At 32.5% G+C, this 72089-nt stretch overlaps 1 protein-coding gene and 1 long non-coding RNA gene across 2 annotated transcripts; both read right to left on the reverse strand.

The window, feature by feature from the left end:
* Positions 1-1883: 1883 nt before the first annotated feature.
* On the reverse strand, positions 1884-53793 carry LOC127541419 (probable ATP-dependent RNA helicase DDX60). Its single transcript, XM_051966693.1, has 30 exons — positions 53790-53793; positions 52993-53148; positions 52271-52373; positions 49590-49705; positions 48343-48512; positions 44423-44675; positions 43879-44042; positions 42108-42260; positions 39383-39532; positions 37275-37394; positions 36308-36403; positions 34560-34675; positions 32944-33083; positions 30708-30817; positions 30477-30581; positions 29464-29589; positions 29189-29316; positions 26489-26647; positions 25268-25412; positions 21902-22054; positions 14554-14658; positions 12896-13096; positions 11835-11939; positions 11516-11660; positions 9863-9984; positions 8959-9106; positions 6616-6758; positions 3080-3231; positions 2253-2315; positions 1884-2148 (listed from the first exon to the last, which is right to left on the reverse strand). Exons 1-30 carry the CDS (start codon positions 53791-53793, stop codon positions 2046-2048), a joined length of 3954 nt encoding a protein of 1317 aa, XP_051822653.1. The 3' UTR covers positions 1884-2045.
* A 5135-nt stretch (positions 53794-58928) lies between these two features.
* Positions 58929-61115, reverse strand: LOC127540280 (uncharacterized). Its single transcript, XR_007948115.1, has 2 exons — positions 60996-61115; positions 58929-59371 (listed from the first exon to the last, which is right to left on the reverse strand). It is a non-coding gene; the product is annotated as an uncharacterized LOC127540280 (long non-coding RNA).
* Between the last annotated feature and the right edge of the window lie 10974 nt (positions 61116-72089).

Here is a 72089-nt window from a genome sequence, read left to right on the forward strand (position 1 = left end):
GTTACAGTTTGTCACAGTTATAAGAATATGAGTTATTATGAATTGATAGACAAAAGACATGAAGAAACACTTTTTTGATGGGATCAAAGCTATCTATATTCAGATGAAAAATGCTCTAAATGATTATTGATTAACAAAATGCTAATTAAAACAACTTTGAGGTTCCATCTCACCTCTATCAGATTGACTAGAATGTTAGAAGGCAGACAAATTTGGAGGAGCTATGGGAAAATTGTAACACCAATATAAAAATCATGTATACTTTTTAACCCAGCAATATTACTATTTGGTCTGTTTACCAAAGTTATCATAAAAAAGCAAAAAGAATCTACATATGCAAAAATATTTATAGTAGCCTTTTTGTGTTGGCAAAATATTGGAAACTAAGAGAATGACTATAAATTAGGAAATGACTGAACAAATTGAATGTAATGAAATCCTATTGTATTATAAGAAATGATGAGCAGGAGCTTTCAGAAAATTCTGGAAAAATATATATGAACTAATACAAAGTGAAGTGAGCAGAACCAGGAGAACATTGTATACAATAATAGCAATATTGTTCAAAGAATAATTGTGAACAAATAAGTTATTCTGAGTATAACAAATATTCAAATCAACTACAAAGAAACTATGAAGGAGGATGGTACTCAAAGCCAGAAAGAGAATTTACAAATAGAATTGCATACTATTGTTTTATATAGATATGATATACATCTATGTGAAATAGTGGTCTTTTCTAGTGAAGGGTATACCCACATATTGTGTATTTTTATATGTATGTTATATATGTATATATGCACATACATACACATATGTATGTACGTGACTTTGTATGTTTGTATAGTTCCAGAAAAGCTAAAGCAAGGAAAGAAATGCCAAAAGTTGTCCAGCCAAAAACTGTTGATAATAGTAAGAATATATCAAAGGAAATAAACTTAAAATTTTGAGCTACCAGTAAGTAAAGACTGAAAATAAAATAGAATATAACAAAATATAGTAGAATACACTTCTACACTTTTTTTACATCTTTATCATCACTGATTCCACTTAAGTTTGCTCCAGACTGAGGAAATTTAAAATTTTTAATAGTAGTAGGGACAGTCCTACCATGTTTTGGATGTTTTTCTTTTTTATTTAATTTTGTTTTAGAGAATGTAAAAGATAGAAAGGAAAGGATAAAAAAAAACACAAGAGAGAATTACTGGGGAATTTGGTGAAAGTAGATCTTGAAAGGCACAAAAATCACTATGGTTTTGATGGAATAAACTAAATGTTTTAATACTTTGATTGACTAGTAAGAATTTTGATTTAAACATAGGTGGCTAATGGGATCTTCAAGATATTCCTTGCACCAAAAGCAAATCACAGGCTTTGATAGTAGTTAAATCATAAGGGATAGGTAGATAGATAAATAAGTAGACAGATGTGCTGGAGCCAGAATTCTCATAACTGATTGTCAAATTTTCATCATGAGCATTCAACCAGCTACATGTCAGGCTTACTTTATTGTGTTGTTGACTGTCTAAATTTAAGTGGTAGAAAACATCTTAATGAAGATTGGATTTTAAAAAGTGTTGTATCTATCTATATATATTTGTTTTTCCTGGAGAGCTCTTGGTTAGATTTATCAATAGATTTCAAAATAGTAGATAGGTAAAGAAAAACAGATAAAAAGAGCAAAAAAGACAGGAAGAGGAAGACATAGACAGACAGAGACAGACAGAGAGAGAGAGAGAGAGAGAAAGAGAGAGAGAGAGAAAAAGAGAGAGAGAGAGAGAAAGAGAGAGAGAGACAGACATTATGGATTCCAAGTTTTACCAAGGATGACTGTCATTTGAGGACATGCAAGTTGTTTGTGCTAAATAAGACTTTCAAATGGAAGGCAATCATTCACAGAAGACCTTTTGAGAATTTAGACATTAAAGATATATAGATATAGATAATATTCCTAAATAATTATTTTCCAAATTAAGAGAATTCAACAATTCAGCACAATTTCTATGCAATCCTTGTCTGTTTTAGCTTCTATGACTTCATCTTTTTTATTCTTTTTTATACAATTTTTTACAGTATGCTTCATGAAGTTGTCCAAAAGCCAGCACCACATCATCTTGCTCATCATCACACAATTCACCTAATGAAATCCTGTAAAAATTCAAGTTTCTTTTAATTATTTTAATTTAAAACCATCAGTAATGAAATTAGTACTCTTTTTAAAGTCCCTTTTAATACATAGGTTCTTACTTTACCTGATAGTTTGAGTAATAAGTGTGAAATCCTTGATAAGAGTAAAGGCTTCTCCCCAATTTAGCCTAGAGGTCATGAGACAAAAAGAGAGATTACTGCAAAATAGATTTTATGACAAATTCCTAACCTACTATAAGCAAGAAAAATATGATGCTATTCATGATTTGTTGAGCAGGAATAAACTATGTCCTCAAGAATCCTGAATAACATTCACCATACAACTTTTTATTGGGTCAATTTCAAAGTCTTACATATCTAACATTCAGAGAAATTTAGGAAGAGTGCTGCTTCCTACATTCCTCACTTTTGCCTCCCCTTTATTTACAATAAAGAATCTGAATTTATTACATTATTTCTAATGTCCATCCTTTTCTTTTGCATAGGATTCATAGGATCTTGGATTTAATCTATAAAGACACCTAAAAGACATCAACTTCAACATTTTTATTTTATTGATGATGAAACTGCAGCATAAAAAGCCTAGGAAACTTGCCCAGAGTCACAGAGTTAGAATCTGAAGTGGGATATGAAACAAAATTTTGCTTATTTCAAATCTAGCATTTTATCCTATATGCTGGGCTATCTCTTAGATCGTCATTTCATTTGAGTTACATGATAATTTACATACCATCTAAAAATATCATACTTATTTCATATCACAGAATTATAGTTTACAACTGGAAGGACATTTAATTGTCATCTAGTCCAAACTTGCTTATTTTATATATGAAGAAACCATATGGTGCTTTAAATTGTCCTTCATTCTACATTATTCCACTGTGTAACAAATATTCATGTCATGTATTTTTTCAAAAAGAAAAAAACATACCAATTATCTTTTGTCAATGCTGTCATAGAACCATGCTTGTAGAAATCAAGTGCGTAAGCATTCAGATGACGCCTGCTTCCATCTCTGTCATATTTCTTCAACCAAAGAAAAGGAGCATTTTCAGCATACACCTCAATTGTGCGTAACATGATCTGAAAAAAAATGGATATTTTAAATTTTCTATAGTTGTCAGTGATTCACCCCCTTGTTAACTTATTCCAATTTCATTCAGCTCTGTCCATCCAAAACATTTATACACAATCTACATTTAAAGAAGTGTAACCAAACATCCAAAATATTTGATGGAATATTTGTCATAAATTGCATGCTAAATTAGTGAACAATGAATCAACATTAAAGAATTAAAGAAAACCTTAAAATTAATTTTTAATTCATTACTGCTTTAGTCAGCTTTTTCTGAATATTTTAAAACTAATGCAATAATACAAGGATCTATATTTTCACAAGTAAAAGAAATATAACAATAAAAGACAAAATTTTTAAAAGAATTTGCAATCATTGAATCTTGTTGTAAATAGTTTTATGAAATATAAAAATATAGTTTATAAAAATAGTTTAATAAAATCACTGAGGCTACAGAATTTGCAGTGGTTTTTTATTCATACATAATATTTTTTCTTTCTTTCTCGATCTTCTTTATTTGACTGTACCTTGTTATCATCAGACAACATCAGAACAAAACAAGAAATCCTACAATCATTGCTTTAAAGATAATATCTTCTAAAAGTTCTTTATGTAAACTGAGACCAAAGAGGTTATATGATTTTCCAGCAATCACACAGCTACTTAATAATGGTATTGAAATTAGAATCACCATCCTAACTCATTCTGGTGATCCTTCCTCAATCTTTTTCACAATGTAGATTTCAATAAAAAGAGAATGGAAGCATTATTGAATCAATGTCCATTACCATTAATTACCCTATTGAGCCATACTGTATAGATTGATTTCACCTCTTCAGTATTTCACACAACTGCCCCCTTAGCTCTACTCATACCATAACTAATTAAGTCAAGGATCTCATCACCTCTGGCTGGGAATTTTGTAAGAGATTCATTTCCTAATTTGTCACCAAGCCTATCATATTTCCCTTTCTAATCCATCTTCTACATAGCATTCAAACTGATATTCTTAAAGTTCAGGGTTGATTCTGTCATTCATTCCTCTGCTCAACAAACTTTCCCTTGTCTTTAAGATAAAATTTAAAATTCTTTAAAATTCCTTCATTACCTGGCTTCCCGGTCTGATCACATGTTGTCTCCTTATGCGCTCTATATCTTAGACAAACAGGCATTTCCCATAAGTGAAATACCATCTCAATCTCAGTGCCCTTTTATTTGCTAGCCCTCGTGTCTGGGATGTTCTCTTTTCTTACTTCTATCTCTTAGAAATCTTAGCTCTCACAAAGGCTCAACACAAGTACCACTTTTCTTTTGTGGTGACCTCAACAGTTTCTATGGATTCATTTAACATGTCTACATAGTATACCCTTAGGTTTTGTCTTGGACCTCCTTCCCTCCCTCCCTCTCTTCCTCTTTCCCTTCTCTCTCTCTCTCTCTTCTCTCTCTCTCTCTCTCTCTCTCTCTCTCTCTCTCTCTCTCTCTCTCTCTTCTCTCTCTCTTTCTCTCTGCTTCCCTCCTTTCCTCTCTTCCCCTACTCCCACTCTCTTCTTTCTCTTGGTGACCTCAATTATCATCTCTGCATAGGTTTATATATCTAGACCAGGTCTGTGTTCTGAACTCCAGGCTTTACATCAACAATAATACACCAATTATGCATTTCAAACTGGATGTCCAGAGCAAAATTCGTTCCTCTTTCCTCCTCCTCCCCTCAGCTTCAGCATAATCACTCTTATTTCAAACTTACCTACTTCTTATTAGGGCACCAACATATTTCCAGTCCTCCAGATTCACAATCTTGCAATCATCTTTGACTTCTAGTTAGCAAATCTTACTGATTCTACCTCCATAGCACCTCTCCCTTCTACACCTTTTCTTCTTTCACATGGCCTCCATTCTTATTCAAATCCTTCTGGCCACTTAGCTAGATGATTAGATTTCATCATTGCTCTCCTGAATGAAATCTTTCTTCTCCAATCTGTCCTCCACAGGGTTATTATGAGAGATGACTAAAACACAAGCATAGGTCTGGCATATTGCTCCTTTCTTTGCAATGCATTAAATATTCAAAGATATATTATATGCCTACTGTGTGCCAGGCACTGGGCTATGTACTGGTAATACATAAGCAAAAATGAAACAGTTTCTGTCCTTGGAACTTACATTCTAACCAAAGAGACAATATGTGTATCTTATGTTAAACAAGGCAATCCTAGAAAGGCAGCATTTGGGAAAGATTTAGGGAAATCAGTAAAGACCAAATTCAGATTGATTCACTATAAAATTTCCTGTAAAGATTTTTCATGTTTTCTATGTCTAATCATACAAATAATAGTTGGACAAAGAGGCAGATGAGTAGAAAGAAGAAGATTAGTTCATGGATTGGCAAATTCACAGATTTAATAAGTGAAAAATGAGTGAAGGGTCAAGGATATCTATGTAGCTCACCAGGAAAGAACAGAAATGCCCTCAGCAAAAAACAGGGAAGTTCTATGGGAGAGGTCCTTTTAGGGAGAATGAATAATGAGTTCAGTTTTGGACATGTTAAGTTTTAAACACATATGAGATATATAAGAAGAGATACCATAGAGGCAATTAAAGATGTGGATCTAGAGCTCAGAGAGATGAGGGTTTCTTCCTCCCACATTTGCTCTTTCCTATCTCACCTATCCACTTTCAAGACCTTAGAAACTCTTGATTTCTATAAAGAATCTTCTAAATCAACTTCCACTGCTCACTCCATTCCCTATCACCATTTAAATTTGTTTTTGTTCCTGCTCAGTCAACAAGTAATTTTATGTTCTTATCCAAAAGAAGAAAGTGGCCTTAGCTCATTAGTTGAGTCTGCTCTCCAAACTATACGTTTACAAAATAAAATGTCCCTTTCTTTCATGTTCTTTTCTATATTTCACATCTCTTATTGTAATACAATATAGTTCTATTTGTTCATAAATTATATTTGCCTAAGTAGGTCATTTCCCCAACTAAAGTCCAAGTTTCTTTCTTGGGGGGATACTTTCATAGTATTCCTACTATGAAGAATAGAGAATATTCCTCATAATTTTAACCTGTAACACAATGAAAATAAAATAGTAAACAATGAATAAATATATGGATTGAGTCTTCTGCCTTTTCTTGGGATGGAATGACCTAAACAGAGCATTACAAGAAGACATAAGGAGAACTTGATTTTCCATTTAATTAGAAGGAACTGTTTCTTTTCAGGAAAATAGTAATGTGTGGTTTTTTTTTGAAAATCTGATTCCCCCCCAAAAAAAATCTGATCCCATGGCTATTATAAACTTCAAAGAACTACATGACCATCATTTCCATTGTAAACAGCTGAAGGCATTTCTAGAAGCAAATGAGTGAAAAAGAGTTGAAATGATACATACATCATTTACCATGTCAATATTAAATAGATCTTTATCAACTATTTCAGACAGGCAAGCAAATGGTGAGACAGCACTTCTGTTTTCAGTACCAGGCATCAAATGGGACACCAGTTCAGAGTCTCTACATTCTTCACCTGAAAAATCTAATTAGAAAGAAATGTGAAATGGCTCAATATTATTACTAAATGAAAATTTTAAAATGTTATATTATTTCTCATAGCACTTCTGGAATGGTCTGGAAGTATCATTACCCAATCATCAGATCTAGAAGTGAAAAGGCCATTAGAGATAATCTGTTCCAACCCAGTCACTTTAAAGATAATGAATTTGATGCCTAAAAAAGATTAATTGAAATGCCCAAGTTCATATAGATAAAGGGTAATATTCAAGCCTAACTTCTCTGGCTTCAAATCTTCTACCTTTTCCATTCAACCAAGAAGAAAGGTAGCCTGCTTGAATTAGTTTTCATTTGTTTCATCATACCTAGATAGACAAATATACATGACATCTTACTTGAGAAAAGCACAACAGTCTAGATTTTGTTCTGTTGAGTCAAAGATTTTTTGAACTCTATGAAAGTAGTGAGGAAAACAGTATTTCAAGGTTGTATGGGAAGAAATAAGCTCAGAATTCTGAACAATACAAGGTAAGAGGTTTTTCCCCCTTCCCCATTTCAAAGGATTTTAGATGAAGGAAGAGGAAAGACAAGGAGAGACTTCAAAAATATCAAGGTCTATTCAGAAAATCTTCAGCTTGTTAAGAATATTAAAACATAGAGGGCCCAGGAAAAACAGAGAAAATCTGAGTATGTCTTACAAGTCAGGAAGCTGGAAACTAAAAGTCAGGAAGGAGCTTAGATGAGCCATTTGCAAATATTTTTGGTAATGGCAGATACCAAAACTAGAGTAGGATGTTCAAGAATCTGGTAGTTCGTTGATGCATTAATAAACTTACATATTAAGGAGACTCACAGACTTTTCTCAAGCAAGATGGTCATGCACACATGTCCACATTTTCTAAGAAATTTATTCTCATATATCTTGATTCTATCAGCTTCCCTTCTTTGGGGATTCTTTTATGAGAATGACTTGTGCGATCATATAATTGGTGCTTAATAAATTCTTTAATAAAATATGCATATGATTGCTTTTTTAATATTTAAATGACTTAATATTGATAAATTAATAAATTGATAAATAAAATTAAGAAAGTTGATAAAAATTTAAATACAAAAATTTGATCAGATAAGAGAAAGTGTATACATATATGCAGATATATATATGCACTTGTATGTGTATGTATGAAAATAGTACTCATAAATATTTATACAGTGCATGAATGATACTTTGGAATGTCTATATCACCATTGATCATAATGTGAAAATTGGTATATAGGTCCTTCTAGGACTCCATATATAAATCGATTAACTCAGATCCAAAGAAGATTTTATTTAGATATTCTTTATTAGAAGAATGACTCAAAGAGAGATTCAAAGGAAAGAGTTTTACTAACTAGTGTTTTGATTTCAGAAAAGCCTGGAAAGATCTATGTGAAATGAGCTTAAGTGAAGTGAGCAGAACCAGGAGAACATTGTACACAGTAACAACAAAATTATGTGATGATCAACTGTTTTGGAGTTGGCTCTTCTCAATAATGCAGTGATTCAAGGAAATTTCAATATACTTGGGATAGAAAATACCATTTGCATTCAGAAAGAGAACTATGGAGACAATGTGGACCAAAGCATAGTTTCATATTTTTGTTTGTTTTCTTATTTTTTTTCCCTTTTGGTCTGATTTTTCTTACACAACATAACAAATATGGAAATTTGTTTAAATGATTGCACATGTTTAACCTTTGTCAGATTACTTGATGTCTTGAAGAGGGAGGAGATAATGAAAGAAAGAGAAAATCTTGAAACAAAAAGCCTTACAAAAAATACATGTATGCAGAAAAATAAAACACTCATGAAAAAAATAGCTAGCATTTATACAGTGATTTGAGATTTATAAAGGCCTTTTGCATTCATCATTTCATTTTGTCCTCACAACAATCCTGGAAGGTGAGTATTATTATCACCACAGATTAGGAAAATGAAGATACGTGAGATTGAGTAACCTCCCCAGAGTTACACTAAGTTTAAGATAGGATTCAAATTCAAGTGCTTCTGAGTTCAAGTCCAGAGCATTTTCTACAAGTATATCTACATAAAAATATTTTTCCTTTTTATCTGCAGCTAAATTATATGCTGATATGAATTTTCAGCTGAATAAAAATTTATCAAATTTGCTTTATTTTCTTTTGAATTCTCAATGAGGTTCATCTCCATACATAAGGCTTACCAATTTCTGATAGAGGTAATTGGTATTCTTTGCTCATGTCAGCCAGCTTAGAAACCAAAAGAAGGAAAGAACCAAAATCATTCTCAATTTTGTTATTGTATTCTTCTATTGCAATGGCAAAGTCTTTGGGGAGATCATCTAAAATAACCTAGAAATATTGGAAAAGAAGACAATAATAATAGAATTATGGCATTCTAAAGTACACAAAAGACTTCACAAATATTATCTCATTTGATCCTCATAGCAATCCTAGGAGGTAGGTACCATTATTATTCCTATTTTATAGATAAAGAAACTGGGCAAGATATGTGAAGTAGGTCTTTCTGGCTCTAGCCTCAGAACTTTAGCCACTACACCATCTAACTGCCTAAACTAATAAAGTGGGTGTTATTATAATCCCCATTTTATACCTGAGAAAACTGAATCAGATATGTGTGACTTGCTCAAAGCTTCAAAACTATAAAGGGTCTGAGGCTGAAATTGAACTTGGATCTTCCTGACTTTGTCTCGCCCTCCCTGCTCCACCAACTGCTCAGTGACCCCAAACGTTCAAGAGGATAGAAGACCCGAAAGGGGGCAGGGGGAGGAATGGTGATATACTGGATAATTCCTACTTTCCACCATAGGATTAAGAAAATTTTGTAGTCACTTTTTAGTTACTTGTGCAAAAGCAAATGTCTATTATATTTTATCATGTGTCCTTGCACATTTTGGGAAATGATTTGTAGTTATATACTTATTATAACAAAATTATGTTGCCACAATAATATGGGAAATACCCTCGTAGAGTTTATTATCATAGGAACTTATGGGACATATTTTTAAATGCTTTTACCCAGAGCTACACAATGAGCAATACACTATGATGATAGACTAAAATAATCCAATTTGGTTTTTTGATTACCTTTGATTGAGAAAAAATTTTCTTGTATTTTTTTGCACAGGAAGGCAGATATCTTCTCCCAAAAAGATGTGCTAATATTAGTACTAAAGTTTTCATTACATCTTCAGAAAATACTTTTGGACCTGTTCAAAACAAGAAAGTTCATTTAAAAATAAAAAAGTCCCATGGAGGACTTGTAGATTTCCCCTACAATTGGTGAATCTCTTCATCCCTCCACCAACAAAAATTTTAACCTGTCTCTAACTCTGTGGACAATTACTAGATAGGTGCCTGGGGAACACAGATGTGAAGTCATTTGTTCAGGGAATACTACAACAATTTTTCAGAGCATGCATCTGAACCTTGATTATCCTGCTTCCCCAGTTAATCCTTACATGCATGTAACCTCTATAAACTAATAAAAATTATTCAAAAGCTTCAGCATACTAAACTCTAGTATTGCTAGTAATCATTTTGCTTGTTAATTTTGTTTTGCTATCACCCAGAATTGTGATTTCATTCCCAGCGGGAACTCTTTGTAAGGAGACTCCCTCTTCTCATACAGGTAGACAATTGGCAAATACCAAATAATGTCAAACACTCTCAATGCATGGGCTCAAAATCTTAATGTTGAGGTACATTTAAAAATTGTATGAGCTAAAGAACACTCTTTTACAAGTAGCTATTTAGTGAATTTTAATGATTTCAGAGTGGATCAAATATCCCTCAATACTCCAAAAATAGTTCATATGACTTCTCATGGTGCCTTATTTTGTTTTTTTCTTTCAGCAATGAAACCAAAGAACAGATCCTAACTCATTAAGTTATAACATTTTCTAGTTAACATAAAAATTTTGGGTAATTTAACTCAAAATCGTTTTTTCCCTTTTCCTACTAATTCTCTTAGTCTTGAAGAAGCTACATTCTTAATTTAGCATTTAGCACCTAGAAATACTTGACCATATTTTATATGGTCTAATTTGTAATTTATGATCTAATTTGCAATTCTAATTGTAAATTGTAAATCTAATTGTAAATCTAATTTACTAATTTCACACTGCATTCGCACACAATCCTTACATTCTGAAAAGTATTTTTTAAACAGTGTCTTCTCTAAAGATTTCATGATATATGTAGGCAAGATCTTAAGAAAAAAAGACATCTTAAGGACTACATCAGTGGTCTTAGAGTCAGAAGACATGAGAATTGAGGCCAGTCTCTGTAACTTTTTAAAAAGTACTGAAATGGCAAGGGGAAGGAGACACTATGTGACAAAAGTATACATTTGGTCTTTGATAAAGGACCTGCTCCTTTAAGTTTTAATATGACTGCTATCAGTAATTATGACTTTTAAAAAGATATCTGGTCAAGAACATTGGAGTTTGGAGAACCAAGAGGACCTAGGTTCAAATATCAGTCTTTCTACTTACTACCTATATTGATCTCAAGCAATAACTTTAACTTTGTGATCTCAACTTCTTCATCTGTAAAGTAGAGGGTACAGACACAGATACTTGAATTAGTTAATTTTCTGGGGTCCTTTTCAACTCTAATTCTATGAAATTTGTAACCAGATTGGAATCATGAAACATTGCCAAGTGCTTTAGTATGAGAGAAATATCATCTTCAAATGGTGAGGGACAAGAATGATGGCAATAAAGAATAGTAGCTTACCTTTCTGCTTCATTGGCTGACACAATTTATGAAATAATCCTTTTTCAAGAAAGCTGACCAAAACAAAGTTTGAAGGTTCATGATAGTACAAATGGATCACAAGCCCAGAAAATCCCCTGGGAATGCATTCTTGGTCCAGATATCCCTAGAAATTAATTTTATAAATTCAAATTGGACTCTAGTCAGCAATGGTGAAGGAAGTTTGATATTCCAAATAAGACCCTGATAGAAATATAAATATTAAATAATCTTTGGGGTTTTTTTAGAACTAAAGTTTTTGACCTCTCTATTTAAAATAGAGGATAAATTTAAATCCTACCTCTCTGAACAGAAACTGCAAAGAAAAAATGAAGTACACTTTCAGCATGTCTTTCATCTTTGGTTTATCAAAGGACATCATTGAATGTTGTAATATAGATAATGCCTAAATGAAGTTTTAAAAAATTAGAAATGTTAGTTTCTAATATAATACAAGTACAATAAAGTATAAAATACAAAAAAATTGTTTTCTTTCATCAATTATTGCAAAACATGTATCATCAGAAGTAAAAGTATAATGATTTGCAAATTTAATTGGTACAATGATCAATAACAAGTGCAAAGGACTGATGATGAAATATGCTACTCACTTCCTATCAGAGAGTTTATGGATAAAGGAAATAGAATGCAGCATATATTTTGGGGACATGGCCAATTCAGAAATTTATTTTACTTGCATCTGCATGTTTGTTCCAAGGTTTTTTTTTTTTTGTTGTTGTTGTTGTTTTTGTTTTTCCCAATGAGTAAGATATAGAAAGGAAAGAAATTGAATTTATTTCATTGAAAAAATATAATTAAAATGTTGGACATTATTGGAGAAAAATATGAAATATCTTTAATAAGGAGGGAATTCAGAATAGAACACATTTAATTTTAATTTTCTGCTTCACTCCATTAGTATTAATTTCATGAAAGTTTATTTTAGATAAGTAGATATATATTATATATGTAATATACATTTACATACACACACATTTAACATAGCCATATCTAGCTTAAAAGCATATTTTTTCCCCTTTATCAACTGCATACTCCAAAGAACATCTATAATAATATGGGGAAAATAGACTGATTTTTCCCACATCCTAAAATTTTTTATGGATTTTGGATTAGGCAAAGATATACACAATTATTTAATGGTGATTGGTCTCAATTTGGACATATTTTAAAGTATATACATAGTAATTGCTGCTAAAAAATCTTTTTATAGCACTATATAGATTGTAGTACATCACACAGAAAGGAACTCGTTTTACTATCTAGCTTTCACAATTTAATTATATCTGCCCTAGTGAGTGACTGACTTATGACTGAAAACAATATTAACATGGATCGGTATACCTTTGCTTTAGCATCATCCTTATCATCAGCTTTGGTCACCAAAAGTATGAGTCTCAAAATCAAGGAAATGCTTAAAGGGAACTGGCCTCTTAAGCGTGGAACATTGGATTTTAATAATCTCTGAACTTTAGGCAATGGTATGTTATAGAAGAATATACTTCCTACAAGGTCCTCACCACGTCTTCCCGCACGACCAGACATCTAAAAGAGATATTCATGAAATATATAAATAGTAGCAGTTCACAATTATATGAGCAGGGTTTTGACATTATGTATATTAACAAATTGCTAAAACGTATAATTTTATTTGCAAAAGATAGCTAGAGAGTGGATTCAGAGTGAGGAAGATTGGATTCAAGTCTCACTTCTGACATACAACTATTACCCTGCAAAAATCACTTAATGTCTTACTATACAAGTTATAAAACAACTATAGATCTCCAGTGATGGAGGGAATGTTTGTTTGCATTTGTAGTTTCCTACATCAATGAGTCTAAGGTCTCCAAAATGTGAGATCATACTACAAATACTCAAGGCCTTAGATAAAGTGATCACTTAATAGTATATATGTTGAATTCAATGAAAATATCAATCCCAAAATATTGGTACCTTCAATTTTTAAAAAATGCCATCCTAAAGAAATTTCTTTTTTTTTCATATAATTGTATATTCACCATAAGCTTGTTGCCTTGCATCATCCCCAACTACACCTATGACTTCATCAGTCTATCAATATTTTAATGTACTACACTCACACTGTAAGTGCTTATTTTGGTTGGATTTGTAGGCTGATATTTGTTGTTTTTAGCTTTGGTTTAAAAACTTCCTGATTACTAATTTATTAATTGTGACTAAGTCGAGGCAGGGACAGGCACACTCAGTGTAAGGCAGGATGGTAGTACAAGAAAGATAGTGTGAAAAAAACAGTGAGGAAGGGGAGAAGTAACTATGAATGAGTTGGGAACACTTTGGCAGCATGAACTCATAGAAGATGGAGGAGCACATGGGGGCAGTAGTTTGAGGTTTCATTTTTTATAGGATTTTAGTGCAAAGTAGACTGACTCTTATCTGTGGCAACCTACAATTAGTTCATAAACATATATCATCTTAGTTATCAGAAGCATCTTGTGTTTTGCTGATCTTACTGCAGATGTCTAGAGTTTACCTAAGATTTATATACCATGGCCAGCAAGCAGAACCACAGGCTCTTACAGTATGGCCTAAATGGCTTCCTTGATTTTACACAATCTCAGGATATGATATAATTATTTTATGAAACATTTTGCAAGTAACTATTAAGTTCTTTTAATCTATGGGACAATCTGTAAGTGACTTCCAATTTTCCCTTTGAAATCTTACTTCTTACTATTACTTTATATTGGCTATTTATAAACTTACTATACTGATTAAAAGGGGATGTTAGGTTAGGGGAACCAGAACAAGATGCATTTTAACACTTTTTTTTTTACTTCAGACCAGTAATATTTTTAAGGCTCCCTTTATGGTCATTTATAAAAGCCCTGGTTTAGTTATAATTTTAAGAGACAATAAATTAAGAGATTCATGATCTAAATATATTGTTATCTTAAAAAACATATTGTTATCTTTTTATAGGTAGGGAGGATGCAGGCAGGGAGGATGCCTAGGATAAAAAGTACCTGTCTAAAATTCAAAGCATCAAGAAAGACAGAATCTTCTGTGAAGACAACAGATTTGCAAGGCATATTTATTCCCAGGGCAAGTGTTCCAGTAGCTGATATTACCTATAGAAAAATGAAATAATCACATATGCAAATAAATATATCATCATTTTCATTACCTTTTTCTCCATGCCTGGAATACTCTCCTTCATCTTTATTTTCTTTTAGGCCCTCACTAAACTCCCAACCTTCTAAAGAAGTCTTTAATCAATTCCCTTAAAGCTAGTAGTGCTTTCCCTCTCTTGATAATCCGTCATTTATCCTGTCTATAGCTCATTTGCATGTAATTTTCATGTTGACCACCCCCCATTATATTGTGAGGTCCTTGAGATCAGGAACTTTTTCTCACATTGTATGTGACATATAGTAAGGTTTACTATTGAGTAATTGACTGAACTACATAAATATCCTCTATCAAGCTCTATTCTGATGCTCCATAGAACAGAGAAGGTGGCAGTTGGTTCTTGAAGTCCATACCTATGAAATGCAAACTTTGCTAATTCCTGACATGTTAGAAAAGCTTTAGGTATATGTCACTTGGCATACTGTGTGTTGCTTATCCGAAACACAGCCAATGCAATTAGAAAAAAAAAGTTCATCACCAAAGAGTCAAATACAAATTGATACATTTTTTGGACATAGTGATTCATGAAAATAATAGATTAAAATGAAGGGCAACTGGCATCTGCATTCATGAAGAGAATGAATACCCACACCAACAGAATGCTGGATCTTTATAGTACAAAGTAATGAGAATATGCACACACATAGAGGCATGCACATCTGCATTTTCTATCAGAATAGAAACAAAATTCATCACTGACAATCCAATAATTATACTAAATTAGGTAGAGCAAGGATCCTTTACATTCATTTACATTTTCCTTTAAAATAAATTTTATATAAGTTTCATCTATATTTATCTCTCCATAGATATTTATATTTACATCTCTGTATACAACACCTCAATTTTTATACTTGTATAAATTAAATTAGCCAATAATTTATAGTCCTGAAATAGCCCAAATAATAAGGTTCAGTTTTTAATTAGGCATCAAACAGTTATGGATTGAATTAATTACACTGAAGAGGAAACAATCTTAAGAATTAAAATTTACCCCCTAAAAGCAAATAATTTACACATGTGAATATGCTCAAGTTTACTGAAACTTTAAAATCAATGAGATATTATATTCTTTTTTTAAGCATTTATTTGCCAAATATCAGATAACTTAGAAACATATTTTTAAAATGTATCCTCTTATAAATTTATAAAAGCTAGTAGATACGTATAATTTTTATATCAATAGAAACCCTAATATAAAAAAATAAAATAGAACATTTTAAAATGTTAAATAAGATATATTTGAAGTGCATAAGGTTTTTTCTTTTTACAAAATATACAGAAAAGGATATATTATATAGTCATAAATATTATAGATAGAAACATGTTATTATTTAGTTGCGTTTTTAGTGAGGCCCTAAAATTCATCCAGAAATCTAGGATATTTTTACTTCAATAGCCTAATTTAAAGGAAAGTTATTTCTTTCTTTTCTTTTTTTTAATTTTTTTTGCTGAGGCAATTGGGGTTAAGTGACTTGCCCAGGGTCACACAGCTAATAAGAGTTAGGTGTCTGAGGTCAGATTTGTTTTGTTTTGTTTTGTTTTAATAACTTTTTATTGACAGAACCCATGCCAGGGTAATTTGTTACAGCATTATCCCTTGCACTCACTTTTGTTCCGATTTTTCCCCTCCCTCTCTCCCTCCACCCTCTCCCCCAGATGGCAAGCAGTCCTTTACATGTTAAATAGGTTACAGTATATCCTAGATACAATATATGTGTGCAGAACCAAACAGTTCTCTTGTTGCACAGGGAAATTGGATTCAGAGGGTATAAATAACCCAGGAAGAAAAACAAAAATGCAAGCAGTTTATATTCATTTCCCAGTGTTCTTTCTTTGGGTGTAGCTGCTTCTGTCCATCCTTGATCAATTGAAACTGAATTAGCTCTCTTCATCGAAGAGATCCACTTCCATCAGAATACATCCTCAAACAGTATCATTGTTGAGGTATATAATGATCTCCTGGTTCTGCTCATTTCACTCAGCATCAGTTCATGTAAGTCTCGCCAATCCTCTCTGTATTCATCCTGCTGATCATTTCTTACAGAACAATAATATTCCATAACGTTCATATACCACAATTTACTCAACCATTCTCCAATTGATGGGCATCCATTCATTTTCCAGCTTCTAGCCACTACAAACAGGGCTGCCACAAACATTTTGGCACATACAGGTCCCTTTCCCTTCTTTAGTATGTGAGGTCAAATTTGAACTCAGGTCCTCCTGATTTCAGGGCTGGTGCTCTATGCACTGCACCAACTAGTTGCCCCAAAAGCTATTTTTAAAAATCCTTTGGCTTATGTTTTTTTTTTATTTAACTCTGCCTTATTTGAAAGTTTTGTATCTAGTAAGACATTTTGAATAGTATTCCAAAGTGGTTCCAAAAGATTTCCAATGTAAAATCCCACTATATCTGAGCCTTAATTTTTTTTTCCTTTTTATTAAAAAGACTTAGAGATTCCCAGTGTCTTTCTTGTTCTAATAAGGATCATAGTGTAAGTCACTAATTCAAGCTATATGGAAGTTGTTTATGAATTCCTGAAGCTGACTTCTGATCAAATAATAAAAATCATTTTAACCAGATACAAATAAATATTATATAATTGAAGTAAATCTAACAAACTCAAAATTTCCAAAGATGGCACATTTTCCTTTCCTTTGCTCTTCCTCTCCTTTTCCTCCCAGAACTGAACATTCTTATTTCACTGGTAATTTTCTATGATATTTATTTTATTCTATAGCATTTATTTCATTGTGCCTTCATTGTAATTATTTATTTTTTCCTTCCCCCATAGGATGCTAAGTTCTTTGAAGGTAGGAATTTTATTTATTCATTTTATCTCACCATCTTCTCTTTAGAGAGAAATATGACTCTGAAACAACCATGCTGAAAAAATTGTTGAAATGATTAATTTCCATGTTCTGCTAATATTGGTGCATCACCAGAAAATTGAAGTACAAAAAAGTTTTTTAAAAAGATACATAAATTAGTCTATTTAAAAATCTAGTAGAGTAATTGTAATTTTAAAGTGTAATTATTTTAAATAAATTCTCTTAAATGGACAACCTTGGAAACAGAAACTTAGAGCTGGATAACTTTCAAGATAACATTGACAGATAAATTGTAAAGAGAAATTCTTAAACAAATCTACTAGGAATCATGCTTCAGAAATTTAAATCTTTACTTTCAGAATTTCTTTATGCTAAGACATTTCAGAAATGAACAACTTTCATCTTTAAAATAATCTTCATTAGGAAAAGGTTTTGTATTTTCAATTTATATATTATAATATACATTTGAAAAATTTAAGTGACCAATATTGACTTAAACATATTTGTTTAAAACAGCAACTATTAAATAGTTTCCTACTATTAAGTGTTGTCTGGATGCAATCATTGGATTCAGTGTTTTCCATTTTATTTCTACAGTCAGGTTAGTAAAATTTCACTATAAAAATAGTCGAAAGCTCCTGTAATAGAGTTTTTCCCCTGTGATCAAATAAATATTAAAAATATAACAATAAATAAAATGTTTAGATTTCAAAACTATAGTTAGCATTCCTAGAGTTAGAAATAATGGTTTAAATTCTTATAACTTGTTTAATTTGGATGTATGTATAGTATGGATGCATAAATTCACACAGAAATCTAGGATTTTCCACTCTATTGACATCACTATAATTTATAAAAAGGTTTTTTTTCCCTTTTAAATCTCTAAACATCCTGATGTGAGAAACATAAATTATCCAGCTTGATATATTGGCAGTTCATTAAGAGTAATTTTTTGAATCCCTGTTTTTTTTTCCTGGAAGTGAAAACAGATGCTGTAAATTCCAGAAATGCTCACAAATGATCATTCTTAGATGATTTCAGATGATTCCTTTCTTTAGGAGGACTCTACACAGATCACAGTGTTGTAAAAATGAGGTTTTCTTGAGTAGGACTCTTTCCTCCATTCCTTCTTCCTCATTTCCTGGTAGTCCAGGTACACTAGAAATGGTTTCACAGGAGAAAGGCATCTGGAAATGGAAGGGCAGGCATCTCCTCTAGAGACAGCTGTGTCTATGCAATTTTCTCCACAATGCCAGATTATCTGGTCTTTATTCATTGATAAAGAGTATACCCATCATGAAAAAAAGGAATACAAAAAAAAAAAAGCAGCTGTAATCTCATTTTGCTGCCACACAGATAGCCAGAGCACTCCTAGAAAACCAAACAATCCTTTAAATATTCCTGCAGTATCCTGAGATGTTATATTTGCATTTAAATAACAGCTCTTTTACTTTCAGAAAATCATATCTGTATGTATGTTATACTGTGCTATTCTGTACTATCTTATACTCTATCATATGCCATACTATACTATATTATACTACATAACTTCCACAAATTCCTATATGGCCTCTAGGCAAACCAGAGTTCTTTATGATTATTCCAAAAAACACAAAATTTTAGGCAACTTCTACCATGCTGAAGAGTTTTCCTGTACAATCCTCATAATATATTAACTGCTTTCCTAGAATTTACTCATTTAAAGGCCGTAGGAATCATCAGAAGTATGTTCATCCAGTGATGAATTCTCAGTCCATGGCAACCCATAAATGTATAAACGAGAGTAGGTTTCAGTGATTAATGAACTGGTGTTATTTTTCTAATATCATTCAGAAACTTCTTCTCTTTGGGGGAACCAAACATTCTTCCAGTTATCAAGGTCCACACACTTGAGTCATTCTTAGCTTGTCTCTCTCTACCCATATCCACATCCAATCAATAATCTCTTTTTGGTGTCCCTGAATCTTGGTCCTTGCCTCTTAAATCCATTTTTCCTTATAACTACCAAACTGATATATCAAAAACACAAGTCTGACTATCACTACGTTGCTCAAGAAGTTTAACTGATATCCTATTATCTCTAGAATGAAATAAAAATTCCTCTTTGGCATTGAAATCTTTTACATTTTGGTTTGTAAGCTCAGCCATTCTCTATTTTTTTCTGTCCCTTGCCTCTCAAACACAATCTGTTGCCAAGGTTGGTCAATTTTCTTTAGCATCTCACAAATATACTACCTTCTCTCCTCTGCCACTCCCACAACTCTAGTGAAGATCCTCATCACTTTACACCTGGTCTATAGAAAAAGCCAGCTGGTAGATTTGTCTGTCTCAGGTCTTTTCCCACAACCATTCATTCAGCCACTAAAGTGATTTTCCAACAGTGCAAGTCCAAACCTATCACTACCACATATACACACTCAAAAACTCCAGTGGCACCCTATCATCTTCAGGATCAAAACAAAGTGTTCTGTCTTACATGAACCACACTGAACAATCTCTAACTCTGGTGACCAGAGCTGAACAGAATAGGCTGTAGATAAGAGAGTCAGGAATCAAACAGAAATTTAATATCAAGGTGAGGGAAATGGCTTGCATACAAGAACATATGTACTAGAGCCCCCCCCCCCAATGGAGGGACCTACTTTAGTGCGGCTGAACATTGATTTATATATGGACAAAGAGACAAACAATGTATAGCAACTGTAATATAGCAAAATAGTGAAGCAGAACAGCAGCAGTGAAGCAAGGTTGTCTAGTGATAAAAAGCCTTGTTCATATCAGGGCTTTATGTCTGGACCTATTGATGTTTTTCTGAGCTTAGGGAATCATCTGATTACAAAGAATTGTTATTATGCCAAAGTTGCAGCCCACCTTACTTGCTGGTCCTTAGCTCTGGAAAAAATTGCCTCCTAATAATAATTCGACAGTTGCATTCAAATCTCTTTATAATTTAGCTTCCCTCCTACTACTTTTTCAGTCTTCAGTGCTTTGTCCACTAGGGCAAGAAATATCATTTCAGTTTTGTCTTTGTATTGCTAGTATTTAATATAGTGCTTGGTTTATTAAATGCTGGTTAAATTTATTAAATTGACTCCTTTATGGACTAGTGAAAAATTTGTGAAATAAATTATGATCTGGAAGTCTTAGGATCAGATAATAATTTTGCCTAATTCTCCCATCTCCCAGTGTTTCAGAGGTCATGAGATAAGGAATGACTCTTACTGAAAGAGAATGACCAGGGAATCATTGTCCACCAGAAGGAACCCAATTTCTATTAAGGCAGAAAGAGTGTGAAAGAAGGTTAGCATTAAGGAAGTATGTTTATATTGAAGAATGACTAAGGTACAAAAGAAAGAAAAAGCAGGAGAAATACCAGAAATCACATAATCAAGAAATTGTATAAATATAAAGAAAAGATGGGCTGGTCCCATGATAAAAATAAGAAATGGCAGATAGACAATCAAACTACTCTACTTCTATCCTTGAAATGTCAAAACAATGTGAAGATAACCTTCAACACATTGGATATATCCCCTGGAATAAACTTTGGAAGGAAATGGACGAGAATAATAAAGGATAAGCAGGTATAAACACATTGCAATTTGCATTGCTGGAGGGAACTCACAACTCAATGAGATCATGGATCTGTATGATATAAATAAATGATGATGAAAGTGGTGACATACAATTTATTCTGTAAATTATTCCATGTTGGAGTGCTAAAAAATGAGCTGGAGGTACAGCGCTCCAAAGGCTGGCAATGCAGAGAAAGAGCAATTGGGAAACTGCAGTACCCAGTGTGAAATAGGGAAAAGAAAACTAGGGAATTTGCAATAATGTTATTGTGATTTTTTTCCAGTATATTATTACCAAAGTTCCCCATAAGAGATGAGAGATGGTCTTCAAATGGATTTTCTGGATCTCATTATACAGGAGTTAGAGTCAGTTGAGGAGAAATATTTTAAATTCAATACTACCTTTATCACAGAATCTAGGAGAAAAGGCAAAGGGAACCTCTTCTTAACTACCTCTCCTGAATCCAGAGGGAAGAATAGAATCACTGGGAAAATCATTTGCTCATTCATTGCTTGAAGCAATTCTTTAAACTACAGAAAAAGTAACAACCTATATTAGTAAGGAAATTTCACTTCACGAGCTTCTCTACATCAATGAGATCACAAATCACAGGCCACAAGTCTGAGAAGAGAAAAATAAAGTGAGAAGAAGGCAGAGGAGAGGAGAGGAAAGAAGAGAGGGAAGGAGAAGAAAGGAGGAAAGGAAGGGAGAAGGAAAATGGAGAGGAGTGTGGGACACTATTTGAGAGAAATAACCAGAAAATTCACCAACCTTGATGTATCCTCGCCTGAAAAGCATCTCTACAGCTTGTCTTTCTTTATACGCCATTGAGCTATGATGAAATCCAATACCCCGCAATGCCAGAGCTTTCACTTTGGCTCTATTTCTTTCAAATCTGATTCTATGGAATATTTTCCATAGAGTCTGAAAAGATAGAATAAAAGTTAACCGAATTATATAATTTAAACCATTCTACAAACATACATTAAATGCCTATTAGACAATTTATCATGTTACATAATTCTCAAACTTTTAGATAAATACTTTAAATTATACAGAATTTTGGTAACATTCTACCATGGCAGAATAGATTGGGGAGAAAATATATGCTTATAGCATATACTATAGCAGAAAAAACTTTTTTTTCATTTCACACAGGCAAAAAAATGTATAGTGCTTTAATGTTTGCAAATTGCTTTGTATTTATTATTCTATTTGATCCCCACAGCTTTGTGAGATCAGTTCTATTATTCTCATTTTGCAGATAAGGAAACTGAATCTTGTATGTTCAAAATCATATCATTAGTGACAGTCTGAAGTAGGACTTGAACTCAGATTTTCCTGTCTCTAAGTTCAGCATACGATCTACTGCCACCTAATTATTCTTGTTCTTTCAATATGAGGTATTTTCTTTAAGGTAGATTAATATGAAAAAAGAAGAAAGTGGATGTATTTAATCTTTATGATACATTATTTCTATATGCTGATTCTAAACTAACCAGTCAACATAATAACCATCTAGTTCAGAGTATACTTTATTAATCTTATGATAATTTCTTCTTTCTCTCTTGGCTCAGAAGAATAAATATCATAAGACTAGCTCATTTTTCCTTTTGCCTTTCATTACAGTCCCATTTTCTTGTTCTAGACCAGATGTATACTCTTTTATTTTTAATCTCTCTTGTTTCACGGATTTCTTTCCCTAAGCCTGAAGCAAAATTGCCTTTCTTTTACAAAGAGCACATCTTTTCTCCATAAGGTACCAAAACATCTGGTTGGTTTTATGTCACAGTTTTAAAAACTTGTTGCATTTTCTTCTGCAAGCCTCCCTCCTTCTTAAATTCTCTACAGTCTGGTCTCCATCTCTGCTTCTCTATTAAAATTGCTTTTAAAAGTTTTGAATCTACACAGCAACAAGATTATGTGATGATCAACTGTGACAGATTTGGGTCTTTTCAGTAATGAGGTGATTCAAGCCAATTCCAATAGACATGATGAAGAAAGTCATCTGAGTCCAGAAAGCAGACTATGGGGACTGAATGTGGATCACAAGATTATATTTTAACTTTTTTGTTGCTGTTAGCTTGCTTTTTTTTCTTTCTAATATTTTTTTCCTTTTTGATCTGATTTTTCTTGTGCATCAAGATAATTGTATAAATATGTTTATAAAAATTGCACGTATTTAAGGTATATTGGATTATTTGCTGTTTAAGGAAGGGGGGGTGAAGGGAAGGGAGGGAGAAAGATGTGAAACACAAAGTTTTGCAAGGGTGAAATGTTGAAAACTATCTTTTTATGTATTTTGAAACTAAAAAGCTATTATTAAATATCTAAAAAAAGAAAGTTTTTAAGTCACAAAAACAAATCCTCTTTCATCTTTAGTACCTGACCTCAGTGACTACTACTACTTTCTTAAAGTACTACTTCTACTACTTACTCTTCCATCTTCTTGGCTTCCATAATACTGAATTTTCTTGGTTATTTTCTAGCTCTCTGACCACTTTTTTCAGTTTTCTTTTACTTTTTCTTACTTTCCTCAACATTGACATTTCATAAAACTCAGTTCTCAGCTATTTTTATTTGCTTTCTAGTTAGCAATTTTATCTACCCCCCATGACTTCAACTATCACCCTAATGTGGTTAAACTCCTTAATCTATATATTTATCCTTCTCTTCTCTTCTAACTCAGAAGTTCTCAATTCTTACTAGATTAAGATGCCTTAATATACTTGATGACTCACTGAAATTTTGAGTTCTCCATGTCCCAGACAAAACTGTTTATCTTCTCCCCCAAATAATTCTTCCTGCTGACTTTCCTGTTCTATCAATGGTGTCATCATCTTTTCAATTTATTAGAGCAGAAGTCTAAAAATGATCTTAAATCTTATTCATCACCAATCAGCCATCTTGTCCAATCTCCAAAATGTCTTTCTACCTTGACTCTCTCTTTATATTTCCATTGCCACTTCCTTAATTCAACTCTTCATCTCTCCTTAAGCTATTGCAATTGCAATAACTTTTCAATAACCTCCATAATTCTAGTTTCTTTCCTCCTCCAATCTAATTGAAACAATGATGCTATATTGATCTTGCCAAATCCAGCTCTGATCATGTGACTATATTACTTAAAAATCTTCAATGACTCTTCTCTGCCTACAAAATAACACAATATTTTTATTGCTTCACTTAATACGCTCTAAATTCTCACTATGATCTTCCTTTCTAATTTGAGCTTTCCATGTATTCCCTTCATTTGCTCCATACTTCAGTCAAAATGGACTATTTACCATCCTCTGAACCTACTATGAACATTTTCTTTCATCCATTGATCCCACTTGTTTTCTCTTTCAAGTGTCCTTTCCCATCTCTGTGGGACACCTCTGTGTCTACCCAGACCTCACCAAACTTTGCTGACTTATTTTAAATGCCACTTCAACATCTAACTCTTTCTTATTTTTCAAGTCAGAAGTAAAGTTTCTGTCCTCTGTATTCCCAAAGCACTTTCCTTATAAATTCTCTGTCATACATATCACATTTCTCTTTCTATTATTCAAATATATAATTAGGCTATCTCTCTCAACATAAATGAGTTCTTTGAAAGAAGGAACCGTCTTATTTATCTCTGTATCTCTCATGGACTCTTCCTACTACTGTGTCTGATTCAGAGTCACTGTTCAATAAAATCTTAAGGAACCTACTGAATAAGGACATGTAATTGAATGAATGCTGTTGAGGGCCAGAACTCTGGAGAAGTATACTTGAAAGAAGGTGTTAACTCAGTGGAACTGATGGTTCTCTAATTCACATATATACTTAGTACTTAGTATGGTGATGTAATGTAGTTCACATATAACTAGTATGTTGTAATGATGTAATTGTAATAGGGCATTTAAGGGATAAGAAGGACTAGAAATGAGATATTCTATCTTTGATCATCATGGTGGCTCTCCTGCACTAAGATCAAGGCTGATCCCGAAGTCCTACAAAAAGCTAGCCCAAGCATTACAAAATGTAAAAATACATTTATTAAATACTTATTAAATGTCAAGCTCTGCTCACAAGGATTTCATACTTAGTGGTGAGAACATATGAATTTATATCTCTATAAAGAAGAAATTTTCATGATAAAATATTTACCTCATGATCCACTGCATTGGGATTCATATAAGAATATTCAGCAGGAACTTTAGTAAGCTTCTTAAATTTTCTCTTTATTTCTTTTATTTCAGCAAAACAGAGAAAAATTTTCTCAGCTTTAATTCTTGATTTTTTTTTAGTATAACTAAAGAAAGAGAGATAAAAATAGCATGTTTCAACACAATATAATTCAATTTAACAAGAATTTATTGAACACTTCATATGTGCAAGGCACATACAGTGGTATGGGCATTGCACAAAAACAAAAAAGTCCTGCCTTCAAATAGGTTTCATTCTATGAGGAAAATATAAAGAGCTGAGGGCATAAGGAAAAACTTTTGTAATGATTTGACTGATAAATGGTTCCACTATTGATGTTGTTTTTGTCTTTACATATATGTTACAAAGTTTTGATTTTTCTTTTTTTTCTTTCCTCATTGTGGCAGGCATGGGAGAGGTAGAGAAAAGGGGAAATAAATGCAATAAATAATTCAAATTTTTCTTTTAGGAGAAAAAAAAAACTTTGTAACAATTAGAATTAACCCTAAAGATTGTCTTAATGAATTCTCAGTCATTGAAGGTCTTCAAGTGAATACTACAGGGCCTTTTTTTGTGGATATAGTAAGACACATTTGTGATTAGCCTGGCTAACCTCTGATATTTCTAATTGTGCAAGTTTACAATTCAATAAATTTTGATTTAAAGTGCATTCATTATGGCTATTGATATATACATACATATGTATGTGTGTGTGTGTGTGTGTGTGTGTGTGTGTGTATGTATATATCTTAACCACAAATATATTATTCTAAACTTTCAAATGGTTCTAAGAAGCTTTTCATGGCAAGTATTTTGAAATACTCCCTTCTAAGGAACCAATTAAGTTATAAATAAATTTATGACTTACCTAAAAATCCAAATTATGTTCAAGGCTTTTTAATTTTCTCCTTTGTGTCCATTTCATATGAGAAACCATTAAACATTTCTCTGAGAATGTTGAGAAAGGAAAAGGAAAAGGAAAGCACGAGGCAAAAAACAAGGAGAATTGGGTTGTATTCTAGCTCTGTAACTGATTGGCATGCTATTGAAGTCTTCTGAACTCTCTAGACCTCTAAAGTTCTGTGGCCTTCTATGAATAGAGACCGTAAATAAATCAAGACATTAGAAATCCAGATTTTAAAATTTATTCTAATTCAAAATTTACATGAAAATTATACTCACGCATTAATATTTGCGTCTAAAGATCTTCTTGTTTTCCACAGTGCCCTTCTCAATTTTTTTATCTCTTTATCAGCATCTAAACTTTGGTATGTGTTTTGTTTGAATTTCATATTCTTAAACACATGAAAAGCTAAGTTTTCTACCTCGTGAATGTTGAATCTAGATGAAGAGTAGAAAGGATATGTTGATATAGCCACATGTCCAAAGGATGACAAACAATTTGTTATATATAGATATATTGGATATTGATTCATTGATACACACACACACACACACACACACACACACACACACACACACATATATATGTCCAATGGAGTTAGTTAATAAGTATTTATTAAGCTCTTATAATATGCCAGGCATTGTGCTAAGCAGAGGGGATCCAAAAATGGATAAAAGACATTTCTACTCCTCAAGAAACTTCCCTTGAATAGGGAAGACAATAAATAATTGTTTATGTAGGTAGCTAGGTGGGTATTTTACATGTATGGATATGGTGAAATGGAAAACAACCGGAAAGATACTAAAATTAACAAGGGTTGGATAATTTTTTTTGTATTTATTCACTTAAAATGAAATTTTAAAAAATAAAAGAAAATTAAGTAGAAAAAGACAGAAAAGGAAAAAAATGCCATGTGCTGAGCTGAACATTAGGGAGGATTTAAAATATGTAATAATAAATTTCTCCTTCAAATTATGTGGAACTATAATTAATATTATTCTGAATTTGATTTCAGATACGATTGTCTGCAATGTCATTGAGCTAATGACCCATAATGCCAGCAACCTAATGGTAATGAATTTGGTGAACTGCTATTATTATTAGTGAATATCTGCCTCTGGGAAATAGTTGGGAAAGGGACAACTTTAAGAAGATTAAGGTATAATCCTCTCAACTCAGTTTTCCATACAAGAATTTTCCTGTCTATACAATTGGCTGCATATGTGATTCTTGCCTGGAATTAACACAAAGCTGGGAAATACCTCCCTCTTGTTATAACCATATCCCTCTTTTTCCTTTTAGGCAAATAATCATAGCAGATGATCTGAAGAAGGTATGAATGCAGTGCTTATTCTATTATTTAATAGACTGGAATGCTTCTAAGTTAACTATAAAATACAATTATGTAATATCTTAATGTTGTCAATCTGATGTTATATTTATTTCAAAATCCTAAATTATTAAAATAATGAGTTTTTAGGTTAGTCATCTGCATGGTAGTAATTCCATATCCATGTGTCAAGTTAGGTCCTTGAAATAAACCAGTATTAAAAACATGCTCTGAGATGCCAGAAAACTACACTAGTTACCTTAAATATGTCTCCATTGTTTGTTATTATTTAGTAATTTTTTTTCAGTTATTACTCTATGGCTCCTTTTGGGTTTTCTTGTTAAAAAGTGGTTTGTCATTTCCTTCTCCACTACCTTTTACAGAGGAGATAAACAGTGTTAAGTGACTTGCCTGAGATCACACAGCCAGTAAGTGTCTGAGGCCAAATGTGAACTTAGGAAGATGAGTCCTCCTGACTCCAAGTTCAGTGTTATAGTCACTTTACCACCTCACTGCCCATTGTTTTAAAGGTATTTAAAAGAAGTACATAGGTATTATTTGAACATGGCTAATAATGAACATGTTTTATGGTAGACAACTCACTTGATATGTATATCAAGTTCACTATTCACTGTATATAATTTAGAATTAATTACTTAGTATATTTATACATCCCATTTCAGATCTTTTAGCTGCAATAAAATAGGCATCTTTTAGGCAAATCCATTTATTTATTTATTCATCCTTTTGATAGGAAAATTAAAAGTAGAAAATTTTGAGAAAGGAACAAGATGAGATGATATATATCAAATATAAATTATTCTAAAGGGATATTCTGGCTTTGAGTATGTTGTAATAAAACTAAAAATTGGATTCAAAATTTTTTATGTACCACATATACTATATGTGTGTGTGTGTATGTGTGTATACAATATTGTTCACCATCTGCACAAGCCAAGCAGTTTAAAAGGGTTAATTAGTTTTGATTTTTCAGTCATTTAAATTTCTTAAATGTATCAACTTAACAATTTGCTAACACTTTACAGGGCAGCTATATGTAATAACTAAAGTTTTCCCCTTTGTGGGGCTTGAATCTGAGAAGAATGAAACAAATGAAAACCAGACTTAAGAAGTTAAATGATAGTGAAGTTATTGTCAATTTAGAAAAGCAGTCTTAGCTACATTGGTAAATAATAACTCTTTAAACAGAAGGGATCACTTTATGAATCATATCCTGACAGATTATTTTTTAAAGATTCTCCCATCAGCCTGTTGTTGGCAGGGTCAATGATGGATAGATTTAGACAGATTTAGATAAAGGTAGAAACAGCAAGGAGAATTTATAACTTATAACTGTGAATAGAATTAAAACCAAGAGATCTGAACTAGTCTTTACCATGTGATCTAGTTATCAGCAAAACAAAATTTAAGTGACCGTATGAACTAGTAAAATTTTTTTTTTCTATCCCACATGGTACTCCAAGGATGATTCTAATAGAAAGCTTAAACACATTTGTTAAAAACACATATGAAAAAAATTATAATTCTACAAATGTAAGTGATATTTCCTTCTTTGTTCATAATTTAAAGGACTTTGAATATAAACAAGTAAAAGTTTAGTAAAGATTATATTTATTAGTATACTTACGAAAAAAATATTGCAGGCAGCTTGTCTATTTCTTTTAGTTTTTCAACAAAGTTTGCAAACTTATATTTTTTTTGTCTTTCAGCACTGTCAAAAGTTTGAGGCTTAAGATAGTTCAATAACTGATTCACCTAAATAAAGTTAATAAAAATAAAATAATAGATTGTTGCATATCAATACATTATTTCTAAGATGTCCACCAAATCTGAAGCAATATGATCAAGGTTGGATGATAGCTCCATTTTATTTATAGCATAATTTTCAAAAAATTTAGTTACCTTGTCTTTGTCTAAGTGAATCCAGTTTATTATTTCCTCCTTCAATTGTTCTTCATATTTTTTTGCATCTGTCTTTGTGATTACTACTTTGTCTTTGAAATAGCTGAATTCTTCAGGTTCAAAATCCTTGAAAATAGAGTTAAATATACTAAACTGAACTGATTATTAATATTTTTAAGTATTAGCATACCCATAATTATAATATAAAGATATCAATCAGCTAATATCAATCAACAACCAGCTAATTGGTATGTTGCCCTTTTGTTGACATTTCTATTATCAACAATTCTATTATCAACTTAATGACTTAAGCAACAGTTATAAGTTAAAAGCATATCATTTCATAATAATAAGTTTTAATGGGGAAGAGAGGGTACTAATCATTTTACTAGGTTAAATAATTAATTTTCTAAATTACTGATTATTGGTTTCCATTCACATCTAATAATTTGGGTGTATTAGTCCACTAGAGTACTATGTCCACTAAATACTATAGTCTCTACAGACTATATATGTCTTTGAGGATTTAAAAATCTCATCTCTGGAACTACCATCCTTGGCCTCAATCTACTGTTACTTCTGTGTCACAGAGACCACTATTTCAAGGTAGCCCTAATCAATGCTTCATATTCCTCCCCAGTCCTTCCTGCCACCTGGACAGTCATGCATAACACCCTTGTTTCCTCCCCACCCCCAATCATTTACCTACTCTAGAGCCACATTAAAATATACTAAAATATATACTACCAATGCCATTAGAAAGACTGTATTTATAAATTCCCCTATAGTTGTACTGGCCAACCCTATAATTTTTCAAACCAAAATATCTCTCATAGATCTCCATTTATATGTATGACATATGCCACTAAAATATAAGTTCCTTAAAGTCAGATATCCTCTCCATTTTGCGTCTGTGCACCCAGTTCTTAGTACAATGCTAGACAAATAGTAAACACTTAATAAGTACTTTTTCATTCATCCATTTCTTCACTAGTTACATGATGCATATGTACCTGTACTCTAGGCCATCCTGGCCAAATTTGTACCATGGCATCATAAAGCTGTATGCTTTCTCGGGGAGAAAATCCTAGGTCTAAAGGCATTCCATATTTCTCTATCTAAAATCAATTTTGAAAAAAAAAACAGCATTAGTACATATTATGTAGATTCACAGAAACTCAGGTTTTAATTTTAATGTAACATTTATGTAGTACATCATTTTTGCAAAATGATTTATTACTTACATGATTAACTGTTAGTGCAGCACATGGATGATAATGGCTAATGACAAAGTCATCATCCTTTAGAGAACATACATACTTTTCTAGATCATTGTATCTCTCTTTATAGAGTACTGTAAATATAAGAATCAAACTGTGAATGAGATTTGATCCAATTTTCACAAGAATGATTATATCGTTTCTATTCACAACCACAGAGAAGGCTCCAGTATCTAGTAGACTACAATGCATGCCTGAATTTAATAAATATTTATCTCTTCCTCTACTTTAATCTTTTTTACAATTTCAAGCTCCAATGATCTTGTCTTTATGAGTATTCAGATTATTACCCTTCTGTGATTTAATAGATGTTCCTTAGAAATAGATATAGCTGAAAAATTCATCACCTAATGCGCTTCCTGGTGATGAATCTCTCCTATCCTATGGTTGGTTCTGGCCTAACAGATACATATAAGAACCTTGCTTATAGTAGAAATCATTCCAGTTTGATAGTACCCTTCAGAGCTTGTGCTCCATGGACATTATAAAATAGTCACTTCCACAAGATGTGGTTTAAAAGCGGGGCTTTAGTTTAACATGATAATATTTTATATTTAATAACATAACTTAAGATTTACAACATTCCTGATGCCCAATGATCTTCTTAAGTAAGTAGTCCAAGTATTAATATCTCCATTTCACAGAAGAAAAAGCAGGCTCACAGAGGATATATGATTTGCCTATGATCACACAGACAGTAAATATCAGAGCAGGACTCAATACATGTCTGACAGCAATCCATGTCTGGTATTCTCCACTGACTTAGAAAAAAAGGGAGCTACTACAACATAGAAAAGTATCTTCATGAGTTCCTCATGGATTTTTTTCTTCTATGAATCTGAATCTGTTTTCTGAGTTGTATGAAAGCTGAGAAAATAGAAGCTTAACATCATTTCTCAGTTTGAGATCTGATACAACTAGATTACAATCTTTCACATTTCCCTCCCTCTCAATATCCTTGAGCTTTTGGTTTGTCAGATTCTGTAACTATTTTTTCTAGCTCTATATAGTAATTTTTTGATAGTTTGATTATTGTGACATTTAATAAATAGTTAATGTAGATAGAATTGGCATTTTGATTGTGATCTCAGTCTACCCATGAGCAATTAATATTTTTCCAATTGGTTAGATATGACTTTATTTGTGTGAATTTTTTGTTTTGTTTTGTTTGGTATTTTTAGTAGTGTCCGTATAGTTCCTGGGTTTGTCTTGGCAAGTAGAGTCCCAAGTATTTTATATTGTCCACAATTATTTTAAATGGAATTTCTCTTTATATCTTGTTGCTGAACTTTGTGGGAGATATATAGAAATGCTGACTTATGTGAGCTTATTTTGTATCCTACAACTTTGCTAAAGTTATTAATAGTTTCAAGTAGTTTTTTGGTTGATTCTCTAGCATTTTCTAAGTATAACGACATATCATCTGAAAAGAGGGATAATTTTGTTTCCTCCTTGCCCACTCTAATTCCTTTCATTTCTTTTTCTTCTCTTATAGCTACAGCTAACGTTGTTGGTACCATAATAAATAATAGAAGTCATAATGGGCTGCCTTACTTCACCCCTAATTATGCTGGGAAGGCTTCTAGTTTAGACTCTTTGAAAATAATGCTTGCTGATGGTTTCAGATAAATATTACTGACCATTTTAAGGTAAGCTCCATTTATTCCTTTGTCTTCGGTGTTTTTTAATAGAAATTGGTGCTATATTTTGACAAAGGTTATTTTCTGCGTCTATTGAGATAATCAAACAATTTCTCTTTGTTTTGTTCTTGAAAAGGTCAATTATGCTGATAGTTTTCCTAATATTGAACCAGTCCTGCATTCCTAGTATAAATTCTACCTAATCATGGTATATGATCCTAGTGATAACTTAATGTAATCTCTTTGCCAGTATATTTTATTTACTATTTTTTCATTAATATGCCTTAGAGAAATAAATCTATAATTTTTTTCTCTGTTTTGGCTTTTTCTAGTCTGCGTATCAGCACTGCTTTATAAAAATTTTGATAAGATGCCTTCTTCATCTATTTTTTTCAAATAGTTAAAATACTTTTAGGATTAATTTGCTAACACATCTTTATCTAATCAGAACCATTTTGCCTTGAATCCCAGGGACTTTGCTAACCCCCAGAGAAGAGAAGCTAGATTCAGAGTGATTAGAATGAGTCATCAAATAAGAAATACTGTATTCTGTACCATACCTAGTCTAACTCTATATGATAGCTTTTCAGTTTTTGAAATTTTATGATTCTTTGAACTTTTCAAGGTATTTTTTGAAGAAGTAGAGTTTTCTGTTGTGGTCTCAAAATTTTGCCAGTATCTTCTAACTGACGCCAACCACCTATATGTAAAAAGAGAGAAAGATCTTGTATTAGAAGAGGAATTACCAGCATGGTAAGCAAATGTCATCATGGTAAATTGCTCCTAGGAAGAACTATAATTTACTAATATTTTCCTAATGTCATGTCCTAAGAACTAAAAAGCTTATCTTTATTTTGATGAAAAAAGATGTTTATTATTCAAGATCAAACTTGCACAAATGCAAACAAAGTGAATGTAATTGCAACCTTAAAGATTGCTTTTTTCATCCACATGAACATATCAGGACATTTAACAACCTATTTCTAAAAATCATGGTGAATCTCAGTAATTTAATTTTAAAATCTTTTGAGACCTTAATACAAGTATGAATTTGTACATCCAAGTTGAGCATTCATCTGCCTGGACTATGAAAGGTGGATAGTGTTTTCATAATAAATGGGGAAGGGACTATTCGAAGCACTAAAAGAATTTTCTTAGTTAAAATTCCTATCTAAAATCACAAATATTAAATTGTAAACAACATAAATGAACATAAAGCAAAGGGGGAAACAATTATTGTAAGCACTGATGCAAAGGTGACATTGGTTGTTCATTGAGGCTTTTTAGCAACCGTGTTCAGGATGAGCATTTTGATTGTAACATGTTGAAATACCCTATAGAGACAAAAAGTTTGTTCTTGATAAGCTTAACTAACAGTGAAGGAAAGTTAAAGAAGAAAGGGAATTCTTATTTATTAAACACCTATTATGAATCAGGCACTGTCCTAAATACTTTACAGATATTATCTTACTTGATCCTTATAATAATTCTAGGAGCTAAATGCTTTATTACATCCATTTTAGAGTTTAAAAACAAACTAAAATAAATAGAAGTTAAGTTGCACCAAAGTCATACAGCTAGTAAATGTTTTAAGTCTGGATTAAGAACACAGGGCAGCTAGATGGAACACTGTATGAAGCATTAGGCCTAGAGCCAGGAAGACCTGAGTTCAAATACTGCCTCAGACACTTCCTGGCTTTGTGACCCTCGGTAAGTCACTTAACCCAGTTTGCCTTAGTTTCCTCAGCTATAAAATGAATCGGAGAAGGAACTGGCAAACCATTATATTATATTTGGCAAGAAAACCCCAAATAGGTATCTTAAAGAGTCAAACAAAACTGAAATGGCCAAACAATAAATACATGAATTCAAGTCTTCCCAATTCCAGTTCCATGTTCTATCCACTAAAGAAGAAGGAAGGGTAGAAAGGAAAGAAGAGATTGTTTTTTATCATTATCTCTGACAAGAGGAATGAAACATAAATACCACCCATTCATATGTTTGTGGTTTTATTAAAACATTGAAATAAATCAGTAATCTTCTCAAAATAGTAATTTCTACCAGAAACTCATACATTCCCCCTACCTGCCTATGCTATACCACTGTCTATAACAATCCAATTATGTTTTTTCTCTATGCAAATTTAAAATTCAACAAATAGAAAATTTTAGCTTACTCTGTGAGATATTCAGGATTACTGATGGTGGCAGAAAGGGCCAAAAAGGGACATCGGATCATAACCAAGAGGTGTTCCCAAATTTCTGCTCCAATTTCTCCCCCAAGACAATGGACCTGGGAGAGGAAAAACAAACTCCATTCTGAAACTAAAGACTTTTCAAAACTTTTTCAATTTATTTCCAATTCTTTAGTATTAAATCTGGCTTTCTAAAAATAGAAGATAATCAGAGAAACCAATATCTCATATTCCTTTGTCTCTGCTTCTCCCAATAAGAAAAAGATAGCTGAGGAAACAATTATGATAGTGAAAAGATGGTTTTAGTTTTTAAGTTTAAAAAAAAGCACATCCTATAGCTCAGTTCCAATAAAAAGTCCTTTCAACCTTTTATTGAATGGTGTACAATCAACAATATTATGTCAAGCAGTATATTAAAAATATTATAGCTTGATATTGTTTTAAAAAAAGGAAGAAAGAAGGAAAGGGAAGAAGAGAAAGAAGAAGGAAGAGGAAGAGAAAGAAGAAAGGAAAGAAGAGAAGGAAGGAAAGAAGGAAGAATAAAAAAACAGAGAGAAAGAAAAAAAAAATGAAGTCATTCTCTGCCTTTAAACAATAGTTTCATGTGGAAAAACAAAAAAGACATCATATTTTATTTTTGAGACAATAAGTACATTTATTAAATTCACATAACATATTTTCCCTTTTCCCTTTCCCTCCTATTCCCATTTCCCCATCCCTTCCCCCCAGTCCTTGTGTTTAGGCACTCAACATAACTCCATGCATCCACATGTACAAACTCACCACATTTTTAACCGCCTTATTTTAACTACCAAAGACTGATCATAGGACATTTTGCTTTTGCCAAAAGGGTGATCAGATCAAATTATGCTTAGATACTGGATACATCCTATCCACACCAGATAAATCAACACAATTTTTAAAGTTGCTTTTCTGTGGTTGTGGTAGGTAGTTTTTCAGTGCAAAAAAAAAAAAGATCCCTATTCCACTCTTGGAACTCAAATAGCTTTTCAGTATTAGCGCATTATACCTAACCTTTGTTCTGCAAGTGCTTATTAATTTACAAAGGCTGTCCAAAGCATGTTTTACTACACAAATAACAAGACAAAAAATATTTCTAAATTAAAGACAGTTCTAGTTACATCATCTTTTTCCTATATATTTATCAATGGGAACAATTAACATATTCTCTCTCCTCTTTTGCCCCAATATATCAAGAAATTAAACACTATGCCTTTAAAAGAAATTACATTCTGAAATAAAGGCTGAATTTTAAAAGAATGATGCTTTTAAAAAATATTTCCCAAAAACATTACAAAAAGTGATTCCTATAGAAGTGATACCAAATATCTTATTTTAAATGATCAAAAAGACACATTTTTAAAAATTCTAAGAATACTTATAAACAAGCATTAAAATAATTTTAAACAATGAAATATTCATAAACAAATGATGAAATATTTTTTCAAAGATTTGGGATCAAAAAGAGCAAGTTCCATAAAATGAGTCACATTTTGTGGGAGTCACACTTAGGTACCTTTAACAGAAACTCAAAGTTGTTTTTTTTTTTTTAATTTATTGATGGCAGAAATGTGCTAAAATTTTTATTCACTTAAAATGTTTGGATATGCTTAAAACCTTTTTCATCTGGAGACACACTATAAAAAGAACACATTAAAATTAATCCCTACACTATATAACTGAAATATTAGAAATATAAAATTACTTACCTCATCAAATATTACATATCTAATTCTTTTGACCCACTTTTGGAGATGAGGAGATAACAAAAGGATTTCTAAACACTGAGGTACAGTCACAAGTATCTGAAAAATAACATTTGGAAACTCTTGGTTTGAAATTTTAAAATGGACCAAAGTTCCACCTTCAGGACTTAAACATGAACTAAAAGAATGAAATGCATTTGTTTTTTAATCTAATATCCAAATGCTTTATTATTAAATTTTCTTATCTTTACTGGCTCAGTACCTGGTAACAAGAACAGGGGAACGAGTGTCATGTGGAAACAAAGAGAACAGATGCAGAAATGGAAAATTATGAAAATTGTTATTGCTCCATCTATTTTCATGTTTCTCAGTTATATAAAGCAATAAATATTTTGTATGTAAAAAATAATTTCAGTTTTTATTAAAGAACTTTAGGTTGAAGTTGGGATATTCTGAGGAATTTCATTCTATTTAACTTTTTAAAGTCACATTTACTCATTTTTTTAAAGAGTCAGGGAAAGTTCATCATTCCTGGAAGCTGCTAAGTAATTTGGTGTAGGGTCAAAATATCTTATTAATATCATCAATAATAGTAGTAAATTATAATGCAATAGTCATAATATGTAATATAACAATTTTAGTAAAAATATTTTAATAATAATAATGGAAAGTCAGTTTTTCTAAAATATGTAATAAATTTAAAATTAGTCCACAAGCTATCCAATAATCAAGAAATTTAAACTACTTTATAGAAGGCTTGGTCTTCTGGTTTTTATTGGTACTTGTGGTAGAATCATTTACAGTTTAAGAGATTCCTGAGAATTACATATAGATAATTTTTATTTAATTTATCTGAGATTACATGCAAGTAACATTTTAACTTATTGATTTGTTAATAAATAAGTGACATGTCATTTCAAGGTGATCTATGTGGAATGCCAAAATGAATTCCTTACAATATATTACGTACCTGACAATTCATGACATCATGACGGTAATCCCGTGTGAAAACACCACATATGGCACCTCCTTTAGGCTTTGTTTTGTTGAATAAACTGTAGACAGTTCCCACTACTTGATTTACAAGAGCCTTGATGTAATAGATAATAGACTGATATTCAGATGATTTTCACAACACTGGAAATCTGGCTCTAATGAACTGCTGTCTAAGACATCTTACATTTGCCTATGACTTTGAGGTAATGTAAAGGCTAACTGATTTGTCCAAACTTGAATCAGGGTATTGCTGATTTCAAGCCTAGAGATCTACCATGCTTTTGATCTGGCTCTGGACTTAATTGTGGAGAGGAGGGGAGGAAGGGGGAAAGAGAAAAAGGTGAAGGCAGCATTAATTTATATGAATGTTGTCTACTGTAGTCTTTGTAAACCTTTTCTTATAGTTTGTTATAGTTATTATAGCCATGCATTACAATATACATATTGATGTCAATGACAGATAGGGGGATGGGATTAGGGTTGGGTTTTTTTTTTTGGGGGGGGGGGAAAGGGGAGAGTTCCAGACTAGTGATTACATCCAAGTGGGGAATTTTTATTGAACATTTATTATTCTGCTTTTGTGCCAAGTTCTGTAGGCACTGGGGATACCAGTTCAAAAGTGAGACAGATTTTACTCTTAAAGATTTGCACCTTTTCAATGCTGAAACCTCTTCTACCAACCTACATCATCAAATCATCTATAATTCAGATTTTTAAAGGGACTGAGTGTGAAAGTGTTCTTCCTAGAGTTACATAATCAGGACATGATGAGAAATCAAAATTCATTTTAATCATGATTATTTTTACTTATAGGTAACATATATATGTATGTATTTATGTATTGACCACATAATTTTAATGAAATTATTTGTGCATATGATGAAAAACATCTCACAAATCTAAGCAAATATGCTAGTAAAAATTTAACAACCAGCTCTCAGGGCAGGAGGTAAGTAGATTATGACCCATAATTTTAAGTTTGATTCATTATTAACATTTTCTCCATCCCTTTCTTAAATCAAACATTGATTTGTGGATTTTCTAAGTGTGAATGCTCACACTGGAAATTGAAAAATTTGTTCTCTATGAGCTGGCTCCAGCACTCCCCTAGTTCTAACACACATAATATGTTAGATTTATTTTAATTTTTTCCTCACTTCCTCAAGGGATTCCTAACACAGGATTCCTCTGAGCATAACAAAGGGAAGGAGCACTCAGTTATATTAATAAATGAAGAAAGAAGTACAGTAAGTGAATGGCAGTCAAAGTGGAAAGAGTAAACCTCTGATTACTTCTGTGATTATTTAACTCCTGAATCCAGCACAGGGCTCTGCCCATAGCATAACTCTAATACATTTCTGTTGGACAGATATTATGTGTACCTGAAATAGAAAGAACTCTGGATTCAGTCAAAAGACAGACTGAAAGGTTTTTAGATTTATTTATTTTTGTGATCTTTGTATATATAGTCAAGGAAATTCTTTGGTCCTCAGTCTTTCAGATCATGAATGGGGAGATGATGAACTCTAAGTTCACTTTTAACTCTAAATCTATGTTCCTATAATCTACAATATGTCAGAAATGACAGATGTGAGATGTGAGAGATGCAATAGGTAAAGCTAAGATGAATCTAACTAGGGGGCCAATTATATGTACTTTGCAAATAGAAATGCAGTCCAGGCACAATTTGTATGTTTTTCTTTATCCAGATTCTGAATGACACCAAGTTTCATTTTTCATGATAAAATAAGTGAACAACTCCAGTCATTTCTTAGAGAGGACTATGCAGACCAAGCATACATTTCACATACTTTTTTTTTCACCCAAATTCTTATTAGATCTAAGTCTTGTCTTCATAATAAGATAAGTTTTGAAGAAATGCATTAAGTGAGTTCCCCAAGTCAATACACCTTTCTAAGTATGCTAACTGCTAATAGGTTAGTGGAAGGGAGCAGAGGATAAAAGGAAAGAGCAATAGAGAAAAATAAAAAGAAGTCACTTAAGAGAGCAAAGGACATAAAACTGTTTTAGAGCAAAACTGGGTAGATGTGAGTCCTAGTAAATAAGTGCTTTAGATCATACCTTTGTAGGTGAAACATATACCACCAATGCTTCATCACTGGTTTTCAAGACTTTCTCCATACAATAATAGGAGACATATGTTTTCCCTGATGAAGTTGGAGCAACAATCACAGCTGACTCATTATTATCTACAACATCGAGAAGCTCCCGCTGAAGGAAAAATAATTTATATTGTTAAAAATATATCTTACATAAAAGATCGATTTAAAATCTGATTTTTAAATGTATATTTTTATTCTGTACCTTTAATTTATTTTCTTTCTTTCTTTCTTTCTTTCTTTCTTTCTTTCTTTCTTTCTTTCTTTCTTTCTTTCTTTCTTTCTTTCTTTCTTTCTTTCTTTCTTTCTTTCGCTAAGACAATTAGGGTTGTGCCTAGGGTCACGCGCTTGGGAAGTGTTAATTTTCTGAGACCACATTTGAACTCAGATTCTCCTGACTTTAGGGCCAGTGTGCGATCCACTGTGCCAGCTAGCTGCCCTGATACCTTTAATTTCAATAAATCCAAGGACTGGTCATTGCTATTCTGTTCAGCACTGACAAACATTTAAGGTTATAAAAATATATAGGGATCATTTGTCCAGATTCTCTAAACATTGACTCTTCCAAATTCTTTCCCCGCTGCATCAACTCTGATTCAGATCCCCAACCCAATACATAAGCAATTTCAGTAACATTATTGATTAGGGCCAAGAAAGAATCCCATGAAATGATGGCATTATTTAAATTGACACTGCATATTTCCAGAATCATATTTTAAATAACCATAATTCAAGTAGTGTGAATTTGAAAGCATGTGGTCATTTAGTCTCACTAGTTAGTACCTAGCTGTATAGCAGAAAGCTTTTGGAAGAAGCTGGGAAATCAAAGATAAGTTAATGTCAATCTGAATTTTCTTGATATTCATATAAATTCTTTATCATTACCAGAATAATCATTAATACCTAATTGATAATTAGTGATCTCAACCAGGAAAAGGAATAGAACAAAATGGCTTTCATCTTTCTGTCATTTTTCTAGCAAAGGAGATTTGATTATTAAAATTATTTATTCCAGAAATACATGTATAAATATGTTTTATTGTAATCCTTCCTAAATTAATATATTAATTTCAACAATTTGCAAGATTTCTAAGTCTACTAAGAAAATGGTTTGAATTCAACAGGAAAAGTCAATCCATTACACATTGTATAATCACTATTTCTTAATTAGCTATAGCTCACCTTAAACTTATATCTCTAAAGCATATCGTGAAACAACTTATTCACAGCCCTTAAAGTACATAGAAACTTTCATTCTATTTAATTCTTTTAAACAGCAAAAAACGTGAAGACCCTTCATGAAGTCACTTTAAACAATGTTAACAGTGGGGTAGTCGATTTTATATTCTGGAAAATACCACTACTGCCTATCTTGATATTCAATAACCAATCAACAAACATAATAGGTATGCAGAACTGAATAAATGATATAAAAATTTAAAAATTAAAACACATATCTATGAAAAAAGAGAATATTTACCAAAATTATCAACTCATCCTTACCACTTAACTTTGATTTAATTCACTTAAGGTTGGAGGTGGAGTTTGTCTTTAGAGAAAACTGAAAAAAAAGATATTTGTTCTTTTTAAGAAGTTCTATAACTAATTTGATCAAAAGATAGTTCAAGTACCTCCCAAAATAAGAGATTTAAAGTCTTCTACTCCAATTGATAAAGAAGTAATACCCCATGAAATAAATAAAAAAAGAATAGAAAACAACCTTGAAACATCTGGGAAGAAAAAAATGAGTAATAAAACCATCTGAGTAGCTGCCATTCTTAAATTTTACCCCAGAGAACATAATTCCTTCTTTTCTTCAGAGAGGAGAAAGACAATTCACTCATGTTCGATATATTGTCAAATACAATCATTTATGTTTTTTGCTTTCCTGATCTTTCTTTTTTATACATGAAAATTCAACTCCACCAAAGGGGGAATCGAGAAAAAAAGTAATGGAATAAATTTCAAAATTATTTTGATGTACAAAAAGTGCATTAATAAAATCTATTTTTAAAATTTTGAATTTACTGTAGACCAATATGAAGCAGATCAAATAGTATAGCAATCAGATATTACAAAGGATCATGAAGGAAAAAAAGTCTGTCAAATATATTCAACTCTTAAGAAACTTAAGTTATTACAGCGAAGAAATTTAGTCAGTATGTCACAAGAAATGAAAAGCAAATGATCACTTCTGCCTGATCATTAATCTAACGTGTTGGCAAAACAAATTCCTATATTGGTCATGTCCAAAAATGTAAATAAATGTCTCTTAATTGAAAAAGAAAAAACCTCTGAAAAATTGGGTTTATTTCTGTTGAATTTTTTTTCAAGTTCAAGCTTTTTGCATTTGGTATTTTATTGGTTTGACTTCTTCCTTACCTTTGTAATATATATAATTTTTAATTTATTTATTTATTTTGCTGAGGTAATTGGGATTAAGTGACTTGGGTCACACAGCCAGAAAGTGTTAAATGACTGAGGCCAAATTTGAACTCAAGTCTTCCTGACTTCAGGACTGGTGCTCTATCCACTGTACCAATTAGCTGCTCCCATTGTAATACATTTTAAAGGAGCCTCTATTTTCAATCTTAATACAGTGCTATGTGGTCCTTTTCATTGCCATAACCAAGATCCTGCCACCATACAATGCATCACTCCAGGATTCAGATTTTTTTTTTATTTACCTGCCATGTGTCTGGTATAAAATGATGCACTCTGGGATCTGGATCACTTCTTTCTTCTCGAAATAAATAATGGCCCATATGACTTAGTTGAAATCGAGCTGCTCCCATCTGAACTGAATATTTGGAAATGTCCTCAGTGCCTGAATTTTTCACCTATAATCAGATTCCACTTTCAAATTTCTTCATATGTTTTACAGAAACAATATACATTTATACAAAAATTATACAATAATTCTTTCATGCAGAATAAAGATCAATTCTATGTATTTTGATTTTCATTTGTTCCAGTTATCAGCTACCTAGATAATTTATATATACATTATTAAGCTTTAAAATCTGTTTGAGTGCAGAACAAAAAAAAGAAGAATATTATTTCTGCCATTTTGTTTTTCTAATGACACAATATTCTACACTACTAGTACTTTTACCATTGCCATCAAAGGTATTTGGGGAAGTTTTATGAGAAGTGAAGGGTAGTGGAAATGGTGTATCAAACTCAGGAATTTGTGGGAGGAACGCCTGCTATGGAAATTGTCTTCACCTCCACCAATACAAACAAACAACTCCTCTGCAACTGATTGTCTCCATAATTTAGACACTGAGTCTCCAGGGAACACTGAGAATTTAACTGACTTGCCCAAAGTCACCCAAACAGTATATGTTAAAGGTAGAACTTGAGCCCAGGGTCTCCTAATTCCCTCATTCAAATAAGGATCACAGTAGCACCTATATGACAATATCGTTATGAGGAACAAATGATATAATAAATGTAAGAAATGTTTAGCACAGTGCCTAATACATAATAGGCATTATGTAAATGTTTATTCCCGTCTCTCTCCCTTCTCTTAAATTTCTCAATAAAATTAGTCTTTATAAATAGCACTACACTGAAATGGACAAGAGACTGGCCCCCTCATTCCTGGGTCAGGGGGCCTCAGGCTTATAGGAAAATGTTGCTTAAACTAAATTAGGGGAAGTGTTTTTACAAAGTATTTGTTCAACTATGTTCAGACAGAATGCTTGCCTAACAATGTCAGACATTCTGTAAGCCCCTTATTTTTCCCCTTGTAAGCGGAAAGTCGAGTCGCTGTAACCACAAGGCTGAACAAGGATGCTTATAAACCTGTCTGTATTTCTGTTCAGGACGGTACTCTCCTGAGAATCCATTCTGGCCAGTAAATAAACAATAAAACACTCTCTAAATTACAAACACCTTGGCCATCCTGAATTTTATTGCCTGGGTTATCTCAACCCTAAAAGTGAATAAAGAGAAAACAGACGTGAGAATTTATTTATATCAGGAGCTCTCAAATAAGGAAACCACCTCTAATGAAGCAGATCAAGATTTACTCAGCAAATTCTAATTTTAGCTAATTGAGGAGGAGGAGCACTAAGTGACTTCATCTGGAGCATATAATCTGTAGCCTCTGAAGTGAAAAGAGATCAGGTCTTCCAGGCTCTAAATCCAATTTTTTATATATTATGCCAGCTTCAATAAGAAATTCAAGCATTTCTGATTATTTTTTAAAGTCTGGAGACATTCAAGCTTACAAAAATTTACAGATTTTTTTTGTTTATAAATTTAAATACAGAAAAGACCTTAAAATGAAATCATTTGCTTATTGTTGTTGTGATGGTGGTGACTGTTCACAACTATCCATTAATCCGTCTAATTAGACATGGAAGAATTTCTACTGGTATTAAATGGAAGGTGGACCTTCCCTGACATTCTGACAAATGGTTGGAAACATTGGATTGTTTTCTTATTTACCTGGGAACACAAAGAGTCTGACAAGTTGTGAAATCCAAGATATTTTAAGCATTTAGCTAACTTTTTCCAGTGTTTCTTCTCCATGAGTTGTGAGTATTTTTCATGTATTATGTGGATTCTTTTCATTAGCTGAACAGCAATGTTCATATCCTTGTGTTTCTCTTCTGTTAAATGAATAGCAATTTTAGTAAAGAGGAGATGAGTTATTTCTTACATGGAAAAACTAGAATGGCTGAAACCTCTAAGGTTTTCTCACATCTTGTATGTTTTCCCATAATCTGCTGCCTTCATAAGGAGATATACCTAACATTCAAACTAGGGGAAAACAGCCTTATTATGACTTCTGATTCAAAATGTTGGCAAAAAACAAGCAATTATAATGTTATAATTATATGCAGTAAGTAATAATCCTTTCACTTTCTTAAAATTCAAAAAGAGCTCCAGAAACAAGTATATGGTTGGAGTATCTGAAAGTGTGGCCACTTATTTGCTTCTTCTCTAACTAGCTTTTCATTTTAAAAGCCAAAATTATAAATTCTCTTACCTACATTTAGGCAATGGTCTATCCATGACATGAAACAAGCTTCCATTCCTACAATTTCAGCCAAAAATTTTACAGAATTACTATTGCAAGTACTGAGAAAATCCTCTAGAATTTTTATTCCATTGTTGACATTTTCTTTAATTTCATTTTCAATAGACACAGACATGGAATTCCATCTGTCTTGTTCTTTTTTTTCAATTTCTTCTTGCTTTCTCTTTATGTTTTCTTCAATGATTTTGTCTGCATTACTCTTCTATAAAATAAATAAAAAACTGAATAGTTTAGTTTGACCCGATTTTCACAGGCCAAAAAAATGTATGTCGCTTGGAGGTAAATTTGATATTTGGAGAATTTACATTAATGTTTAGCCTATTAACTTTTCATACCAACTGAATTAATATGTGAAATAATATTTTATGGGGTCTGAATGAACAAATGCAAATAACTCTGTCTTATTCTCAGAGATAATTTATTAACCCTCTCCCCCTAATACTCTTTTTCCATACAGTAATATTCCTCAGTACTTACAGCTTACAATAATGGTACCAAACCCATAAAAGATCTGGTGAATCCAAATCAAAATAAAAATCATTCTCTTCCATCTTTTGATCACAGATAAACTAATCAATAAGCACTTATTAAATACAACTCAAATGAATAAAATGGAAATCTTTATCTTTTCCTTTCACTTCTAGCTTCTCTATTCCTACAGAAAACACTGGCAACCTGTCCCTCAGATTCACCCACTGGGAATCATCCTTATTTCCCTACTATTTCTCATCCCCACCCCATATAGAAGCTGATGCTGAGGCTTATCAATTTCACCTTTACAATATCTCTCAAATACATCCTCTTCTTTTCTCTGACACTGCCATCCTAGAGCTCTCTCCTCATCTCACTTCAGGATTATTGCAATAGTCCAGGTCTACTTTCCTGAAGTCTTTCTCTATTATAATCCATCCCTCATTCAGTCACTTAAGGGATTTTCCTAAAGCTCAGATCCAATTATACCACACTACTCAATGAACTCCAGTAGTTCTCTATTATCTCCAGAATTGAATAGAATACGTTTGCTGTCTGGCAATCAAAACTCTTTATAACCTAATCCCCTCTTACTTTTCCATCTTCTTTCATTTTACTCCTTGACAAATACCCTTTGTTCCAATAACATTGATCTCTTCACTGGAACAAGACATTCCATCTCTTGGCTCCAGGCATGCTGTAGCTATCCCCCATGTCTGGAATACTATTCCTACTTTGCTCTGAATAGCTCCCTGAATTAAGTCCTAAGTAAAATTCCATGTCCTTTCAGAAGCCTTCCCCAGCCCCCTTAATTCTAAAGCCTCACTTGTGATAATTATTTTTCATTTCCATTTTCCATTTCCATAGCTTGCTTTGTACATATTTTTAGAATGCTTTCTGTCTCATTAGAATACTTACTCTACAAAAGCAGTTGAGGGGATCAGAAAAAACTACATACAGAAGATAATGCTTGAGCCAGCTTTTAAAAGAAGAAGGAATTGATGAAGTGGTGAAAGGGAAAAAGTCCATTCCGAGCATGAGATATAGCCAGCAGTAAATATACAGAGGTGGAAGAGGGAGTATAACACTTGTGAGAAAAGAAGCTGAATCGCAGAGACTATAAGAGCCATAGAGAATAATTTTGGGAGTCATGTCCAGTTTAAAGGTAATTTAGGACCAGCTTCTAAAGAACTTTAAAATTTGTATTTTATTCTAGAGACTATAAGAAGCCACTGGAATTGATTGAAGAACAGTAACAGGACCAGACCTACACTTAAGGAAAATCACTTTGGCAGCAGTATTTAGAGTCAACTGAAATATGAAAGACCTGAAGCAAGATCAGTTAACCATTCAAATAATCTAGAAAAAAGATGATAAGGGCCTGAACTAAGGCAGTAACTACATGAATAAAGTAAAAGTGTGGGACAAGGTAGAAACAGCAAGATTTAAATAATATTTAGAAATGTGTGGTTCAGGCAGAATAAGGTCCCAAGGATTATGCTGAAATTATGAACTAGGCTTACTAGAAGCATTATGGTGTTTTTGACAGAAATAGGAAAGTTTGGAAGTAGAAAGGATTTGAAAAGGAAGATAATGAGTTTAGTATTAGATATCTAGAATTGTAGATGCTGCTGAATATTCAGTTTGAAATGTCCAAAAGGTGGCATGGGGCTAATAGTCAGGGGATATGTGTGTAGTAAGTGTATGTGTTATGTGTATAGGGCAATTGGATGATACAGTGGTTAAATAGAGTACTGGGTCTGCAGTAAGGAATGCATAAAATGATGCAAACCCTCCCCCTTTCCCAAATTCCTATTACTGTCAAAGCACCATCATCCTCCTAATCACCCAGGCCTCCAATCTCAGCAACATTCTCAACTTCTAGAGAATTTTATATCTTCTCTTTATTTCTATCTTCACAATATTTTTTTTATGTGTTTCACTCTTTCCCTCATATGACCACCATCCGAATTCAGGACCTGAAGCATCATAAGTCATCTTGACCTTTGTTTTGCAACTGATATCTCTGGAGGAGAGAGCGAAGCTAATAACTTTGTACAGTTCTCTTCACTGAAATTCAATTCACATTCACATCAAGACATCACAAATAATGCCATTGGTCCTCTTTAAGAACAAAGGACAAAAAAAATAATAATTCAGACCTTCATCATCTCTAAGGGATTAATACATCAGTATCTAGATAACCTTCCTGCCTGGAGTCTCTTCCTGTTTCAATCTGTCCCCCATTCAGCTTGTGAAAATCCAAAATGATTTTCCTAAAGCTTAGATCTGACCATGTTACACATACTCCATTCAATAAACTCCAATGACTCTCAGTTATATCCAGCAGGATTAAATATCAAATCTTCTATTTGACTTTTAAAGTCATTCAAAACATACCTTCCTACCTTTCCATTCTTTTTATACTCTCCCCCATGTGCTCTATGATCAATATTGGCTTACTTGTTCATTCAAAATATGACAATCTCCCAGTTATATATGCTTTTGTACTGGCTCTCTCCCATGCCTGAAATACGCTCCCTCCTCATCTTCACCCTCAAATTACTCTGGCTTCTCTCAAGACTGTCTCAGGGAAGACCATCTACTTTGTGTATATCTTGTACATAAATAGTCATTTATATGTCCTTCCCTCCATTAGAGAAGCAGTTCCTTGAGGGAAGAGACCATAATTTTGATCTTTGTATCTCCAGTACTAAAATTGATAAGACAATGGTTATCTAATTTTGCATGGTGATTAATAGTTTTCTAGTTCAGTATGATGGGTTTAATCTTACAACAAATAATGGTTCCTTAGTGATATAATGATTGCCTTATACTCAGTATGATGAATGGATTTAACTGTAATAGAGCATATAAACTGGGGACAAACTCAGCCACAGAGAAGAAGACTTGACTAGCCTCATGGTTTCTCTCCTGCCTTTATCATTTCTCCACTAAAATGAAGGACTCGAGCTGGGACTGAGATATTCCAAAGAGCTAGTCTGGACATTATATTTTAATCCACCCTGGTCTGGGGGCTCTAGAAAGCAATGGTACATTTTGTCACCCCAACTTGGGAGCAGGACATTACATTTGGATGTTCAGACTGCTGTTTGGCTGACTGACACTGCTGGCTACTAGAATAATCCCCAAATCTGAGTGCTATGGGAAGGCTGTGCAAGAAAATTAAACTTTACCAGAACAATTAGCAAATTACAATGATTTGAAAATGAGTGGCTAAGGTTTCCAGGGAAAATATGACCTTGACATTCAAAAAAAATACATCTCCTTTTTTTTTTTCAAACAAAAAATTAGCAATAGATGAAAAGCATCTGAACGAGTAGCTTCTATCTAATCAGAGATGTATTCAGTGTGATCAGTTATGGTAATCAATTTACCTTTGATTTTATTTTCTTTTGTTGAGAAGTATTTTTTGGAGGAGGTGGTGGAGTCACTTGGTTTATAATTCTCAATGAACTGTGTCTTCCAAGCAAAGATTCTCCAAAATGTTGATAAAAGGTATATAGTTTCTGTTTCTCCCTTTGTTTTTTGGGATCTCTGGACTCAGCTGCAATGAATAAGTTATTTAAATTTTTTTTCTAAATAAAAGCTCTTTTAGACAAATTTATAATAAGATGAAAAGAACATTATTGCAAAAAAGCACAAACCTCTTGGGCATCCCCTATGGCTACATTACCAGGAACTATGGGTAAAATCAAGACTTTGAGTACAAACCTGCCTATCTCTTCAATTTTGATGCACATTTATTGGATTTTTCCAAAAGAATTCTCCAGCATACATATGAGTTAGAATTATTTGACTCAGGCCCGTAGCCATCTTTGAGGAACTACCCTGGGACCAAGGCGTCATTAACTTTTAGGAAACCTTAAAAGCCTTTCTTGGAGGTTCATGTAGTTCTATCCCCACCCACAGTCCAGGTAAATCTCCATAATTATCAGTTTTCAGAAACTATCCCAAAAGAGATTTGTCCACTTGATAAACCTAATCATAAATCTAAACCAGAGCTTCTAGGAAAATCATAATACTGTGTCTTCTTGGAAATCACTTTGGTCCTAATCCATGATATAAAGTAGGCTTTGGGAACTCCCAGAAGTTCAAAAACAAATTTGGGATATAACAGACCAGCATGATGAATCATCCTATCACATAGCTGTACCAAAATAGTACAGCTCTCTGATCACTATTGGTCCTATTACATCACAATTTCTCTGTGAGAATTTGTGCTTGGGAGTAGGGGAAGAAGCAGTATTGTAATAGTACAGATGTGTGTGTGGGGGGGTGGAATTTAATCACTGCAAACTCTTTTCTGTGTTTCTATAATGCTTTCTATGATGTTCTATAATTCAAGGGAGAGAATCTACAAATTACATTTATGGTAGCACTGTTACTCCACTAACATTGAATTGCAGAAGACCTGGTCAAGTCTAGTTGGGCATGTAGCTTTGGTTAATTTGTTTTATTTACAATGTGTTTTTTCCATGTAACTCAAATTGTCTCAATCTGCTCATTTAAACACATTTCTTTGGCAATCCTTTAGGCAACTGGCATATAATAAAAGAATAAAAATACCTAATAAGCACTCAATCTTAACAAACACTTTAAATTACTACTAAATTATTTTTACCATCACTGCGGAACTTGGCAATGCTGTAATCATCACTTAGAAGTCTGTTAGAATGCCAGTGTATTCTCTCATCAAATTCTTTTCTCTTGTTAAAAGATGTAATAACTGGATCATCACTAGAAAACAAATGTATTAGATAGGACTCATGATTTGATTATATAATATTATTAATAATAATAATAGCCAGTTTTTTCATAGTACTTTAAGATTTATTTGCAAAGCACTTTAAAAATATTATTTCATTATATCATCATAACTCCAAGAGATAGGTACTATTCTTATCTATATTTTAGTGGTGGGAAAATTGAGGCTGAGAGAAGTTAGGAGATTTGCTGATAATCCCAAAGCTAATAAGTGTCTGAGATCGGATATGAAATCACATTTTCTTTAATCCAGACTCAATTCTCCAACTATTGCACTTCCTAACCATGTGTAAGTGTGTATGTATGTGTGTGTAAATATATATATATACACATACATATACATATACTCACATATGCATAATAGAGATACAATAATGACATGTATGCATATATGTGCATACATATGCACACAAACACACATGGCTATATATGTATATGGAGATATATGTGCATTTGAAATGATAGTCACAAGTATATTCAAAAGATTCCAATCTACAATTCTGATATCATTGTTTATGATTTCAACCATTTTTGTAATGGATATTTCTCCTGAAACAATGTTCACAGACTATTTGTAATTCATTATTTTAGGTTTTATGTTTAAAATTTTTTCCCAATTATTAGAGATAACTCAAATGACTGTGGATAAGGTATGACATAGTCGAGATAATTTTTCAGGTATAGACTACTTGGCAACTAAGGATTTTTTTTAAACTCTAGAATTCTGTGATTCATCATCAAAGTTTTTCTTTTCTTACATATGCTATATATAAGAAAGGTAAGAAAACAGAGGGGAGGGAAAAGAGAGAAACAGAGAGAGACGGACACACAGACACACACACAGAGACAGAAACAGAGACAAAGAGAAGGAAGGAGGGAGAAAGAAAAATGTATAAGAAGAAATATCAAAGTACAAAGGAGACTATTATGGGCCAGAACTCTGAACTTGAAACAGAGAATTCTTATAAGATACTAAGTCACTGGAATTGACAGAGACAATAGTTACCTAATTTAGCCTGGTTCAGTATGATTGATTTAATCCTACAAGGAGATGTTATGGGCCAGAATTTGAAACAAGGTGTTAAGTGGAGTTGAGGATACAATAGTTAAATCTAGTTTAGCATTGATTTAATCCTACAACAAATAATGGTTTCCTAGTGATATAATGATTGGTTTGTACTCAGTGTGGGGCATATAAGCTAGAAGCCTCAGCCAGGGAAATAGACAAGTGGACAGAAGGCTGGAGGCTGAAGGATGGAGCACAAACCCTTAGACTCAGACAGATTCATCCTATCTCACACTACCTTGGTGGCAGGCTCTCCTCCTTAGCTTCTCCACTGAAACCAAGACTACAGAAGGCCCCCAGAAAACTAGCCGAGCCCCAAGTGAAGGAGATAAGATTTTGAAGGAGACAATAAAGGATTTGGACTTTAACCCCTGACTACTCATGTGGTGATTACTGAACTGAAACGAAGGCTGCTCCAGAGACCCCAAGAAAACCTCAACAAAGAACATTACATTTTAGAGAGAACATTATAGGAGACTATGTGTTAGATTTCTGAGGAGATAGAATAAAGACACATACATACATCTATAAATGGCCGTGTGTATGTATATGTGTGTGTATATGTATATGTGTGTATATATATATATATATGTGTGTGTGTGTGTTTGTGTGTGTGTGTGCATATGTGTCATTATTGTATATATGTGTGTGTGTGAATATATATTTTATATATATATATTCATATTCTGAGGAAATAGTATAAAAAATAGAGTAAAGGTTAATAACACAAAATTTGGTGAACTTTGAGCTCTTAATGCTCTTTCTTTCACCAAAATATATTTAATAAAGATTTTATTAGAAATACAAAGTGAATTTTTCCAGTTTCCAAAGTAGAACATGATAATCTTTTGTTGGAAAGAAAACCTAGGGTATGTGACATTAGTCTTGGGAACATAAGTTCATAGATTCAGAGCAGAAAAGAAACTCGGATACTACAGATCTGATACTACAGAAACACAGATACTACAACCCTTGTATTTTATAACAGCTAGAGTCTGTCTTGTTCAGTGACACTGAGACAGTAAATCTTATGTGAATCTTAGTCCCTCCTTAACCTATATACACATATATGTGCAAATATATATCTATCACATTATACTGATCCTAAAATGCTTTTTCATATACACATATGTACATTTACATAAAAATGTATATATATATATATGTATACACACATATGTGCATATATATATGCATATATGACAGTATTTCATGGAGTTATTCTTGGCTTCTTGGAAGTCTCTAAGAGGTCCTAACTGATAAAATTTCATGTACAGTCCTATGGAAAATCTATATGGTTGTTATTTAAGAACTAACCTAGCTAAGTTTAAAGGAGCTCACTGGTGACATAGAAACAAACCTTAGTTAGCAATGTAATATTTAATATGTACATGTGTATGGTGTATGTTTATGTGTGAATGTATATAAAGAAAACATGCAAAATCATAATAAATACCACCCAAATGATGTACCTGCTTAGAAAAGGTAAGTCTTTCAAAATGTCTCCAGCATAATCTTCCACAAATTGCGATTTCAATGGGATAAGCCCCAATTTAGGAATCTCGTGTTTGCATGCTTGGAAAAATGGAGAAACAAAGTTATGTTATCAAGGACTATTATAATACGGAAAGAATAAAAAATTCAACTTCTACCTGTAATTCTAAAATCCAAGTTTAGCTTCAAAGAAGAAGTTATAAAATACACTCACTTCCCTTTATTATAGTCAAAAGGGATTATGGGTGCAGAATTTGGTACATCCTATTAGACTTATGATAGTTAAACTGACATATTTTCCCCTTTCTGAAGAAAAAAATCTATTATAAGAGCAAGCTTGCTGAGTAAAAGAGGAAGAAAGGAAGGATTCAGGAATGAATGAGATATAAAAACAAACAAAAAAATAAAAATTTATTCATAGAGTTATAACTGTTTTCAGAGAAAATACATAATCTCAAAAATTGAATAAAATAGGTTCCCTTGGTTTAAAATAGCAAGGGTTCTGAGTTGTCCAAATGCAAACTGTTTAAATTAATGGTTGACATTTTCAACATTTTTGCTCAAAAAAAATGAGAAAATAAAATCCACATTTGTTGTTTCTATCATAGAATAAATATGACTACATAAGAATTATAATTGAACTGATAACCAATTCCTTCTGATTTAAATGAGATTTGTTTTTTTTTAATAGTTTTATCACCTCTAGATGATGTTTGTGTCTGTGTGAGAAAATGTTGAGAAGTCCTTCTCACAGGAATAGATCCTCCAAAATCATAATCTTGTGACAGGTTTAATACTATATTCCACATTTTCTCATATTCTTGCATGATTTTATCACCCACTTCAAGATTTAAACCTGCATTAGAAAGAAAAAATATTTCAGTAGTCATTTTTAATACTTTTGAGACCTAGATATATATCATATACATAGAATGTTATCCATAAACTGAAAACAAGTATATTTAGAAAATGCCATCTAAATTTTCTTTTTAAATCTTTAGTCTCTGAATAGAGGTCAATTTCTATTACAAAGGCATGATTATTTCTAGTATTGCATCAGAAATCAATTGCTTTTGTTTGGAACTTTTTGGTTTTGTTTTCTTATATTTGATACTTCAAAATTCTATTTCAACTCAAGAAAGTAGGTTTTCCTTGAAATTTATTATTATTAGTCATAAGCTTTGCCCATTCTGTTAGCTGAATTTATATGCAATGTATGGAAGTGAACTTTGAATGATATAGTATAAATTAATAAATTAAAGCCCTAGTAGATACAAAATAAAGAGGGAAAGATATATTCTAAATCCAAAGAGTCTTCATAAAAAATGATCCCGCCTACAATTTTCTTAATTAATAAGCAGAAATTTCAGCTAACATCCAGTGTCATGAGTTTGCGCAGCAAGGGACGTAACTTCCTTTCAGATTTGTGACTTAATGTGTTATGATAGAAGGAAAACTAATTCTGAAGGAGAATCTGGATTCAAGTTTCACCACTACCCATGTCCTTGGATAAGTCATATAGCTCCCTGTCTATTACTAGTTTTAACTAGAAAGTGTGGGCAAGGGACGAGGTTGCCTCTGAACTTTCTCCAGACCAGAGGCAGCTGGGCAGCACAGTGGATAGAGTGCTAAGCCCAAATCAGGAATATCTGACTTCAAATCTGGCCTCACACACTAGCTCTGTGATTTTAGGCAAGTCATTCCACCCCTGCCTGCTTCAGTTTCTTCAATCATAACATTGGGAGAGAGGTGTCATAATAGCACTTAGTTCACAGAATTGTTATAAGGATCAAATAACATACTTGTAAAGTAGAACACAGTACCTGGCACATAGTAGCTGCTTAATAAAGGTTCAATGTTTTCTCTCAATCTAACAATTCAAGTCTAGCTTTGTCTTATTTTTAAAAAGCATATAAAGCTCCTCATTCTCACCTTGAAACTTTTGCCAGTGAGAAATGCAGTACAAAGGAGATTAGTGAAAACTATTTGGGGAAAATATGGTTTATGATTATGTAATAAGAATGCTAGATATTGTTAGATGTAATAATATGGATAGAACATGATATAATATACTATCATATAATTTTGGCATAATTATATATCATAAGATTGGTGGATATAATAGCCACAGTGCTGCATTGCTACTCTTTGAGATACTAAATGAATGAAGAATCTTCTAGGTTGCCAAATAGATCCTATAGGGAGGATTTATGGAAAGGAATGGATACACATTGAAAATCATGAAAAGTCATAGAGCAGTTTCTATCTTTGCTGGTAGAGGTGTGCAAGATATAGTTTAAAAAAATGTATCCTAGGTTGCCAAAGAGAAAATGTTTGCCCACTAGTCATTAATGTGAATATTTACAGCTTCTCATGAACCAAAAACCTTTGCTTCAAGCACTCCCAGGCTCTTGAATTTCTTGTTCCTTTAAAAAATGCTGGCATTAATGACAAGTAGAGTAATCAATACAAAGTAGCACAATAAATATGAGTTAAATAAATATGTGATTAATCTTGGAGAGAAAAAATGGAATTTCTATACATTTTTCAAAACAATTTCTGTAATAATTACTCAGCACTTTTAAGGATTCATTTTGTTGTCATTAAGTTGTTTTTCAGTCATGTCCAATACTGCATGACCCCATTTGGAATTGTCTTGACAGAAATATCAGAGTGGTTTGTTATTTCCTTTTCCAGCTTATGTCGCTGATGAGAAAATGAGGCAAACAGGGTTAAGTTACTTGCCCAGAGCCACATATCTAGTAAGGCTCTGCAGCTGGATTTGAACTCTGGAAGATGAGTCTTGCTGACTCCAGACTCATCATTCTATCCACTGTGCCACATAACTACCCTCTTAAAATGCATATTTTCCCTTTTATGATTAATAGATTGTAGTATAATAGATCTACAGTTGGCAGAGATCTTAGAGGACATTTTGTTCAACCCATTAACTTTACAGATGAAAAAACTGAGGCCAGGAAGTCTAAGTGACCAAAATCATACAAATACTAAGGGTAAGAGGTTGAATTTGAAGCCAGCTCCTGTGACTTTAGAATCAATCTCTTCCATCAAGCCACAATTTCTCCTCTTGGAGGGAATCAAATCTTTGTAATTGATGTTAATGTGATTTGAGATACCCTAATTATCTTGTGTAAACCTTTAAATTAAAGAGCAGATATTACTCTGCATTATAGAGAAAACTTCTTTACTGGGAATCTCAAAAGTAATTTGGGAAGGAAATGATAATATCTTGTCCCTTAAGAAAACTTGCATGTATAGTGGCAAGAAGAAATCTTCTAATGACCACTTGTACAATATCTGTAATATGTTTTATTATTTTTGGGAGGGGAATTCAAAAGACAGCAAGCACTAGCCCAATTGGATCAAGGACTTGTATGTGATTCCCACTAGCTAGCGATTTCAACTTGTCTGTAATTTAGAGTTGTCTGCAGCTCAGAGATATTCAGTCACATCCCCATCGTCATACGGCTAGTTAAATATAAGAAAGAACACTTAGATCTCATTGACTCTAGGTCCAGCTCTTCATCCACTAATTAGATTGCCTCTCTACTAGTCTATGTAGTATATTAAATTTTTCAGTTGATATTTCCCTACTACTTCCAACAGACCTTTCATGGAATTAACACTGCTGGATCTATTTCCTCATCTATGAAAAAAGAGTAGTTCGAGTAGATAACTTTTTCCCCCTTTATTTTTTTGTTTGTTTACAAGGCAAAGTGTTTAAAGTCAGATTTCAACTCAGGTCCCTCTGACCTCTAAGCCATTGCTCAAAACATTGTATGAGTTGGCTGCTCCCCCCATTAGTTAGCTTTAAAATTACTTTCTAAATCCACCTCTATGATCTTACAATCTGTGAGGTATAAAATTTTAAAAGCAATAATGAAAATAATGAAAAACAAATACCTGTGCAATTTTCAACTTCATAGTAGTATGCAATATTTTTCCACAATAGATTATCTGTCAAATCAGGCAGGAATGTGAAATCTACTTTCCACTCATTTGTAGATTTTATTTCTTTTAAAATGAAAAATTCACATCTTTTCATCTAGGGAAAAAAGGTGTTTTTTAATGCATATACATTGAAAAAATATTGTTACTTCAGTGATAGCAAAATAAAATGTGGCTTACATCTAAAGAACTCCTTGATTTGACTTTAATTTATTTCTGTATGTGGATAGTTGAGAGCCTTAGGTTTCTCCTATGTTAGACCTATGGTTTCTGAATTCTGAGCCATAGCCCCTGAAAAGGCAATAGAACTTACAAGGAATGTAGAAGTCATATCTGAACTCGTAGCAAGTAATTCCACTTTTTGGATATTATACATATCTCTTATGTTGCTACTATTTTTCAAATGTTTAAAGATGTTGTTATAAATTACATACATCTGTATGTACAAGCATATGTATATACATGTGTGTACATATGGGTGTGTGCATGTATAGTCAGATGAACAGCTTGACATAACAATTACAAGGTCCACCCTCAGTGTCAGAGTGAAAAGAATTCAAGCCCTATTTCAGGCAACTGCCAATTCTATAATCTTGGAAAAGTTACTTAACCTCACAGAATCCACAAACAGTTCTCTAAGACAATAATTATTGCTTTGCTTTGATACAGCATGTTTCAACACCAGGAGCTCTCTACCTTGATGAAATCACAGATCTGATCCAAAAATAAAATAAAACCACTTGGAATCATCCTTGTTACTTGTTACTTCTCTCTATTCTGTCAAACTGTGAATGGTACAAATATGATCATGCAACAATCCAAAACATTCAGGGATGTTTAAAAACTGTCCTCATAGTTGAAAAAAGAAAAATCACCATCTTGAATGATGTTCTTTGGGTTGCTTTCTTGATGCCTTTTTCACCTACAAGACTGAAGTCAGACCATTTGTGCTAACCAAGAGATTGTATGATATTTAAGTTGGCTGTGTATCTAATAGACTAATGAGGAAAATAAATGTTGTCCATACACGGCTGTCTGTCAGGAGTAATGTGATAATAATACGAACACTATCTCATATAACTCAGACAGATGCACTTGGCACAGATGTTAATAAGAGGGGGTTTAAAGAATATGGGGTAAGAGATTAGAATATGTGGGATCCTTGATTTAGAACTAGAGAGAACCTCAGAGATCATAAAGTCCAAATCCCTCATTTAACATCTGAGACAACTGAATTTCAGCGAGTCAGGATGATTTCCCCAGGGTCACACAGGCCCAGAGTCCTCTCACTCCAAGTTCAGTTCTTAATGATTCCAACTTTTTTTCACAAGTTTAGAAGAATGGTTGTTACTGATTCCAAGTGATCTTAAGGCCCTGGGGGGGAGGCAACTCAAGGTATTTTTTTTTCATTTTTTAATGTAGATGAAAATACTAATAGTGTTATTCATTCATTTCACTACCCTTGCTCCTGGAGAGCTGCTTTAATAAGTAGCAAAACTGTAGAGGGAAAGCAACACCTTGACTAAAACAGTAAGGATAAAAAAAATGGCCCATAGTTTTTAACATTTCCTCCCTCAGTTGAAAACTGTATCTTACCAAAACAGATATTCTTTTTTTTAATGTGTAATAATAATTCATATTGTAATAACTGAAATAAAAACAATGCTTAAAAGTTTTTAAAGGTCTTTCCTCAAGAAATTACAATTAGTTTGTAAATGTTTGTATATAATAGGTAATTCCAAAGTATTTAAATAGCCCTGAAGTATTTTCTTAAGTGTTTTAAACATTGCATTTATGATATTATTTAAATAATAAATTAGTGGTTTTATAAAATGAAAAGATTTGTTAAGCACCAAGCTAACTTCAAAGCATAGATAAATCATCAAAAACCTTAAACAGTACATTTTAATGTTTTATTATATTTTTATGTAATATATTTGAGTTTTATATGAATGTTTATGCATATATCATGTTTAATACATATTTAAATTTAATTGTAAGCATAATAAATGTTTTATTCATTCCATAGTGCTTTTTATTCATGACATATTTAAATATGATAATATAATATAGTCAAAATAATACAATGTTATAATACATAATGTAAAGTGGTAATATAATATCTGATGTATATATGATTATATGTATTTATATGATATGTGATTATAATATTTATTTTATTTATACATAATATATAAATATGTAATGGAAACAGCATGGCAAACATGAAAAGAAGAAAAGGAAGCATTTATATAATGCTTTAAGATTTGAAAATCACCTTACTTAGATAACCTGAAGATATACGTGCTATCATTATACCCATTTTATAGATCAGAAAATTTAAGTGCCTTGCCCATAGACAAAGAGCTAGGAAATATTTGAGATAGGATTTTAATTCAAATGTCTTCCTTACTCAAGGCCCCGAATTCTGTACAGTGACCCATCTAGTCCTCTTACTAGAGATATAATCTCTAAAGAATAGGTTTTATTTTCATATATAACACATAATGGCTTTAAAGAATAGTCCTTCCTAATTTGGAGAAGTTCATCTCTAAGCTCATCAATCCCTTTGATTCCAGGTCTACCACTCTCTACTTTTTGTCCCCCAACTGCCTATACTGTTCATTTCTCAGACTGAAAGAGAAACAAAAATAATTGAGTCCAAAATTAATACCAGCATGAAGAAAAATCATTTAATTTAGATTGAACACTAAACATCATAAAACTACATTTAATTAAGTATTTGAAGACTCAAAGTCATTTCAAGAAGGGGTATAATTCAAATTATTTAGACAAATAACAGCTTATGAACAAATAATTCTCAAAGAAAAAAACTGCAAGCTGTTTATTACACTTGAAAAGATTTCCCACTTAAAACAAAAGAAATGGAAATTAAGAACTGATATAACTATCATTTGAATTATCATGAACTGCCACAAAATATTGCCTACCATTCTTAAGAATGGTGAAACTTTCTTTTCCCAATGACAGTGGATGATTCTGCTCTTGGCTCGTTGAGAAAGGGGCAAGATTTGGAGGAAAGCCACACTCAAACAGAGCATCCTGCAAAGGTCAGCTGCTTCTTGCAGTGTTAAGGCTTCAGCATCGTCCTACAAAAACACAAACACTAATTCAGGATATATGTGACATGTAGAGAAATTTTGGTTAAAAGATTGCCACTATACCATTTTTTCTTTTCTGTTCCTACTTCCTTGGATGGAGCAAAAAAGTCAACGAAGAGTTTTGCTAGGATTAAGAAACCTAAGATGGTTAGCAATCATTTGGAAGAGAAGTCAGTGGAGAAGAAGAAATTGAAAATGCATGAGGGATAAGGGCTGTTAGCTGAAACAAGGCCCTATAGAAGGCAGGAGAAGATAGCCCCAAGCATGTAGATAGAAAACCAGCTTTGGTAAGAAATATCTCTCTATAAAGAGATGGAAGAAGAAGAATGGTTGATGAGGTTAAGAAATTTTGTGGAGTAGAGGAAGTAGATTTAGGAAGTTCACATCAAATGACTTACTATTATAGTAAAATTAAAGTCAATTGTAATGGAGCAAGTAAAGATTGGTTGGAGTCTCAGAGAGAGAAGAATATGGAAGAGTATCAATGTATAATAGAGGGACTTTTGCCTAAAGGGCCAGATTGATCCTTTACTCCATAAATATGAAGGAAATAAAATGTTTAATTTAATGGCATCATTTATTTGTTTTATTGTTTTTTGTTTAAGTAAGCACACAGTTGCTCCAAAAACAAGAAAGAAGAAATTAAATAGTAGGTGGTGCATTGGGTAAAGTTACAAAGTGACTGGATGAAGTGACAAAAGTCTGGAGTTCAAACCTAAACTCCAACACTTATTAGCAAGTCACTTAACATCCTTCAGGCTCAATTTCCTCATCTGTAAAATAGGCCTTAAAAAATAGTACTTACCTCAAAGGGTTGTTTTGGAGATTAATGATATTGTGCTTTAAAGTGCTTTAAAGCACCTTGAAGGCCATCTAAATGCTATTATAATTAACTATTAAAGTAACATGCAAGTTAGGTATGAATTCAAAGGTCTTCCAGCTTTAGAATGAAAAGGTATAAGAAAAACAAGAGAAGAAAGAAGTACTTTAGCCAAATAAAAAGAAATAGGGAAAATATGTGAGTGATTTGGAGGTTTTTGCGCTAGTGAAGAAATTTGACATTGAATTTTGGGGAAAAGAAACTGGGAGAAATTTGAAGAAAAAAAATCCTTAGCTATGAATATTGGTCCACATTCTACTTCTTGGAGCTGTGAAAGCAGGTTGGAGGAAAGGAAGAAGGGTTGAGAAGGATTAAGGTAAAAATCAATGGCTATTCCTATTATCAAATGCAAGTGGAAAAATAAAGCTGGACTCAGGCAGCATCAGATTTGACACAATTTATAACACCAGGGAAATCATCACACTCACCTGTATGGTTTGCTGTTATCTCTAGCCAAGCTGCAACCTCATAACTTTCTATTCATTTGCCCAAACCCTATATGATAGGGTTTCCTATCTTAGCTTAGATGGTAAAGTGGGTTACAGAACAAGTCTGTATAGCTGATCTTAGTTTCTTATCATCTTGTGGAAGTCCTGATGTCATTTGGAGAACAACTCCAAAATGTTTCATAAATATGGAACTTTGTGAAATGAGGCACAAATTATAAAATTATTTTTAAAATATTTATGACATATTTCATAAAGGTTATTGATTAATCAATAGAAACTCTACCTGTGTGCTCTCTTCTTCTGTGTCTTCCCTTGGTTTCCTAATGGTTTCTGCACCATCTTGCATGTTTTTATAGGTTTTTAACACCACTGAACATGAAAGAGAACAAACAGTACTTCTGATATCACCTCCTTCTGGCCACATATTCCTGAGAACAGATATTGTCTGATGGACCTAAAATTGAAATAAACAAAAATAAAAGCTTTTCTTAATCTAGACAGTAAGAAAAATAAGTAGAATAAAAAGATTCAAGCTTCAAGTTGGAATTACAACAAAATCTGATAAACACTTGAACTTTATTTTATACCAACATTCCTTGATATTAATAATAAGAACTACCCTGCAATAGTAGATACCAAGGGTGAAACTCAGAATTAGGAAACCTTTGTTTAAGTTTCACCTCTGACACACACATGTTATGTGACCTTGGGAAAATTATTTAACTTCTCAGTGTGCCCAGTCAACTCTTTAAAATTACAAATTCCACAGAAGGAGCTGATTTGCTTTGGTAGAAGCATTTTTCTCAACAGGATTTTCTTCCAACAAGTTCAGGTCCAAAAATGATAATAATAATACTTACTAAGTATGTGATCCTGGGCAAACTAGTAAAAATTTTTATCTCAATTTCCTCACAAATAAAATTGGGATAATTATTGCATCTACCTCATAACATTGTTGTGAAGATCAAATAGGATATTTTTAAAACCCCAAGTATACCATCTGGCACTTAATAGGCACTACTTAAATGAAAGTGATTATTATTAATACAAAGTTTCTAGAGAAACAGTGTTACCTCTTTTTTCATGTCTCCCAAGTTCAGTTTCAAATATTTGTACAAAAGCAATTCTGTAGCCTGAGACATTTGAAAACTCTTAATGATGGCTTTATGAGCTTGATATAATTCTTTCTCGTGCTAAAAACAAACAAAAAAGAAATAATTTCATGTTCTAAGTAAATTCAAATTATACAACCTGTAACTAAATTTTATGTTTTAAGTATGATGTGGGAATCTGTTATATGACTCTAAGTTTAGATTTCAATCTCAAAACAGACTTAAAATATCTAATACTTTAAATTGTCTGACTTCATTTTATAAACAGATCTTCATAAGCAACATACAACAGGATCATGGCTATTACTTAGATTGTTTCAACACATGGAGGATCTGTTTACCTAAGTAAGTTTTAGCTACTTTGGATTAAAATAATTTATGATTTAGGAGATGACCCTCAAGAATTGTTGAAGGTTAAAAAAGTTATTGTTCAGTGTTTATATTCATGATGTGTTATATACATATGTGTTATAATAAGTTAATTATTGATGCACTGAAAGAAGAATCAAAAGTCATCTCTGGGCTCATAATTCTTTCCAGTTAAAAATAAATAAATCTTTCCAGGTAAAAAGAATCCCTCTACTGGCATAGTCTTTGAGAATCCAAGGCTATCTCCTTTCCATGATGAGGCTTTAGGAAAGGACTATAATGAAGAGGAAGGGTGAGAGCCAGATCCCTAAGACAAAATAGCATGTCTTTGTGAGGAGGTAAAAACAGGTTTGACTTATAGGTCTTTAGCCCATAGTATGCATTCTGCTTTGGTACTCAAAGTCTTTCATAGCCTGCTCCCTGTCTCAAAAGCCTTCCTTTTTACTTCTTACACTTCTACTTATTCTGTAATTCAATGACACTGGCCCATTCAATTTTTTTCCCATAAGGCAATCCAGATGGACAATTACATTGACTGCTTCTATGAGGACTCTCCGTCCTCATCTCAACCTCTTGGTTTCTCTGGCTTTCTTTAAGTTTCAGATTAAAAAAACCGACATTCCACAACAAACTTTTTTGACCCTTTCCCCCTTTAATTCCAGTGCCTTTTCTCTTGACTATTTCCATTTCATCCAGTTCAAAAAATTTTTTTAATATAATTGTTTGGATATTGTCTCATCTATTAGGCTATGAGTGCTTTGAAAACCTGTACTGTCTTTTACTTTTCCTTGTATCCTCAGAACAACTTAACACAATATCCAGAAAATAACAGACACTCAATAAATGCTTATTGATTGACTATAGCTTAACCAATGCAGAGACTACGCATCCCTCCTCTCCCTACCTGCTTGCTTACTTTAGCAAAATTAAAGTTTGCTGGTTCCTCCCCCTCTTTCTTCATTCTTTACCAGGTAATCGAGAGAATACCAATTTTTCAGTGGTTCAGACTTCCATCTTTCTCTCCCTACTGGTGGTGATAGTCAGTCTCTTATTAGGGCCTCATCAACTCTTTTATCTAAAATCATTTGCTACCCTAAGTAGCTGGGGTAGAGGGTGTGGGATGAAGAAGACTTAGACTGGAATGTGTGTGTGTGTGTGTGTGTGTGTGTGTGTGTGTGTGTGTGTGTGTATTTGGGGTTTTTTGCTTGATGCTGGAACTACCAGCCTGTCTGTGGAGCTAAAAGCACTATAAGTTGTACACCTGATCTCTTCTCTTTTCTTTCCTTTTTTGCCACCCCCACATAGTAGCATTGTTCTATCAGAACAATACTCTCTACCTTTTGCTCTGCAGGCTTAATTTCTAATAAAAAGAATCAAGAAAAATGAACACTGTAACACAAGTTAAAAGCAAAACCATTTATAAGAGCTTAAAACATTAAATGTCATAAAACATTTGATATATTCCACTTATTCTTTCCAATGATATATAGATAGATAGATAGATAGATATAGATATAGATATAGATATATTAAATTATCATATATACAGCACTTTAAAGTTAACAAACTATTTTCCAATGTGTTGATCCTCATAAGAACCCTGGGAATCAGGTAGTATTATTATTATTTCCATTTTGCAATGACAAAACTGAAGCTAATAAGGTTTAAGTAATGCATCCAGGTTCACACAACTAAGTTTTGGAGGCAAGACTCATATTCAAGTCTTCTTGACTCCAATTCTAGTGTTTACACCACTGCACCATCTACCTGCCTCAAAATTACTTAGGAAATCTTAAAGCACCATTTAAATGTCTATCTTTTTATTTTTGTTCATGGTTATTATTTTTATTCTTTTCTACTGCATTTTGAGGGCATTTTCGTTAAAAGAATATAATGCTAAAGAGTCATAATGGGTAGAAACTTGACCTTGGAGGCAAGAAGACAAATTCACTTCACAACACTGACACATACTGGTTGTAGTGATTTTGGGAAATTCCCTGATACACTGCTCTGCATTGGCAGAGGGAGTTTCCTTACTGCCTAAGTCCATAAAAGTCATGTTTTGTTAACATAAATAAAGATATCTAAAAATATATGACACCAAAATGTGGGATTTCATATCTTTTTAGCTGTAGAAATTTATTCATTTTAGCTTCAAGTTCTTGCAGCAAACTTTAATTTCACAATGATAAAGCAAAGCTGATGCCAAGAAGAAATCTAATGTGACAAATTAGCCATGCCAGAGAAAATATAAACACATGGAAAGAACATGGAAAGAAAAAAAAATCCATTCTATGTCTCCACTCCCATAAAAGCAGAAAGTTCTTGGGCTAAAGTGGATAAACCTAGAGGCGGCTAAAGTGGATAAACCTAGAAGCAGCAAAGTAAAAATAATAATAGCAGAAACTATCAGGCAATTATTTGAAAATGTAAAGAGGAAAATGGAAAATCTATTTTCTCATTCCCAGGGTTTACATATCTAATTTCAGCCATAAGTATATTTTCAGGCATGCCTCAAAAAGATAATATAGAAAAATGAATCTAACTTTAAGAAGTGATCAAAAAGAGACAGCTCTGCCAAAAAGAGACAGTACCTGCCAGGCTACAGGTAGATGGAATTCCCTGGGTTCTGTGGTTCAATTTGTCACATCTCTAAAATGCTACAAACCTCCCTTGAGGAATTGCTATAAAAATACTTAAAGTGAATTTAAATAGCAATTTTTAAAGTACAAATTACTATATAAACATATTACTCTTTTTTTACTACACTTGCTGATATGTTTGATATGTGCATGCACAAATTCAGGTATTCACCTAATAAGTCAGAATTCAGTGATATTTTAGTTTCTTCTTTCAATTTTTTTTAATTACAAAAGATGGCTCTCTAGGGAGGGGAAGAAGGGACTATATTAGGAAAATGAAAGTGATTTAAAACCAAAAGATAGTAATAGAATTTAAAATAAAAAATCACCTAATAAAGGATATTATTAATAATATTCTACATTATTTATGAATATAATATGTAACATGAATATATATGAATATAACATGATGTATAATAATATATTAATAATATTCTAGGATAATATGTTTTTTTAAATCTACAACACTCTACAAGGATGTTTAAAACATAACTAACATAAATGAGTTTTCTGAGTATTTTTCTATAATATCTATCATTTTTATCAAATATTTTAAGATACTCTAAAGTTGATGATATGGGCAAATTTTTTCTTATTACATATACTATGTTTAATTCAAGTTACTTATTTCCTTTAAGTGGCTATATTTATTAAAACATACCTTTTCAAAGAATTCCCTGTGAGTGTATAGACTCTGGGTTTGGTAGCCAAAAACACGGAGAATGTTTGTTTCTTGTCCTGAAGCAAGGACCACATTGATTTTTTTATGAAGAGCATGAATTATAAGTATGTTTAAATAGTCAGTTTGATGCATAGTTATTCCTTTATCTGAGACAATTAGAAAGTATGGATAACTTTCTTTAAGAAAAATTTCCCATTCTGGAGACAAGCAACTGGAAAATTCAGTGTGAATAGGAACTTGTGTATTGTGCTCTAGATGTTGTATCAATGCAGTGCGGAGGCTGAGGAGTTCAGGATATTTAAAATACATATTTTCTCCATCCTATACAAAATTTTAAAAAAGTTAGTGCAGCACAAGAAAGATGGTACCAGTGTTCTTCTAACACCAAAATACTTTGCTTTTAATTAGAAATGCTTGAAGACTTAAAGATATTATATAGTATAATTAAGACTAGTTGTGAATTTTTATTAATCACCCAGAAATAACACTTCCTCCTAAAATACAAACTGTCTCTCAAGTCCCCCTACCTCTCTCTGTCTGTCTTTGTCTCTGTTTTTTCTCGTTCTCCTTCTAGCCCTCACTCTCTCTCGTTCTCTCTCTCTCTCTCTCTCTCTCTCTCTCTCTCTCTCACTCATTCTTTTGTTCTCTTGCTCTCTCCCCCCCTCCTTATTTCTCTCTCTCTCTTTCTCTGTCTCCCTTTCTCTGTATATATACTTGTATATATAAACATATACACATACACACATGTCCACATCTACATATAATATATATGTGCACATGCATGTTCTATGTTTATCATCTGTTTACAAATGCTATTTTTATTACCTTAAAGAAAACAATTACATATCTGGCTTCTTTTTGGTTGAAATTGTGCAGAAACTGCTCCACTAGATAGAAGAAGTGAAGATTTTGTCCTTTTTTAAATGTCTTATTCCATATGCAAGTGATAAATAATGAATCTCCATCAATCAAAAAAAATTCAGACTCAACAAAATCCTTAAATAAGCTGACTCTCCTGGACAGAAATATAAATCACATTAATGCAATTAATGAAAAAGTAAAATGAAAAATGACATTACAAGTCAAAAGATTTCTTCATTCCCAATTTCTAGGAAAATAAAAAATCAATAATGTGCCATATAACTACATAATTATGGTAGTCCAAATGTAGACCAAATTTTGTAGAGTAAATTGTTACAAATGGATACTTTTAATCCTACTCAATTATATCAATAGTGTTTGCTATAGAATAATTAGCTGAAACTCTTTCACACTCATTGTTTCCTCTGCCTGGAACTCTCCCAGTCCTCAGTTCCATCTCCTACTTTCCCATCCTCCTTTCCATTTCAAGTGAAGTCCCAACTTCTTTAGGAAAATTTTTCCAGTTATCCATAGTGCTTTCCCTCTGAGATTGCTTTCCATTAGCTTGGCATTTGTTTTGTTTATATGTAGTATTTACATGTTGTCTTCCCCATCAGACTTTGAACTCCTTGGAAACAAGAACTGTTTCCTGCCCTTTCCTTTGTATCTCAGGCATTTAGTACAATGCCTGACTTATAATAGGTACCTAATATTGAAGTGCTAACAAGTAACTTGATTTGTTGAACTTATGTGTGAAATATGTCACTTCTAGATTGTAGAAAATAAACATATTTTAATTTACTCAAGACTATAATCGAAACAGCAGGTTAATATTTGATAATTACAAGTGTGTGCATAAGCACATTCATTAATCTGTTAACTATTAAAATTGTCTTTCCTCAAACTTACATAAATATTTATGTAGCATGAATAATGTTGCAGAATATTTGCTTTCTCTGTACAAAGTTCATAAACTTCCAATAATTTAGACCATTGATGGATTAATTACAGGATGAACTGAATTTATATTGTCTGGTAAATCTTACACAATATTAAAACTGGCTGAAATAATAACCCCATATTTTTGCTATTCTTTAAATAGTACCATGACTTGTTCCACATTTCCAAGACAATGTCAAATTCTGTTTCATGTTATAGGTACAAATATGTAAATCTCTCCCAATTAGTTGTGCCTGAAGAATTCTTCTTGCGAGAAAGGACATAATAACTTCCCAAACAAATATGCAAAAGTTTTATAGAAGTGTCTCAGTGAATTCTACCATACTTACTGAGATTTTGTGAGACTATTCCAAATAAAGATGGACAAATTCCTCAGAAATTCCTTACATTCTGTTAATCCTTTAAAAAAAATTATATTATACATTCAATTTTAAATTAACAATATAAAGATAAAACCATCTTCAAATGTCAAGTAACAATAATATATATTATATATATATATACATATATATATAATGCTTTAAGTTTCCAAAATATTTTAATATGTTAATAATTTAATATGCTCATTTATTTGACCCTAACAACAACCCTGTATGTTAAGTACTATTATTACTTTTATGTTACAGATGAGCAAACTGAGTCATGAAGAAGTTCAATGTTGTACCCAGGATACAGATAGTGTGTCTAAGGCAGATTTTTCTTTCTAGTCTGGAGCTTTACCCTTTTTGCCACCTACTTTCCCTTATATTACACTAAAGCCTTCTATACAAAATGTTAGAGTCCACAAGCGTTTATTAAGCATCTACTATGCACTAGGCCCTGTACTTAAGTATTCTGCATTACTCTATACTGAACTAGAGTCCTTTCTCTGCCTGTTCCTTGGAAGAAGAAAAAAATAAATTAATTATGTAGGGAAAATTACAACTATTAAAGTTTTTATATGGCTTACTCTATGAAAAAGTTACAGTTGAGATAAGTAAAGACCAAATCTTGTCCACACAGTTTTAATGATGTTGTGAAATTATGCATTATCCAAATAATAAAGAACTCCATGTATATATTTATGGGTATATATGTACACATACATAAGTGTCCACATGCAGATATATAATATATATATGTATGTGAATGCATATACATTGTCTATATTTCACACTACCATAAATGTTGCATTGTGTTCATGCATGCATGTTTGTTATGTATGTTTACATAAGGACATAAACACACTGAGGAAGTTATATAGATTCTTGAAAATGTGCCACATTTACCATTCATTTAAATGTAGTAGTTGATAAAAACAGATTTCTTTGTCTTTCAAATATTCTTGATAAAGCTAAATTCTTAAGTAATTAAAAGCCAATCTATATTCATCATTTTCATAAATGAAATCCTTCAGTACTTTTGGACCCTGTGATTCTCTCAGTGTTTGAGGTGAAGGGTGGTTCCTCCCTCCAATAATGTCCTCTATGACTTGGTAGCATGGCAAATATGCCTTTTTTATTAATATTGTCTGAATCTAGTTTTATGTGACTAGATATTGTTTTACTCAGGATGCATAGATCATGCTGACCTCAGAAACTCTCCAGAGGAGTCAAAGATTTCTTCAAAGAATATTTGGATCATACCACTTCTCATATGTTTGGATCTTGCCCAGTTTTTATTGAATGTTTAGACTTGCCTGCTGCTATATATCTCAAACAATTCACAAGCCTTATATGGAAATTGCAAGATGTTTGTTTTTTATACTCTTTTTGAACTCTTTATAATATAAACCTCACAAAGGCTAAGAGAGAGCCAGAAACATTTGTTTTTCCTTTTACTCTTCCTTCTTCCAAAGGACTTAATAAAATTCTTTCTATAATTTTTTTTGTTTGGATTTTGTTATTAATCCAACAGTAAACAGTAGACAGTCTACATGAGTCATGCATATGTGTGAAAATTTGTGTGCCAATGATGGAAATCATAAATCCTTCTTGAATTGATAGTCTATATGAGTTTCTCTGCTCAAAAATGTCATCACCTTAAGATTCACATGCAAATCATGTTCTTTTCTAAGTTCATCTAAAGCACCACTACTTAGATAAGGACTTTCTCATCCATAGTTTCCTTTTAATTGTACTTATCAAAAACTGGAAAAATGTAGATACAAAGAAACACAGTTTCAAAAATGTAAAAAGAGATGGCAGATTGTTGAGAATGTTAGAACTATAAGCCAGTATAAATTCATAGTTCATCTGCATAGCAATTTTACATCTTACAACTTTTAAAATGCTTAAAATGAGAAATAATTAAGCTACTTGGAGATTGGGTTTTGATTAGTAAGTTCTACTGATTTCGTGGGGGAAATTTGTAAATTGTTGCCTCAATAGAAAGTTGTCATTTAGGCCATTGGTGTTTTCATGAGACAGGAGAAAGAGATTTAGTCTGGTATGGTAAAAAGACGGAGAGAAAAAACAATATTGCATGTAGCAATGGAGAAAATTAATAGAAATGCTATATCATTTGATTATTAATATTAACCTATAATATTTATTTTTTTAAAAATCTTTTAACTTTACTTAGAGACCTCTCCCAAATTGGCTAAGGAATTTAATTACTCCCATCCACCAAGGCATCTACCTGGGCAGAGATCCTTGTTTTACCTACCCTGTAAAAATAAGCTAAAGAAGAAAATAGCAATTTACTCAAGTATCTTTGCAAAGTATCTTTACAGAGTCATTAACAAATGAGAGACAACCAATTCAGTAAAATTCTGATTCAGATGGCTTATGTTTTTTTCTAATCAAGACTGCTAGAAACCCTCATGGAACAACACTTTTGAGAAGGGTGAATCAACTGCACCTGAAGGACAATCTACCTACTAATCAGATTGTTTGTCAGGGGAAATCGCAATGATGTTTGTCCAAAAAAAAAAAAAAAAAAAGACAAGCCTTTGCTTACTGGCTTACTTCTAGTCTTTGATTATTAAGAGAGATCAATGATTTCAATTTATTGCTAATTATCTAATTTGCTAACTTATCTAATACACTGGTTAATCATACCCAGAATTTTGTCTCTCAGGATTTCATTTGTGACACAAAGCTATTTATAGAGATCAGCTTAAAGAAATTAGCTGACCAGAAGATTTTGAATGCTACTTCCTGACCGAGTAAAGATTAAAATTCTAGCTGTTCCTCTTTAGCGCAACCCAGAGCTTCAGGGACGTGGATTCTTCTTAAAAGGGCCTATTGTTCTTTTCTGCCCTCTTATATTTAAAGAGAACAGGGATAAACCAAAAAGAAAAACAAGTACTAAAATTGGTTTGCAATGTAGAAAAAGCTATGTTAGTTTGCCTTGCCCAGAAAATGAACCTGAGCTATATGCTGTGAGTTGGTTATTATTAGTCATTGCAGAATCCGAGTTAATGAATCAATAATTGGCTGAACTGGTTCATGTAGCCCAGAAATAGAAGTGGATGGATTTTATAGTGCTCTCATTTATAAAAATCACTATCAAAATTAAGAGACAATATCATATCATAAAGCTTTTAAAGATGATTTTGAGTTAAAGCACTTATAGAAAAGAAGAGAATTTTTCCCAGTTGAAGATCAATGAAGACTGACAAATAGGCAGTTACCAGAGAAGAAGCATCATGGACAGTATCAAAGCTGCAGTTCATAAGAAATGACAAGCAGGATGATTTCAGAAAAACCTGGAAAGACTTTCATGAAATGATTCATAGTGAAGTGAACAGAACCAGGAGAATGTTATATAAAATAATAGTAATATTGTTCAATGAAGATTTGTAATTGGGGGTAGCTAGGTGGCACAGTGGATGGAGATCCAGTCCTTAAGTCAGAAGGACTAGAGTTCAAATTTGACCTCAGACACTTAACACTTCCTAGCTTGTGACCCTGGGCCAGTCATTTAAACCCAATTGCTTTAGGGGGAGAAAAAAAAAAAAGAATTGTAATTGACTTAGCTATTCTCGGCAATGCAATGAATCCAAGACTATCCCAAAGGACCAATGATGCAGCACACAATTCACTTCAAAAAAAGAACTAATGTTGATTGAATACAAACAAGCATTTATTGTCCATAGTACATGGATATTTCCCCCTCATGTACTCCCTTCCAAGTTCTTGTAAGTATGTATCCACTCTCAGTCACAGATACATCAGGGAAAAGTATGACCTAGGTTTACGCATAGATTGTAATATATTTCATGAATTTGCTACATAGTTATGTGTGATATTATTGTTTCTTTTACTTATTGTCATGTAAATAGTTGTGTTAAAGATCTAAACCAGATAATTATCATTGGTTTGTATAACTATAAATACATCGGGGGGGATGGGAGGGTCATGACCCAAGTTTGTAAGTTATAAGTAAGGAAAGTGTATTATCTTTCATCAAGGGAGGGCTCTGAAAGAGTTTTATTATGACTGTATAGATTTATTTATTTTAGGGAGCTTAGTTTTGACTGTGAGAGAAAATTAGAGTGAGATAATCTAAAGGGTGAATAGATTTGGGACTCCTATAGGGCTTGGGTGACCATATACTTCTGTTATTCAAAGAAAACTAGTAGTTATGAAAGAGAAAATGGAAAAAACAATTGGACGTATACAAAATGCAAATGAAGGCATATAATTACAAACCTGATGTGGGAGTATAATATGTTAATGTTTAGGGATTTCAACTATATAGTAAAAAAAAAAAGGTGATAAGCATGTGATAAACAATTGGCAAATTCTTACCATGTTTTTAATAAT

This window comes from Antechinus flavipes, chromosome 6, assembly GCF_016432865.1.
Source record: "Antechinus flavipes isolate AdamAnt ecotype Samford, QLD, Australia chromosome 6, AdamAnt_v2, whole genome shotgun sequence".
Lineage (NCBI taxonomy): Eukaryota > Metazoa > Chordata > Mammalia > Dasyuromorphia > Dasyuridae > Antechinus > Antechinus flavipes.

Excerpts from the sequence above, each read along its gene's own strand:
- LOC127541419 (XM_051966693.1), bottom strand. Across the intron at positions 52,374-52,992 it reads GACACAAACATCATCTAGAG|CATGCAAACACGAGATTCCT; the intron begins GTGATAAAACTA and ends CATTTTTCCAAG. Across the intron at positions 6,759-8,958 it reads ATTACCTCTATCAGAAATTG|ATTTTTCAGGTGAAGAATGT; the intron begins GTAAGCCTTATG and ends CTTTCTAATTAG.